Source organism: Camelus dromedarius, chromosome 28 (genome assembly GCF_036321535.1).
Source record: "Camelus dromedarius isolate mCamDro1 chromosome 28, mCamDro1.pat, whole genome shotgun sequence".
Lineage (NCBI taxonomy): Eukaryota > Metazoa > Chordata > Mammalia > Artiodactyla > Camelidae > Camelus > Camelus dromedarius.
The window spans coordinates 27506455-27572712 of NC_087463.1; the positions used below are offsets into that span (position 1 = coordinate 27506455).

The 66258-nt window shown below is 55.5% G+C and overlaps 1 protein-coding gene and 1 long non-coding RNA gene across 3 annotated transcripts; one reads left to right on the forward strand and one right to left on the reverse strand.

The window, feature by feature from the left end:
- Positions 1–10586: 10586 nt before the first annotated feature.
- Positions 10587–24161, reverse strand: LOC116149750 (uncharacterized). Its single transcript, XR_010378217.1, has 2 exons — positions 23984–24161; positions 10587–11559 (listed from the first exon to the last, which is right to left on the reverse strand). It is a non-coding gene; the product is annotated as an uncharacterized LOC116149750 (long non-coding RNA).
- Positions 24162–24199: 38 nt separating this feature from the next.
- On the forward strand, positions 24200–54187 carry CTDP1 (CTD phosphatase subunit 1). 2 transcript variants are annotated; one of them, XM_031441707.2, is made up of 13 exons: positions 24201–24691; positions 29708–29791; positions 30438–30531; positions 31989–32117; positions 33697–33847; positions 36134–36224; positions 37846–38012; positions 38914–39891; positions 40920–41061; positions 41784–41987; positions 49445–49607; positions 53040–53224; positions 53320–54187. In XM_031441707.2, the coding sequence occupies exons 1-13, from the start codon at positions 24384–24386 to the stop codon at positions 53459–53461; spliced, it is 2838 nt and encodes a 945-aa protein (XP_031297567.2). In that variant the 5' UTR covers positions 24201–24383; the 3' UTR covers positions 53462–54187. The 2 variants fall into 2 exon arrangements, with proteins under 2 accessions (XP_031297569.2, XP_031297567.2); XM_031441709.2 differs by lacking the exons at positions 49445–49607; positions 53040–53224; positions 53320–54187 and adding an exon at positions 42507–45361 and having other exon boundaries at positions 24200–24691.
- The last annotated feature ends 12071 nt before the right edge of the window (positions 54188–66258 follow it).

Below are 66258 nucleotides of genomic sequence, written 5' to 3' on the forward strand. Positions count from 1 at the left end.
AGGGACCCCTTTCACCGTGACCCCCAGAGCCCTGCCCCACAGGAGCCCCTCCTGGCCACTCAGCCATCCTGCCCACTCTTGGTGGCTCTGACAGGGCCAGCGCTCGCTGGGCATCCAGGAGAACAAGGTCTGCTGCTCTCAGAGGGATGCGTGGGCCCACGGACACCGAGCAAACCCCCCGGAACTCCGGCCAAGGCCCACCTTCTGTTTCTCTGCTCACGATTCTTCTCTGTCCGTTCACTTCATCATTTTATTTCATATGTTCTCCCTTCAGCCCTTTCTGGAATCAGGCCAGACGTAAGCCAACCAACAAGCCGGCCTGTTGCAGCGGGGCATGCCCCCGCCTCCTGAGGTCACCTCCGGTAGATGGACCTCATACAGAGAGGCCGGGGACAGGTTCTGGAGAGCTGTTCGGGATCTAATTTCTGTGCTGTCGTCCACGGGAGACAAGCCCGGCCTGTGAAGTGGACCAGTAGCCCAGAGGCTCCGATGCAGCAGCTGGTGCCTATTAGCGCCCACGCCGTCCTCTCGGGGAGAGAGCTGTCACCAGCGCTAAGTATAACCGCAGCACGCTCCACGGCCACAGCCATCAGGAAGTCACCGGAGTTTTCCGCCCACTGTTGGAAGCTGCGTTTGGGAGAAGCCTGTGTTTAAAGGCCCCTAACAGACAGCTGGCAGCGTGGACGTCCACTTGGCCCAGTGAAGCCAGCTTGACAGGCTCATCGGGTCTGGCACTGGCCATCTGGCCGCACAGAGCAACTTGGGCAAAACGGAAAGATGGTCCATTGGCCAGAAGCCGGTGCAGTGACTGGCCAGTTAAGATGCACATCTCTAACACCCAAATAAGCAGGTGTCAGGCCTCCGCTGGAATCCCAAACCGGAGCTTTAAGCTCCTCTCTTCCGCCTGAAGTGCGACACTGGGGACACACAAGCCTGGCTGGGGTTTGGGGGAGGCTGCGGGACTTGGACGGTGGAGGACAGAAGCCTTGCGTTGAGAGGAGCAGACGTGAGCTGTCGGAGGTGGGCTGGTGGAGGACCGCAGAGCGGGTGGGGGGCGTGAATGGGAGAAACCTGGCTGCGGGCGGCCCTGGTCGGTGAGACTCTGGGGCTGCGGCAGAAAACCCTCTGCGAGGCCCCTGTGCTGGACCTGGTGTTCGTGCTGGACCTAAAGGGCGTTCCGATGGGCCCCAGGCCTGGAGATCGGCCGCAAGAACTGGTGGAGACAAGGCTGCCCAAGCTGGCCACCCCAACACCTCGGATCCCGGGACCCCAAGGAGGGGAGTCAGGGTGGGTGGGGCCTTGGGAGAGGAGCCTTTGTGCCCTATCTGGGTCTCATGTTCCCCCCCTCTCGATTTCAAGACTGACAGCCCACCTGGCTCCGAAGGCAGGCCAAGGGGGCCAAGATTCACGCAGGCCGACCTGCCTTCTCCCTGCACCCCTGGGACCTCGGACCAGAGCCTCAGACCAGGACTCCCGAGTGGGCAGACTCACCACCCACGCAGTGTTGTCGAGAGGAAAGTGATGGGGGTGGTTCCCAGCATCCTCGCCACACTCTGGCTGCTGATGCAGACAGAACGCACGTCCTCACCTCAGGTTCCCCTAGACCTGGAGAATGGCTCCAACGAGGACTGGACCCCTCACGTCCGAGGGCGGCCCTGGGCACCAGGAACCCTGTGCTGGGCAGCGGAAAGGGCTCCTCAGGCCCACAAAGCCCCGGGCAGGCGAGGAGGGAGTTCGGGGGGCAAAGTGGGATGATAAGGGACACTCACTGAGACACAGTGTCGGCCGGGGTGGACTGTTGCTTTGTTACCGCTGGGTCCCCGTGCAGATGTGAAGCACAGGAAGTGTGCCGCGTTAGAATTCACCCGTCTGGGAGGAGGCGCAGGTTTAGTTCTCTCCTGAAGTTCAATTTCTCTCTCCTGAGATTCAGCACAGACAGGAATGGAGGAGGCGGGAAAACGGACAGCCCTGTGGCAGTGACTCCTGAGACAGCGGGAATGAGAGCCAGGCGCAGTCTGACCCGCAGCACGGCGGGCGGGCTCCCCGAGCTGCAAGCCAGGCCTCCAGGCAGGCCCCAGCGGGACCAGAGCACTTGCCGGGGGTCCCACCAGCCTGAAGGAAGCCCTGAATACTGACTGGGGTGCCCCAACCAGATCCCCAGAGGGAAGTTCACAGTAAGCAGACCCACTGTCACACCTCCGGCTCCTCACTCTCGAAGGCAGACAAACTTCAGAGCAAACTCTCTAATGTGAAAAACATAAACTCCCAGCAAAACTTGTGGAAGTAAATAGACAGGGGTCACAGGCACGAAGTATGAACAGAACGCTCTCTGTACAACAACACACACAGCAAACAGGAGCCCTAGAAATTAGAAGTATGGAGACGAGTGTGAAGGAAATCTACCAGGAAGTACAGCCAAAAGACAACGAGGTGGGAAACGGGAAAGAAAGGAAGTCTTAGGACCAGAGCAAAAGGGCTGGTGTCTGGCTCCCAGGAGCCCCAGAAAGGAGAGTGTTTAAGGTGGAAACGAAGAAATCAACCAGCAATTCGAGAACAATTTCTAGGCAGAGACCGAAGGCAGATCCTCTGCCGACCTCCCCATGGACCTGCGCACTCAGGCAGCAGGAAGGGGCCTGGGAGGAACCGGGGGACACAGAGCTGGGGTCTCGGGGCTCAAGGGCACCGTCAGTGCAGCAGAGTCGTGGCTCAGGAGACTCAGTGGATAATAGTCGCTCCTAAGGGGCCGGAGACTGTGGGGAAAGCAGTCAGGGTCCACACCGCCGGCCACGTCACTGGGGTGGGGTGCGCGGTGGGTGAGGGGGTGCTGGAAACCGCACCTCAAAGGCAGCGGGAGCTGCTGGACTGGGGCACTGGCAGTGCCCGCCCACCAGGCAGCTTGGAGAGCCAGAGCAGGTGCCCTGCAGGGACGAAGGGAGCTCGGGGACGGCAGTCCGAGGACACACTCAGTGAACCAAAACCAAGTCTGCCTGAAGGCGGTCAGCCCCCCAGAGTTCTCCCTCCGCCCTCGCGGAGCGGCACACGGTGCCGGCCGCAAAGCTCAGTGAACGTCGCCCGCTGTGTCCTCCTCACGGGGATCATGGGGGAGCCGTCGCTGGAAATTCGCACATTAATAATTAACATCAAACTGTCTTTGCATGCGTCTCCCAGGGACGAGAGGACGCTGCTGTGAGTGTGGGAACTTGCTGGTTACCTCAAGGCTAACGTCCCGCGTAGCTCCTGCCAGCTGTGCGGGCGTGAGTGTGCGTGGCCGGCCCGGGGCCCAGACAGCAAGGTGGCGTCCGTGCCAGGCCGGGGGATCGGGGTGGCGGCCGGCCGGCGCCAAGCCGAGTCCCGAGGAAGGCGAGCCTGGTTCAGAGCGGCCCTGAGTAGCCACGCCCCCTGGACAGTCCAGGCCTTGCTTCTCCCCAGCAGCTGCACTGCCTCCCTGCAGAGCCGTCCTTGGAAAATACGGTTCTTACTGAGATGAAGGGTGATGCTGCCGTGAACACCTCACAGGGTTCGGCGTGAGCGCCTGACCTCTCTTTGGAATTAGCCCTGGACGTGGCGCTCCTGACGCAGGCGCTTCAGGAGCCTGACTCACGGGCCTGGTGCAGGACCCCCCTCAGGGTCCCACCGGCAGGGCTGCAGCTGCTCATCGCGAGGCATCAGACTTCCCAAGTGCTTTAATGTACAACTCCATGAACACCGCAGGCAGTCTGTGCCCATCCCTCTCCAACCCATGCCTGCGAGGGTCCTAAACAGCCCACAAGGCTCCAGGACCCAGATGCAGCACTGGGACCTGGCTCACGTGGCCTGCACCCCTGCACCCCATGCCTCCCCATGGGCCCTGCCCCTCCCCGTGGGTCCCACCCCTCCCCGTGGGCCACCCTCTTCCCCGTGTGTCCCTGCTCCTTCCTGTGGCCGCCATGCCCCTTCAAGTGCACCAGCTGTGCTGGGAAGCCCCTCTGGCTCAGGAGAATGACGTGCCTTCCCCTCAGAGTCACTCTCTTGGTGACCTGCCTCTGTCTGTCCTACTTAAATCTGCACCCCTGCCCCCAGCACTCCCATCTCCTGATTACGTTTCCCTGTTGCTTTTTTCCCACCTGACAAACGTCTGCTCTGCTCCCTGTCTGTTTCCTGGACCCGAGGTCCCCTCTGTGTCCCCTGGTGAGACCACAGCCCAGACAGTGCCTGGAACGCCATGGGCCTGGATAGCTCACCTGGGCCCCAGGGCTGAGCCCTGCTGGAGGGGCCCGGGCCACCCCACCACACACCCTTACGGAAGCTTCAAGCGTCTGGGCTGCTCGCTGCTTGGGCCCCAGCACCCCTTGGTGGTCTCACAGCCTGGCCTGTCCTGATGAGAAGGGCAGGCCACTTTCTCTTCCGAGATACCGGCGTGCTGCTCTGCTCACGTGAGCACCTCCTCCAGGCCCCTGATCGCACCAGCCCCAGATGCGCCCCGGCCACCAGGAAACAAGCTGTCAGCCCCGCAGAGACCTCCGGTGGCTGGAGTAGAAACTCCACTGTCTCCAGTCCGTCAGAATGGAGGGGGCTGCTCCCCAGGTCTCCACAGAGACCGGCATGGACACCGTGCTCCCGCGCTTGGTCCTGCAGCTGCCCCAGCACAGGCAGCTTCTCGCTCAAACCCAGACCCGACACCAAACCCAGACCTGACAGTGTAGGACGGGCCCCAGGGTGGGGAAGAGGACACAGCGGGACCTGGATGTGGGTGGTGGGCAGCACCCTCATGGGCCCCAGGGTAAGAATCCTCAGATCTGAGACCCTGGGTCCCTCTCCTGAGGCGCGAGGGGACAAGTCTGCTCTGAGCTCCGGCACCGAGCGCAGACTGAAACCAGGGTCTTAGCCGAGGCTGAAGCAGTGCCTGCTGGCTTGACTAGATTTCTGTTAATGCTGAATTTAATCCTATTTGTCCTTTTATGTGTGTATCTTGGTGTTATAAGCTTTTAATCCTTTGGGGTGGGGGGACTATAAACCTTAAGGCCACAACAGAAAAGTGGGCAGTGGAAGTGTCTTGTGCTGTGGCCGACCCACAGCCCAGACCCTGGCAGAGGGGCCTCAGCCCCAGGTGGATGCGCCCCCGCCCACGACGCAGGAACCGCGGGGCCAGGTGCCCGGGAGAGTCTTTCCCCTGGACCCGGGTCCGCAGACACGTGACCACCCTCTTTCCACCGTGCGGTCAGTACTCGGAGAGCAGTTTCACCTTGCAGTGTCCCCAGACAAGACAACATTCTCCGCTTCTGAAGCCTGGGAGCAGGTTTCCAGTGGACGGTGGACTTTTAAGGAAACAAAGGCAAATTGCACTCAATGTTAGTTTATACTCAAGTTAAAAAAATTTTTTTTAAGTAGCGTGGAATCCAAAGAGCTTCTAGGAAGACTCCAGGAATTATAGACTTCTAGGAAATATCAGAAAAATAAACTATCCGAAACGAAAAAGCAAAAGTGTAAGAATAATAAATTAAATGAGAATTGTGACACTAAAAAAATCCCAAAATCTAAATGAAGAAGTGAATATGGGACAAATGTGAGCGTGGGGTGTTTTATGAAGGGCTTGACCACATCCTGAGTCTGCGGCAGGTCTGCTGCTACTGGGCCTCCTCGGCGACACCGCGCGGTCCAGGAATGTGGAACAGCTTCTATCTAGGGCAGAACTCAAGTGCAGCCTCGGGCCATCTTGCAGCAAACCCCGCTTTCAGGGAAAGCCGTTTACATGCTGCGTCTCCACACCTGCGCAGGTGAACCCATCAGCGCGGTTACTCTCTGAAGGCTGCGTTTCTGAACACCTGCTCTGTCTTTCCAGGTGAGTCTCCCTCCTGTGGGGACGTGACCGTCCTCGTCCAGCGGAGGCTCCTGCTCATTCACCCGCGTTCCCAGGCACCAGCCAGTATCCCTGAGTGCCTGCTGCGTGTGCAGGGATTGCCCGTGCAGCTGCGACAAGAAAGCTAGCTGACGGGCACCTGTCCTCCCCGACAACAAACACCGTGTTGGCACAGAGTTCCTCCAGGGGGGGTTTCTCCGGAAGGAGTCACAGCGGGAGGGCCTGGAACCATCCAGCTCTGTCTGGGGGTTGAGCAATTCTGCTAGGTCCAGAACCTGAGGTGAGAAGAGGCCAGGAGAGGAGGGTCGGATCTCGAGGGCTCTTCTGCTGAGGCGCCCCTGCCCCGGAGGAGAGCAGGCTGCAGGCCGCTGGGCCGTCGGGACCTGCTCGGGCAGGAGCTGTAGGGCCAGCAGAGCGGGGAAGCCTAACACAGCGGGCGGGGCTGTGGGCGTCCAGCTCCCTGACCCCTGCAGGCCCCTGTCCTGAGGACCTCCGGCGCGGACCGCAGTGGGAACTGAGCAGAGCGCAGGGCCGGGGCCTTGTGCTGCGGCCGCATCACAGGGGCTGGGGGGTGGCCAGAGCACGACCTCACTGAGGGGCTCCCCCTGCTGGGTGTGGACTTGGCTTCCCAAGTGAGCTTTCCCCAGAGGAGGAAGGCTCCTCACCAAACGCCCAGCACCAGACCCCCCGCTGGGTGGTGCCTTCCTGCTGCCGTGACTCCACACCGGGCCTGGGGTCATGTCAGGCCTGGGGTCATGCCAGCTCACGGCTGGACTTTTTCTGGTTTCTGCCCAGGTGGTAAAAGGCAAATCATTCAAGAGACAGCCTCAGACTCTGTTTCCAGAATGGAAAAAGTGTCTCCGGTCTAATTTTCTGTGGCGTTGCACCAGCACACGTGCTCTGCTCGGGAGCCTGGACAAAACCGCACCTTGGACAGCCAACCCGAGTGCACAGGAGAGAAGGCCCGAGCGGGCTTTGTGCTCCCAGGAACTGGAGGAGAGGGCTGGGCCTGCGTTTCTGACGCCACCAGTGGGAGGGACAGCTGCCCTGCCCGGTGCGGTGGGCCTTGGCCAAGTGGCCAAGAGCCACCTGCAGCCTCTGCAGGACCACCGTCCACCCTCGTCCCTGTGACATCACGGGTGCCAGGGCGGGGCTCAGAGGAAGCCCCCAAGAAGACAGCGGGGCCCAGGCTCCTGTCCCCCAAAGGGATGAACCTCATCAACATCACACTGGGGTCTGAAGAGGCGCTGGACGAGGGGCCTCACTTCCAAGAGCTGGTCAGCAGTTTCTGAGCTGCTGGTCTTTAATGTCTCCGAAACTGGGCAGGTTCCAGGTCTCCCGCAGAGGTTTCTGGGGTTGCCTCTCCAAGGCTGCCTGCTGGTGGCCTGGAAGCCAAGCTTCCCTCTGGCTCAGAACCAGAAAAGCAGGGGCCTGGGAGGGGCGTGGGCTGGGGGTGCACGTCCACCTGGCGTGATCATTGCCCCTGCAAAAAGCGTTAGGCTCTGTTTAAAATGAGGCCGTTCTGCTGAGCTCTGATCTCCCCTGCCAGGCATCTGTGCTGAAGCAAACTGTGCCAGCGTTTGGACTGTAAACGAGAAACTGCGACCTAAAACGTTTTTATAGGCTTAAATGTTTTGGTGAAAACACTTCTCGAGAAGCGTCTATGAGAGTGCGCCTCCTGCGTAAGCCTGAGCTGCTTGGGTCACCCTGCTCGCCCTCCGGGCTCCCGGGCTGCTCGTGTTCTAACCACGTGTTCCCTCCTCAAACCCAGCACCCTGGGCTAACGGGAAAGCCTCCGACGGAACCGAGCCACCCCGAGGACGACGCCCTCCTGCTAAGAAAGGCAGGCGCGTTGTGGGGAAGGGTGGAGGCCCCGCGACCAGTGGGAGGGAGGCTCCAGCTGAGTCGGTCTGAGGACAGGCCCCGCGGAGACTCCGGGCAGTGGAGACATTTCCATTGTGAGTCTGAGCCGCAGGAAAAGGCCTTGGACCGCGAGGGCAGGTTTTAAGTGACATCTGCTTAAAATATGTCACAACTTCCTTTTCTGGGATGGATGGAATGTGGTTGGCCACTCTCCGCGGAGTGAAAAAAGATGGGAAAGGCCCAGAGGGTGCAGCCCCCATGCCCGCGCCAGGGCCCAGGTGCAGACCATGCAGTTTCACCTGGGACAGTGTGTGCTGCTGCCAGCACACTCGTGTCTCTGCTGTGCCCGAAGGGACCGCTCTGCGGGGTGACTGATGCTGGCATTGAGCTGCCATCACTGTGATTCTGGAATCCCTCTTTCCCATTAAAAAAAGAATTAAAACAAACCCCATGTCTTGCCCCTTTGCCTGCGGCGGATCGGAGTGCCTCAGGAGAAATCGGGGCCCTTCAGGGTCCCACAGCCCCGCGATCCCCACAGGCTGTGCTCTCTCACTTTGAAACCCCCTTGGAGAAGCAGCTAACACAGGGCGAGCCCCTCTGTAATGGTGAGCTTCTTCCCTGGATTTTTTAAATTATGGTAAAACACATAAAATTTACCGTCTTCGCCACTTGTAAGTGCACGGTTCAGCGGCACTGGGCGCATTCATAGTGTTGTGCAGCCGTCCCACCTCCCACCTCTGCACCCCTTCCCATCTTGTAAACTGGAGCTCTGCACCCACTGAACACCAAGCCCCGCCCCAGCCCCGCCGTCTACTCTCCGTCTAAGTACCTCGTGGAAGAGGAATCACACAGTTCCGTCTTTGGGGGCTGATTCACCTCACTGAGCACTGTGTCCCCCAGGTTGATTCGTGCTGCAGCTGGACCCAGAACTTCCTTCCCTTTGAGGGACGAGAGGTGTTCCATCAAGTCTGTCACCTCAAGTTGCTTCCCCGGTCGGCAGGTGACGGACACCACTGTGGCTGTGAACAGGGACGCCGTGGACATGGCTGCACACACATCTCTTCCAGGCCCTGCTTTCAGTTCTTCTGGGTGTGTGCCCAGCCTTCAGTGCACTTTAACATGTGGGTTCATCTTTCTGTAAGCTGCTTTTTACGCAGGTTTGTAAAATTTAGCTCATTCAATGGAGATATGCCTGTGATTACTCTTTTTCAAATTGATAACCAGTGTTCTCTCCAGATCAGTTTTCTGCTAATAAAAGTCTGCAATGAGGGAGAGAGAGAGAGCAGGGAGGGAGGGGAGCTTTGGACACCTCTGTGGCCTCCCAGCCCAGGCTTCTGTTCTGTTCTGCTTTTCCTGAGCTGAGCCCCAGCCTGGGGACCTGTGTGTCCTGCCAGCACGTTCGCTCCCACCGGTCTTCCCCTCGCCTCCCGGCTCCCACCCGCCAGACACAGGAGTCAGGTTCCTTCTGTGAGCGCAGGCCTGGTTCTGGAGTCCGACGCCGCCTGGCCTTGGGCCCCAGGTTCTCCATCAGTGATGACAGACTCTGTATGGCATCTGGGCTCAGCAGTGGTGGAGTTCCTACAGCTCCACTTGGAACCTTTCCAGACCCTCAGGCCCCTTCTCGAGTCTTTGCCTTGGCCCCCAGCTCTGCGGCCAAGGCCCCCACTCCTCGTCGAGGTGACAGGCCTCAATCAGGCCACCAGGACTGTCACCACAGAGCTCACGCCCTCCACGTCTCCCACCTCAAACCTTGCACCTTATTACAGCCAGGGCAGCTGGGGGTCTGTGTCATCCAGGCACTTGGGGCCAGAGGGGCACTGGGCCCAGTGGGGGTCCAGGCTCGCGACCCTGGCTGTGCTCCTTGTCCAGCCCCCGTCCCCACACGAGGACACGTGGTCTCCACGCTCCCCTGCTCTCTGCCTTCCTGGAGCCTCTGGCTCGTCCCACCCCACCCCCACCCCCGGGTCTGAGGTAGCACATAACCCTCTAACCCTGAACCCTTTCTCTCCCTTGCTCACTAAACTGGGCTTTGCTGTTTCTGTCTGGAGGGTGGGAACTGCAGCACAGAAGTATGTCATCTTGCACACGTACTTTTAAAGGTCCAGTTGTGCCCCAGTGTGGTGACAGAAAAGAATGCAAACCAGAGAAGCTCCCACCAATGTGCCTGGGACGCACCTGCTCGGATCTGCCACAGCAGTTCCAGGGACCGGGAATTCCGGAGAGGATAGCGGTGCTGGAAACACCGGCTTATTGGGAGAACTTTGGGTTTTGTGATGCTGGTAAATTTTACTAGCCTGTTAATTCTTTGGGACCAGGTAATATGTTTATTATCTAATTTATTATTTTCTCAACAAAACTGCTGAATGCATCGTATGTCCCCCCACGCATTCTAAACCAATTAACAGGAAAAACGCCTGCTGATGCAGTATGGCTGTGTGACACCACAATCTGTCCCCACAAGGCAATTTGTTATGACACAAATCTGCGCCCTCCAAACTGCAACACTTCATGATGTGGGCAAATTCTGTGTCTCCGGGGTCTTCACTCCAATTGTTTTCCCCATGAAAAAGCTGGCATTTAAAATAGAAGGTGACTAAAGTACGTGTCTGTGCAATTTTCACGCGGGGCACCGTAATCCCGAAAAAGTAGAACATATTGAGAGAAGACCTGGAGTTAGGAAACCAGAATTCAGATGCCTTTTCTCCAGTAACCAACTAGTTACTCAGCTGCTCTGAATGTCAGGTTCCTCACCTAGAAAACAGGGCAATACGACCTCTCCCCTCACAGGCTTGTCACTAAATAAAGTAAGACACTGAGGTGAGCATTCCTTGAGGACAGTGGAGGGGAAGGTGGGACCAGGAGCAGGGAGAGGGTGGAGGACACGGAGTGACTCCCTACTCAAGTTTATTCCCCAAATCCTGATTTCTGGGCTTCAAAATTGTTAGCTAAGCCCCACAAATCGCCGTTTGCCCCCAAAGATCCTCCCCCTCCCCCAGCCCGTCTGCTCCTACTGGGTGCATGGAACAGACAACGCAGCATGCACACCGTGGGCCTCTGACTCCACAGAGGGTGGCTTCCTGGCTGCGTCTCCAGCATGAGAGGGTTCCAGGTTCTTCAACCTACACAGCCACCCACGAGCGCAGAGCAAATCAGAGGCCTCCTGCTTCAGAGGCCGGGGGAAGACAAGCGGGCTGGGATCACTCTCTGCCGATCAGCAGGCGGAGGCCTCCAATCCATTCGTGAGATGACAGTTCGTTCCTGGAAATGGAGTTTCCAGCACGGCCGCGGTGCAGGGACTTTTACCAACTCTCCCTGCAGCAGTTCAGCCAGCCCCCTTCCCAGACCTCAGCCGAGGCCCAGCGCCCCGCAGCCTTGCCGTTTTCACACGGCCCTTGTGCGTGCTAGCTACTTAACGATTTTCTTTAATCTAATTTTAAGTGTGATCCTTTTCAAAAAGAAGTATCCTTAAGTGAAACTACTAATGTCACGGGCTGAATGTATTTGTTATATTTTTTCCTTTACACATTCGAACAAATACCTAATAACTGTATAACGAGTGAAAGAAAACACGCTTGTCCATTTGCCATCTTTTGCGCCAAAGGATGCAGTGTAGCAGTTTGGGGAGCGTGCTTGAGGAAACAACGCTGGCCTTTGCAGAAGCTCAGAGGAGCGGGCCTGGCTCTCGGCGGCAGCGGTGGGAGCCATAGTCCTGGAATCAGCCCCCGCCGGCCGTGTCGTGCACGACTCTGGGATGAGACTTGGGCGGATGGAGTCTACGAAGGGATGTCTCCATCTAGTGGCCGTGACCTCCTGTTACACCGAGAAGCAAGCTCCTGCCCCAGCAGTGGGCACCGTGTTTCCTTTGGGGGGAGAGAAAAAACTCTTGAATTAGACCGTACTGACGGTTGCATACCTTTTTGAATACGCTAAAAACCACTGGATTGTACACTTTAAAGGGATGAGTTACACGGTAGAAGCTACATCACAATTTTCAAGAAAGAACTACTGTGAAAGGATTCAAAATGAACAGAAAGAGAAAATATTGTCTGTGCCTCTTAGTGAAATGAAATCACCTAAAGCACGGTGGGGTGCCCTTTCCTTTGGGGACATCTGGCTTGGAGACATGACGTTTACATCCAGGGGCCAGAAGTCTTAAACACAAAACCTATTCTTTTATTTGTTTGTTTGTGAACCACAGCTACACTTCCTATTAGACACCATTTTCCCAGGAGTCCTTTATTTGATACTCTAAAAAGTTGCTTCTTTTTAGGGCCATTTCACCCCAACAAGTGTTTTCAAGCTGCAATTAAACGGATCTGAAATGTGCAGCATGTGCCTTCGCAGGCGCTTCGCGGTGGAGTTTGTGGGCGTGGTTAGATGACGATGTTTCATTTGAGGGGGAGGCCAAGACACACCGGCTGCTTGATGGAAACCGTGTGTCACCACAAGACCCTGCACCAGGCGCTTCAGCACAATGTGCTCCTCACAGACACACTTACCAAACAGAACGCGCCACAGAGTCCCACTAGTGCTCTCAGCACACGCCAACTCAGGAATCTGCCCTGTAACTCACAGGGGCTGATCAGTGCAATTATCTTGTAAAGGTCTTTGTCAGTGGATTCAAAATAACCAGAAACAGTAATTATTATTATTTAGGATTCAACTGTTAATTTTCCAGCTGAGATGCAGCCTCAGCCTCACGCAGCTACAGGTGTGGATGAAGCAGAAAACAAAGCCTTCTGTGTGCAGTACATTTCCTGGGAGGGAGAACACTGAGCGAGGCCTCTCACCCTGCAAGAAGCTGGAGTCTGCAAGGAGTGCACTAGAAATGTGGCCCCGAGACCTGCAGAGAACCCGGCATGACCCTCAGGTCTGCCACTGCCACCGCTCTTGTCTTCAGAGCCCTGCGCTAGTCTTCCTCGCCTGAAGCCTGGGAGGCAGTGCCTTCTGAGGGCAGCAGCACCAGCCCCGACCCGCCCCCAGGAGGGCCTTGCTGCCCGGCTGTCCACCCTCAGGGCCTCGGCGAGGGCCACAGCGGGGCCTGAGCAAGGCCGGAGGGAGAGCCCGAGCAGCTTCCCGGGGCAGCCCTGGTGGCCACGTGCCCTGCGGCAGGGCCAGCTCTGAGCTCTACGTTTCCTTCTGCGGCACCTCACCTCCCACAGCTGCTGGTCCTAAACCCATCCCACCTCCAAGTCCGTCTGCATGTCAGCCAGTCTGTCATGCACAGGACAGCCCTTCACAACAGAGACCTATTCAGCCCGAAACGTCAGTGGTTCTGAAGCTGAGAGGCCCTGAGTTGGGCTGACTACAGGAAGGAGAGGGGACACAATTAGCAACGCTGGCAGTGAAAGCGGGTATCACTGCCAACCACGGTAAAATTAAAAGGATTTTAAGGAAACATGAAGAACTTTATACCCATGAAGATGAGATGGACAAGCTCCTGGGAAGACACAAGTGATCAAAACTGACTCAAGAAGAAACAGAAACCCTGAATGGCCCTGCAGCCAGTAAAGAAGTCCAACTGGTGGCCTTAAACCTTCCCACAAAGGAAAGCTCGGTCCCTGGCAGCTGCAGTGGGGAGTGACGCTGGATGTTTAAAGGAAGCCCTTTCAGAAAGGAGTCACAGGAGGCAGTGACACTTCCCGACTTGTTCTAGGAGGCAGCGGCACCCTGGCACCAACGCCAGATGAAACATTGCAAGAAAACTTCACATCAGGATCTTTCGTGAACATTGACGTAAGAACCCTTGACAAAATATTAGCAAACTGAATCCAACAGCATATGAGAAGGGTTACAAACCATGACAACTGGAGTTTACCCCAGGAATTCAGGTTGGATTAACATCCGAAAATCAATCAATCAATAGATGTGGAAAAATATCACCAACAAAATCCAGCACCTCTGCATGACAAAACAAGTAAGTCGGGGAAAAGGAGAAGAAAGGAGCACCCGCACCCTGTCAGGGACAGGCGGGAGCCCTAGTGAGCTGCGCGCCTTCCTTCCAAGACCAGGAACGAGGAAGGACAGCTGTTCCTGCTGCATCTGCTCAACACGGTGCGGGAAGTTCGAGGGTGCAATGCTCTCAACCCAAAAAAGGAGGGAAGAGAGTGAGAGAAAGGAAAATAAACTGAAGCATCAATACTGAAAAGAAGAAACAAAGCTGTCTATTTACACATGACCTGATCCTATATATAGAAAGTTCTGAGAAATATACAAAAAAACCATTAGAACTAATAAATGAGCTTATCATGATTGCAGATTGCAAGATCTTTGTGCAAAAATCAATTCTATTTTCACACACAGGTGATGCTTGAACAACACGGGTTTGAACTGTGCAAGTCCACTTACACGCTAATTGTTGTCAATAAATACATATGTGTACTGTGGTGCATCTTCTCTTCCTTATATATTTTAAACATTTTCTTTTCTCTAGCTCACTTTTTGTAAGAATTCAATATGTAATACATGTAACATACAAAATATGTGTTAACCAACTGCTGATGTTATCAGGAAGGACTCCAGTCAACAGTAGGCGATCAGTAATCAAGGTTCTGGGGCGTCACAAGCTGTATGCAGATTTTTGACTGTACGGGGGTTGTGACCCTAACTCCTGTGTTGTTCAGGGGTCAACTGCACTGTCATCAAACAACCCGAATATGAAACTGAGAAAACAATTCCGTTTATGATAGCATCAAGAATAAAAAAATACTTGGTATTAAAGTAAAAAGATTTGTTCACTGAGAACTATAAAACACTGCTGAGAGAAATTCTAGAAAATTCAAGGAAATGGAGAGACAGTCCATGCTCATAGATTGACTCAACATCATTTATACGTCGATCCCCCCAAATTGCTAGAGATTCAACACAATCATGATCAACATCCCAGCATGTTTGTGTAGAAGTTGACAAACTGATCCTATTAATTATATGGACATGAAAAGGGCCTAGAATAGCCAAAACAATTTTGAAAAAGAACAAAGCTGGAGAATTTACACCACTGGATTTCAAACTTGCCGTGAAGCTACAGTGGTCAAGGTCATCCGGTGTGGGCGTGAGGACAGACACAAAGATCAATGGAGCAGAACTTCTAGGATGTTCGTGGTCTATGTCGTAAAGTCTAACACAAACAGCATTTTAAAGAGCCATCATAGAGAGACTTCTTTCTGTTAGGGGCTCTCTCAGCCCCATGGCATATTCTTGCATCCGCCTTGTGCAGGAACCAAGCAGAGAGCGGCCTGACGGCAGTGACTCCAAACTACCCTCTGCTCTGAATTTTGCTGTGATGGTCATCTCGGGACCTGCTGGTTATACACTCCCTCCCCAGGGCTGTAATGGAAACTTGGTCAGTCGTAAGATGAAAGGCAGAATAGAAGGTAATTTGTACATAAATTACACGTGGAATTTATGCAGGAAGATTATTCCCTACAACACAACCCTTAACCTTTTTTCATCATGAAGGTTTCCAAACATCTGCAAAAATACAGATGTCCCCGGCACCCCTCTCCAGCAACTACCAGCACAGAAGCTGTCCTGCTCCAGTCACACCTGCCATTCCCAAACCCAACTACTAAGAAACAAACCCCAGGTATCACACTGCTTCGTCTGCAAGTATTTCAGCACACATCTTTAAACAGTGACGATTCTTCTTAAACCGATAGTCAAAGACTCATCAGTAATCTCCTAGAGGAACTAAAACAAATAAACAGCAGAAATAGTCTGTAAGCTGCACGGACTCTGCTTTCAGCCTATAAAGCTGAGCATTCTCTTTTAAAACCCTTTTTACGCCATCTGATGATGTAAAAGTAAATGAATCTCATGCTTATTATTATTGTTTTTAATTTCATCTTCCCAGCAGCAAAACAAACATCATAATTTGCAGTGGTCAGGGGTCTGCTGTCCTGCTGTGCCAGAGGGAACCTGAGGTGAAATGACACGGCGGCACCCATGAACTCACCAGTCCCCTGGGACGCACGGGTGCTTCTCCTGTGACAGCCTCAGACCTGGAAGAGCTGACCCCGAGCCCCGGAGAAAGGCTCGCTGTCCAGTCCTGAACCTGATGAAGCGAATTTTCAAATGAAAACTTTCAGCTTGGAGATGGGAATCAGATTTACTCTAAAATACGTTTCCTCCACACCTGACTTGAAATACTGACTTAAAAAGTTAAACCCAAACCATTTGGGAAGGCTCAGGTAGTCAAGGCTTCATGTCATCTCTGTGTGTTAGCAATTTGCCCAGTGAAAATTCTGAGACAAATCAAAGCATTCTGTGTCCTGTCACCAGAGACATAATCAGGAAATTCCAGTGGAGCCAATCCCAGATGTCACAGCGTTCCCTTCACCAGGAAGCACAACAGAGTGTGGGAGGAATTACAGTCTGTTTTGCCTCCACGGTTACCCAGCTGCTCCAAAGTGCGGAGGTGTTCCTGGGAAAGTCGCTGTTGGGACAAGACCATCCTAGAAGATCTCCTCAGGGGGCGTGAGGGGTTCTTACGTAAAGCCTCTATTCTGGTAGATTTGTGGGATTATTTAAAGGGAATATTTCTGATTGACAGTTAGCAATCAGCCGCCCGCATAGCACACCAGCTGCTCCCACGAGTAGCAAAGCCACAGATGTCGGCTCTGTCCCCCAGGACTCTCCCTTCCCCAGAGAGCACATGCACCTTTCAGCTTTCCCAGCTGTCTCTTCCTGTCCAAAGTGCATACCATGGGTACAACTTCCCCGTTTAAGAAGTGGTAGAATGTTCCTTTTAGCCAAAATACATTTGTTTTCATTATTCCTCTCTTCTCAAGGAGCCCTCTGAATCAAAGTGCAGTGCTGTGCAGCCAAGCCCCCGGGAGGGGTGAACAGTCAGCAGCCGATTAAGCCACACCAGTCCCAGTGCTTACACGCCGTGTAGGACAGACTTAACTGGTGTGTGCATCGCGCTGAACAGGACCTCTGTTCTAAAGTGAGCCATCCCACAGGAACATCCTATACGCAGATGCGCTGGGTGTTTGTAGAAACCGTGTCTTACGGAGCCTTCTCCTTCGATTGACTTAGAATTCGAATGTCACAAGGGTCTCTTCCTAGACATGTCAACAGTGCTCTTCCCCCAGCAGAAACCTTCCCTAGCACCCCCTTTTCGTCCGCCCCACTCATCAGAATAAAAGGGACAGTCCCTTCCTGAGAGTGGTTTCAGAAACTGAGGACAAGGGACCAAGTATTACCCCATATCACTCAGGAAATTCCAAAGGTTTTGGGGGCTGTGGTCCAGGAACTGTGGATGAAGACTAAATATATATTTGTCCTATAAATCACAATGTCACAAAGGTAAAATTTCAATGTGATCACCAATAGAAAAAAAATGGAATAAGAAAAAATAAAATAGGAAGATAAACAGAAAAGCAGATCTCATATCTCCAAAGGTAAAAAAAAGATGATAAAGGAGAAAAGATACCCATAGGAAAACTGGAAGATTAACTCTAACCGCACTGAACTTTCCAGCGAAACATCAGGGATTGTCACAATGAATCATCAGAGTCTAGTTATATGTCATTTATGAGAAGAATATCTAAACTTAAGGTATAGGAAAACTAAAAGTAATGGGTGGGTATAGCTCAGAGGAGTGCATGCTCCTGGGTTCAATTCCCAGTAATGCCATTAAAAAAAAAAAAAAAAGATTTAAAAGTAAAGGTGACATATATACCAGGCAAGCACTTATTAAAAGTTAAGATAGTGATACTTCAAACAAAATACATTTTAAGATACATTTTAAGAAATAAGCATTATTCAGGATACAAAGAGCTCTACATGACAAAAAAGTTTCAATTCACCGAGGACACAAAAATTTTTCATGTGTATGCCTTTAATAACAATCTCTGCCCATTTATGGATATATTGTACAATTATATGTGTTTGTGTGTTATGTACACACACACAACTAATAAAACTACAGGGGAAAAATTGGCAAATCCACTAACGGTGAGATTTAGACATCTTTCTCTCGATCACTGGTCAATCATTAAAAAAGTAAACATGGGAAATTTTAGTAACACATTCAACAAGCTTAATTTATTGGGTAGATCTAAAACCCTGAATCAAATAAGGAAAGAAGACGCATTCTTTTGAAGCACATATTAACCACATACTGGATTATGCTAATTGCATTAAATTTCAGAGAACTAGTGTCATTCAGATGATGTTATCTAGCCATAATGGAATTAACTTAGAAATCAACAATAAAAAGATGGAGAAAAGTTCCCATGCATTTGGACATTTTAAAATATACTGAAGTACCTCATTTTTCAAAGAAAAAGGTCATAATGGATATAAATGAATAATCAAATGACTGATAATGAAAAAACTACATATCAAAACTAGTGAGATGAAGCAAACGTGATACTTGGTGCTACTTATGGCATTAAAGTTTTACTTAAAAAGAAGATAGGCTAAAATTAATGCCTTAAACATCCAACTTAAGATGGTGGAAAGAAACAATGAATGCAAATAAATTGACAAAATTCCTAGAAAATGCAATTTCCAAAAATGACTCAAGATGAAATAGAAGGTTTGAAAAGACCTGTAACTAGGGCAGAAATTTAATCATCAGGGTAAAACCTTCCCACAAAGAAACACCAAGGCCAGAGGTGATAAAGGCTACTTACACACATTTTTTCAAGAAATAGATCATTCCACACTTAATACAAACTCTTTCAAAAATGAAAATAGAAACACAAAAGAGGGAAAGCTCCCCAGCTCATCTCAAGAAACATATTGGCCTTGATACCAAATTAAATAAGGCTAATACAGAAGAGGAAGCTTATGGCCTGTTCTCACTCATAAACATGGATGTGAAAATATTAAGTAAAATATTAGCTAATTAAATCTAGTGACTGTATTGGGTTTATCCCAGGAATGCATAATTTAATTTAATTATATACATAGAACTCATATGTATGTACGTGTGTATGTGCATGTGTGTATATATGTGCATGTATGTATGTGTATGAATATGTATGGTTTTAACAAGAGAAAGGCTGTATGATCACCGCAAAAGATGCAGAAAACATCTGGTAAACTCTAAAATAGCTGTAAGACTCTCTTGAGAGATGAAGAATAGATCGAAGTTTCTTTAACCTGGTAACAGATGTACATCAAACATCTCTCCTGATGGGGAAATGTTAGAAACATTCCCTTTAAAATCTGGAACAAGACAAGGATCCCCGATAACTGATCCTGTTCATCACACTTGGAAAGGAAGTAATAAAAATTATTTGTAAATGATATAAAGTTCTACATAGGAAACTCCAAAGCATCTACTGGTATGCTATTTGAAATAAAAGAACTTATTAAGGTAAGTGGTTATAAAGTCAGTTCACAAAAATCAATTGCATTTTAATATAGCACCAACAATTAGAAAATGTTAATTTTTAAAAAGTGTCATGTATCAACAAAGGTATCAGTAACCAAAAAAATGAAGTAATTAGAAATAAATCTAACAAAAAATGTGCAGGTCCTATAAGCAGAATGTTATAAAATCTTAGAAGATTTTGAAAGGTCCCTAAATAAATGGAGTGCTATACTGTGTTCATGAATGAGAAAATTCAAATCACAAAAAAAAGTCACTTCTCAAACTGAACTATAGATTCCATATAGTTCTGCTCAAAACTCTTAACAGGTTTAATCAATAAATTTGACACTCTAATTCTAAAATTTGTTAAACAACAAAGGCCAAGACTAGCCACAAAGCTTCTAAAGAAACTTCTAAAGAAGTGAACTATTGGGGGGGGGGTGGCACATGCCATCCCAAATATCATGCCTTATCATGAAGCTATAGCAATTAATGCAAGAACAAACCAGAGTAGAAAGTCCAAAATGGGCTCATATATCTATAGAGATTTACTGTGTATCAGAGGTGGCACCACAGCTCAGGGAGAACGAGATACACTTTTCAGTATGTAGTGCTTGGACAACGGTTACCCACATGGGGAAGAAATCAGACCCCTGCCTCACATCATATACAAAACATCCATTTCTTATTATTCAAAGACTTAGTTGTGAAATGCAAACTTCTACAAGTTTTGGAAGTAAAAAGGAAGCTAGCTTAATAACCTCAGATTAGGAAATGCTTTCTTAAAATTAAGGACTTTATTCTCAAAATATCATGAAAAAGACCAGCCAAAAATTGGTAATGTGGGTAACATATAGACAATAAAGAATCTATATTCAGAAACCATAAGGAACTATCATTGCTCAAAAAGAAAAAGACAAACAGCCCAACAGAAATTTGAGAAACAAACTTGAATAGGCTTTTCACAGAAAACACAAAAGGTAAATAAAAAATAGGAAAACATACTAAGCCAAAATGGCTATTAGAAGAGTGCAAATTAAAGCCACAATTTAATTTTAACACAGATTTTCATTCACATTGGCAGATATTAGTAAGTCTGGTAACACCAAGTTGTTAATGATGCAGTGGGAGTATAAACTGAGACAACCATTTGGGCATTATTTCATAAATCTGGGCATTTGCAATATTCTAATTCAGCAGTTCCACATTTAGGTATATACCCTCAGACTTTTTAACTCGTGCACCAAGAAACATGCAGGATGTTCACTGCAGCAATTTTCATAATACCAAAAAGTGAAAACAATCTAAATGTCCACTGACAAGATAATGGATAAATATATCCTGTTACATTCACACAGTGAGCTATTATATAGAAGTCACAATGAACTATAGCCATATAAAATAATAAAATTTGCATACATAGTGATGAATAAAAAAGCCAAGACAGATTAAAAAACATAACGTGATTCACTTTTATAAACCTCAAAAACAAGCATGGTAAACAGTACCTTTGTTCATACATATGTACAAATGAAGCAAGACACCAAATAAAAGGAGAGACAAGCATGAGACTGAGGATGGCAGATACCCCTGGTTGGAGATCAAGGAGATAAGATGGATGGTAAGCAGCACATAGGTTGTTCTAACAATATGGGTAATATTCGAGATTTTAGGTCAGCAGAAAGGCTCATTTTAGGATTACACAGCCTTTGGTATGTACATAATTTATATCGTTTTTAAATGGAGGGAAAGAAGAACAAAGGGAGAGAGCGATCCAACTAAAGACAATGACACGTCTACACGGAGATATTTTAAGGGTTTGGTTCCAGACCACTGCAATAAAGTGAGTATCACAAGGCTCACAAGTTTTTTGGTTTCCCAGTGCATATAAAAGTTATGCCTACATTGTACTGTACCGCAGTCCATTAAATGTGTAATAGCATTATGTCTCTGAAAAGTGTACGTATCCTAACTTAAAAATACTTTATTGCTAAAAAAAGCACTAACCATCATCTGAGCCTTCAGTGAGTCGTAATCTTTTTGCTGGTGGTGTGTCTGGCCTCGAGGTTGTTGGCTGTTGACTGACCAGCGTGGTGGTTGCTGGAGGCTGGGGTGATTCTGGCAATTTCTTAAAATAAGACAACAATGAAGTTTGCCACATCAAGTGACTCTTCCTTTCATGAACAATTTCTCTGTAGCAGGCAATGCTGTTTGATAGCATTTTACCCACAGTAGAACTTCTTTCAAAATTAGAGTCAATCCTCTCAAACCCTGCTGCTGCTTTATCAACTAAATCTATGTAATATTCTAAATCCTTTGTTGTCATTTCAACAACCTTCACAGCGTCTTCACCAGTAGATTCCGTCTCAAGGAACCACTTTCTCTGCTCATCCATAAGAAGCAACTCCTCATCCGTTAAAGTTTTGTCATGAGATTGAAGCAACTCAGTCACATCTTCAGGCTCCACGTCTAATTCTAGTTCTCTTGCTATTTCCACCACATCTGCAGTGACTTCCTCCACTGAAGTCTTGAACCCCTCCAATTCATTCATGAGGGTTGGAATCAACTTCTTCCAAACACCTGTTAATGTTGATGTTTGGACCTCTTCCCATGAATCACGAATGTTCTTAATGGCATCTAGAATGGTGAATCCTTTCCAGAAGGTTTTCAGTTTACTTTGCCCAGATCCATCCGAGGAATCACTGTCTATGGCAGCTATAGCTTTACGAAATGTATTTCTTAAATAATAAGACTTGAAAGTTGAAATGACTCCTTGATCCATGGGCTGCAGAATGGATGTTGTATTAGTAGGCACAAAAACAACATTAATCTCATCGTACATCTCCATCAAAGCTCTTGGGTGACCAGGTGCATTGTCAATGAGCAGTAATATTTTGAAAGGAATCTTTTTTTCTGAGCAGAAGGTTTCAACTGTGGGCTTAAAATATTCAGTAAACCATGCTGTAAACAGATGTGCTGTCATCCAGGCTTTGTGGTTCCATTTATAGAGCACAGGCAGAGTAGATTTTGCATAATTCTTAAGGGCCCTAGGATTTTCAGAATGATAAATGAGCATTGGCTTCAACTTTAAGTCACCAGCTGCATTAGCTCCTAACAAGAGAGTCAGCCTGTCCTTTGAAGCTTTGAAGCCAAGCATTGACTTCTCTTCTCTAGCTATGAAAGTCCTAGATGGCATCTTCTTCCAATATAAGGCTGTTTCATCCACATTGAAAATTTGTTGTTTAGTGTAGCCTCCTTCCTTAATGATCTGAGCTAGATCTTCTGGATAACTCGCTGCAGCTTCTCCATCAGCACCTGCTGCTTCACCTTGCACTTTTACATTATGGAGACGGCTTCTTTCCTTAAATCTCATGAACCAGCCTCTGCTGGCTTCAAATTTTTCTTCCGCAGCTTCCTTACCCCTCTCAGCCTTCATCGAGTTGAAGAGAGTTAGGGCCTTGCTCCGAATTAGGCTTTGACTTAAGGGAATGTTGTGGCTGGTCTGATCTTCTATCCAGACGACTAAAACTTTCTCCATATCAGCAATAAGGCTGTTTCGCTTCCTTATCATTCGTGTGTTCACTGGAGTAGCACTTTTAATTTCCTTCAAGAATTTTTCCTTTGCATTCACAACTTGGCTAACTGTTTGGCGCAAGAGGCCTAGCTTTCGGCCTATCTCTGCTTTCGACAAGCCTTCCTCGCTAAGCTTAATCATTTCTAGCTTCTGATTTAAAGTGAGAGACGTGCGGCTCTTCCTTTCACTTGAACCCTTAGAGGCCATTGTAGGGCTACTAACTGGCCTGATTTCAATATTGTTGTGTCTCAGGGGATAGGGAGGTCCCTGGAGAGGAAGCAGGACAAAGAAACAGCTGGTCCGTGGATGAGTCAGAACACACACATTTATCCATTAAGTCCACTGGCTTACCCAGGCGTGGTTTGCGATGCCCCAAAACAGTTACAATAGTAACATAAAAGACCACCAAGCACAGATCATTGTGACAAACATAGTAACAGTGGAAAAGTTTGAAATATTACCAAAATATCTGAAAGATTACCAAAACGTGACAGATACCAAGGTGAGCAAACGCTGTTGGGAGAAATGGTGCCGACGGACGTGCTCCACCCGAGTTGCCACAAAGCTCCAACTGGTGAAAACTCGGACCCTGCGAAGCATGGTAGGGCAAAGTGCCGCACACCCTGCAGGTACTACTGCTGGCCTGTCTGCCCCCCTCAAGTTCTGCCAGTTTCTGCCTCATGCCCCCGGGGGCTCACTGTGGGCGCAGGTGCTGTCCCAGGGCGCCCAGAGAAAGCGCAGCCCTTCAGAAATTGAACCCGGAAAGGCCCTGAGGGAGCCGCGGAACACCACGCCACTCCTCCGGATCTGCTGCCCCCGCGGCAGCTCCGAGAGCGCGCGGAGCACCAGAACCCGGAAGACCCCAAACACACGCCAGCGCAACGAGGGGCGCCGGCGCCCAGCGGGACCAGAGCCGCACGACGCCCGCGTGGCACGCTGGGAGTCCAAACGCCTGACTGGGATTCACGGGACAGAGGCGCGCGCTGCACGCCGGGCCTCGTAGTCCAACGAGGACGGCAGCCCCAGCGCGCGATGGGAGGAGTGGTAGGAGGGCAGCCCCGCGCTGCACGCCGGGAGCCGCGGCGCCTAACGGGATTTGGGGAGGGAGGGGGGAGCAGAGGCGCGCGCTGCATGCCGGGACTCCGGTTTCGCCATCTCACGACGCCGGTTGGCCCTCCGCGCATAAAGGGTGCCGGGGCAGCAGAGCGCGTTGCATGCCGGGACTCGTAGTTCTCACGACGCCGGGCCTCAGCAGAACAGAGACCTTCGTTCCGCGATGTGATTCGCAGCGCCTGACGGGGGTTCGTGGTACAGAGGGGCGCGCTGCACACCGGGACTCTTAGTCGCTCGACGCCCGGCTTCAGCGCCTGACGGGGCTTACCGCGCAGCATGCCAGGATCCGCAGTCCCGGACGCCGAGCTCGCGGCGGCACGGGCCGTCGGAACGCTGTTCCCACCGGCCGGGCTAGGCCGACCCCGCAGATGTGGTCCCGGGACCCGCCCCTTCCCGAGGCTGGCGCAAGGCCTCTCGGGCCCGCGTAGGCGTGTGTTTACGCGCGGCTCTCGGCGCACGCACGCACGCACGCTGCGGCACATGACGTTGCACGCTGTCCCGGAAGTCGGCGCGGAACGGGCGGCGGGTGGAAGCCGGTGCCGGGGCAGGAATCGCAGCGCCGCCGCCACCGCCTCCTTCGCCCGGGCGGGCTCGCCCTCCAACCTGCGATGGGCTCCGGGCCCTGAGCGCCCACGGCTGCCTTTCCGCAGCGACTCCGCGCGGCCGCGATGGAGGCGCCGCCCGCCGGCCGCGTTCCCGCCGAGGGCCCCCCGCCGCCGGCCGTGGCAGAGGTGCGCTGCCCGGGCCCCGGGCCGCTGCGTCTGCTCGAGTGGAGGGTGGCGGCGGGCGCGGCGGTGCGCATCGGCTCGGTGCTGGCGGTGTGCGAGGCCACCGCCGCCTCCGCGCAGCCCGCCGGGCCCGCCCCTGCCCGCGCCGGTTCCGGGGGCTGCGTGCGCGCGGAGCGCCGTCTGAGGTCGGAGCGAGCCGGCGTGGTGCGGGAGCTGTGTGCGCAGCCGGGCCAGGTGGTGGCCCCCGGGTGAGTGGGGCGATGGGAACAGCGACGGGCGGGGGTCCTGGCCCAGGCACTGGGTAGGAAGACGTCTCCAGGGTGGCAGCTGACGAGGCTGCGCTCGCGGAGGACCTTGGAACGTGGGCCCACAGCTTCGCGTCTGCGAGTCTGTTCAAGGCTAAGCCACAGTCACTACTTGTGACTTTACTAATCGGAGGCAGCTGACTTTTTTTTTTAAAAAAGTCCTCGGTCATCGAAATTGCACTCTTCAGAAAACTGGTGCACTCCTTCCTCTTTTTTTGTGGTAGGTACCTCCCACCAAGACTTCATGATTGTAAATGAGGAAAACTTGGGGCCATAGCGAGTACCAGACGAATCAGGCATGCTCCATGCTTGTCGTAGTACTGTTGAGAGGTGTGCACTTCTATAGATCCTAGTAAACCGTGTGAAACGTCTGATTGTAAAGCCTGGTGAGTTCTGCATCATGGCTCAGGAAGGGGTGTGGGGGCGGCTTTGGCACAGGTAGGTCATCCAGCCTCCTGTAGTAAGCTCTCGCTGGTGGTACCTCTGTTTTAACTTCCTGAAGGGACTTTTCTTTATTTGAAGTGGGTGAGCCTGTCAGTTTCCATGTCCTGTCTGAGATGTGCACAAAGTTGTGTGGTGGTTTTCGTTGTCAGAGACAGAACCCTAGGGCAGCTGAGCGTCCCTGCCTCCTGCTGAAGTGACTGTGTGCATCTTCCCTCTGTGGGGCCACAGGGGGCCCTGGGTGCTCGGTTCCCCGTCTGTCCACGCTGGCCCTTCTGGTGGACCACTGACCCCTGCTCCTATCCCTGTGGCTTGCACTGAGCCTCCAGTTGTGGAGCATCTTCTGCCTGGTTAGAACTGGCCTCCCTCCCAATCCCAGGAGCCTCATTCTCCGCCAGTTCTCCTCTCTCATCCTTGGAGGTGGAGCCCGTGTCCTCAGCGTTCTGTTCAGGCATCCATGCTGCCCACTGAATGCAGGTGAGGTGGATAGGCTGCACCCTCCAGTGGGGCCATCTGCCTGGCCTCCTTTAGAAGGGAGGGGCTCACGGTGCTGGGTGTGTGACACACAGGTATGCAGTCGGCATTACTTTGAAGTCAGGTCTTACCGGACCATTGCTTGGGCCCTAATGAGCCTGTAAACCCACTGAATGGTGGAGGTAAGGCCCAATACAGGTGTTTCACTGGGTGGAAAACCCCTGAGGGAGGGAGCCTTTCTCCATGTTGTTCTGTCCCTCTGACCTCACAGGAAGGACCTCCAAGGCCGATGGGCCAGTGACTGGTCGCACTAGGTAGTGGGAGGCTTCGGATGCAGCGCTTTGATCTAGTCAGCCAGCCCTGCGAATCTGAGTGACCCAGGGTGTTAATCTCACCAGTGAACCAAGTAACTAATCTGGAGCCAAGTGCACAGCTGTGGGTAGTTTTTCGGCATTTGAGATCCCAGGGTGTCTGACTGCACTGATTCGTCACAGGGTTTTGGAGACTGCAGAGTGGTAGCGGTCCTCCTGGAATGCAGGCGAAGGGCTTGTGTAAAGCACTGACGCAGAGCGGGCTCACCTGGCCGGAACTGCCTCATCCCCAGCATTGCTCTTATCAGCAGGACTCGTGCTGACCACGTCACAGGTGGTTCTCAGACAGTGAACAGTTCTAGGAACTTAGAAACCCTGCCTCTGGGTGTGGCTGGAATAAAGTAGGTTATTGCCAGAACCTGCAGTACAGCTGTATGTTGTGTCCTGCTCCCTGTGGTCAGGGGTAGGTGGGGGCTGCCGTCGCTCCTCAGAGGAATGGGACTGAGGTTCCACGAGGTTTGGGCGGGCCAGCGCCGTCCCCTGCTGAGGCTCCCCCTTGGCTTCCTCCCCGCTGCTCTCTCCTTGGGCCGTATTTTGTCCCAAGCACCCCAGTGCAGGGGAAGTGGGTAGAATGGGTGTGTATTTCTGTCTTCATAACCTGTGTGTGGATTGAAACTATTTTGGTTTGGAAGTATTCTGACAAGGCATCACTGGCCAGAAACCAAAGGTGTTAATTATTTGTTTACCCGATGATGTCCTTCCTCCCCACCTATCAGCTTTCTTCTGTTATTTAAGTCCCCAAAGAAAAGGGAGGTACATGCAGAAAACCATCAGAGAATAAGTCTGGTGAAGGGTGAGACCGACAGGAGGAGGCTGTGGAGGTGTGTTTGCGTCTTTCATTGATGTCTGCCGAGCCTCACCCGTGCCCAGTAGCTTGTCTGTCTGCAGGGAGAACGTCCGCAGAATCTTGAGAAACCCATGAAGGAAACTTGGAGTACAACCTGAGATTATCACCCAGTGTTAGTGTTCTAAAACTAGCGAGTGAGGGTTTTTTAAGATTCTAAACAGTTCAGTCAGTGCACTAAAAAAATCATCTGCAGAAATCTTACCTTGGAAGTAAGGGAATTACTTGTTCATCCTGGCATCAAAATATTGATGAACTAGTAGATTCTTTTGGTTAAATCAGTTTATCCTTCCCTGTTGACACCTGCACTGTTTAAAAGATTGCTCATTTAGAGACACGTTTATGTCTGAAATTTGAGAAATTGTTGCTTTAATTGGACCCGTTATACTCAGTCTGTACTTAAGGTGGATTTTTGTTTTGTTTTCCAGTTTGCTTAACAGAAAAGTATCGGCCTTTGCATTCTCGTAGTTTTATGTGCACCCGTGACTTATTTTTCCTACAGTTCTAATTTTTAGATATCTTGTCTAATCTTTTAAATAAAGCCCTTTGAACCAAGTGGGCTTTGAAGCATGTCTGCCTAAGAAACAATGTGTGGGTTTTGAGAAACTGTAGTGTCCTTATCAGATTGATCTTCATTTTCTTGTTTTCTTTAAAGTTAATTTTAAAGTGGAGTCTATGAAATTAAGCATCTGGTTACGAAGGAATGAGCGAATCTGCAATTTTACATATGTTTCAAACAAACGTACAGAGAAGTGTGTATATACATATACACACAAAAATGCTTGCACTCAGATATTCTTTTTCAGTTGTTTTCCATTGCAGGTTATTACAGGGCATTGAACGCAGTTCCCTGTGCTCTGCAGTAAGCCCTGGTGCTTTCCCTGTGTAACTGTAGAATTTTGATGGCACTGGGAATGGGGAGTCCGCTCTTAGTTTAGTTTCTTCTTCAGATGCTTTAGACTTTGTCTCTTATGGCCGTGGATTCAGTCACCAGGCCAGAGCTGGCCGGGGTGCTCCCAGGTGGCTGTGTCCTGGCTTGGGTGACTTCTGGCCCTGCTTGAGTGATGTGGGATACTGCTGCTGATGGCACTGCCCCGCTCCTGGCCACCGGCACCCCTCACCCACCCCTGCGGTACTTATAAAATAAGTACGCATTTCAGCTCCTTTTTGTGCATAACTTAAGACATAAGGAAAAATTGTAGGAATATTACCAAGAATTCTCATAAGCTTCACCCAGATTTCCCAAATGTTCACATTTTACCATATTTACTTTACCCTTCTTTCCCCTTCCACTCATTTTTTTTTTCCTGAAGCTGAGTAAGTTGCAGGCATGGTGTCACTTTAACTCTAAATACTTCAATTTCCTAAGAAGAAAAGAGACACCCTCTTACCTAGCCGTGTACAGTTAGCATTAGAAATGAAGATGACACGGGACCAGTTTCTTCTCTGCAGATTTCCCTGATGGGCCAGTAATAGTGTGTTCAGCTGTCAGCTCGGTGGTCCTGTAACCCAGACAGTCCCTGCATCTTTCCCTCCTTTGTCTTCTCCAGGGGTTTTGCAGACCAGCCTGCTGTCCAGAACACCCTGCGTGTTCTGAGCAGGCCCGTCAGGCAGTCTGTCCCTTTCCAGTTTTTTGAGTGTAGGTTACTTGTTTAGGCCAGTGTCTGTAGTGAAAAGTTCCTCTTGTAATTAAGTATCGTGTGAGAGATACTTCATTACTCAGTAGACACCTTAACTCTCACCATACTGTGTAACATTTTTTGCATCTATTGATGGTTCCTGATTGGACCTGCTGTTTTTATGAGGATTGTACAGTGGTGATGTTCGTGGTCTGGGGTCAGGTGGGCGCAGTGAGGCTGCATGCACACGGTGGACATTAGTGCCCAGGTACCAGGTGACAGGTTGTGAGCGGAAGGGACAGAAGGGTGGGGAAGAAGAGGCCCTACTTAGAAGGGGGGGTGTTGCCCCCACCCCCGGCTTTGAGGGCCCATTTGGCAGCTCTGTCTGCCCATGACAGTCCACAAGCCTCGGATAAAAGTGAATGAGGAAGGAGGGACATGTAACTATCTGTTCTCATGCACGAGGCCCTGACCAGAGGGCTTTTTGGACCTCAGAGAGCTCTCTGTCCTGTGGGGAATCACCTAGCAGGGCCACACTCACAGACATTGGCATGCGGCCCAGGGCCCAGGAGGGGCTCAGCCGGGTCGGGGCAGGGCCACGACATGGGTCCCTGGGGCCCTGCGCCATCAGGCACTCTGATCACACAGCCTTCAGGTTCATGAGCTGAAAGCCCCCTTCGGAGACCACTGCCAGGCACCCAGGGTTTGATGTGGGCGTGCAAAGAAAATGAGAATTTCTGTGTTTGTAAATCCAGGAATATTACAGTAGTTCTATCAGAAAAATTTAGGTTCCTCATAGCCTTTTTCTAGACTGGGAAGAATATAGTTGTTATACCAACTGTTCTTTATTGTGTTAACAGTTTCGGTTTTTTTAAGTTGTTTATCAGAAATGTAAGAGAATTGCATATAAATATTTAATGTATTTTGAGACAGTTTTCATGTTATCGCCCGAGTTTCCTCTCCTGACGGGACAGCCTTAGTTCTTTCAGTTGTCCTGTGTGTGGTTTTGTTCTGCTTTACACAAGAGAGATGTGCAGATGGAAAAGAACTTCGTTTTACACCCGGAGAAATGGGACCCTAGAGGGTGTTGTGACTTCCTTAAAGTCTTGTGAGATCAGGTGTCCTTACCCCTCAGATGCTCTTTCTAGAGCAGTTTGATAAATTGAGAGTAAGTTCTTTCTAATATGTGTTTTTTTCATCCTGTTTCTAGGGCGGTTCTGGTGCGATTGGAAGGATGTAGCCACCCAGTTGTCATGAAGGGCTTGTGTGCTGAATGTGGCCAAGACCTGACCCAGTAAGTGCCAGCAGACCTCTGTGTTTGAGACACAGTGAACTGTGGGTGCCAAGAGATGAGTGTTTGGGGTGCCTGGCATGGGAGGTAAGGAGTCCAACTCTGAGAGCAGGTGGCAGGCGCTCCCGTCCCTTTATCTGCCCATGCGAGGTCAGTCAGCTTCCTCAGGAGTTAGTCCTTTCTGGTTTTGTTTCTCGGAGTTCTGGAAACACGAAAGCACGTCTGATGCTCACTCCCAGTATGGTAGAAAACAGCTGGTGGGTTGAGATTTGCGTTCTCATCCCTGCCGAGCAAACTGCGTGTCCCTTCCTGGTGGGACTGGCCCTCCCTGAAGGCGGCCTGTACCTTCCCAACCCCAGGCCCCCGCCACACACCCGGGCTGCTGCATTTATGCGCGTGGAGCGGTGTGGGCCTCTAGGTTTCAGTGTGCCTGTCACATTGTATTTTCGAAGAGAACTTTGTGAGTGTGACTGTTAACTTTTCACCAGTTTTCCTGTCTGTTTTCAGACAGTGGAGGACCTTTCAGCAGTTGTCAACAGAATGAAATTTTGCACGGAACTAGCAGCGTGCCTCAGCTAGAGCATCCGTTGAGATTTCCAGGCGCTGATCAGCTGAGGGCGCCCTCTCAGCAGCCCCTCTCCCTCCGCAGGTTGCAGAGTAAGAACGGCAGGCAGCAGGTGCCGCTGTCCACGGCCACCGTGTCGATGGTGCACAGTGTCCCGGAGCTGATGGTGAGCTCCGAGGTGAGTGCGGCTCCCGAGCACAGTGAGCGCACCTGCGGGCTCTCCCATGTGCAGAGTCACACTGCGCCAGGGACGGGTGGCCTGCCTGAGGGTGAAGGCTGTTCCCCAGGGGAGTCCACCCGCGGGAAGGTCCGCGGCTCCACTGCTTTGAGTCCGGAGCTATCAAGGAGCTGCAGCTGCAGCTGCATCCCGGGCTTGGAGGCCCCGGTGTGGGAGGGGCGTACCTCTGGATGCCACGGGAGCGCATTGTCAGGGGAGGGGCTTCGTCGGGACTCCTGCCCGGGAGCAGAGGCTGACCTCAAGCAGGGGGAAGCCAGGCTGAGCCGGAGGTGAGAGGTGTTGGGTCTGAGTGGCGCTGGCCGCATGGGCATGGGGTGGAGGGGATGGCCCAGTGCCGGTCCCCACGGGTGATCCCTGAGCGTTCACGTGCTGGCACATGCCATGCGCACGAGCACTGATGAGAGGCCTGAAGAGGAGAAAGAGCTGCCTGAGGTCAGGCATCCCGGTGCCTGGGCCAGGTCTGGACGGTGAGTTGAGTGAGCGTCGCTGGGACCCGGGACCAGGCACATGCCCACCCCACAGGGCCCTGCAGAAACTCTTATCTTAATTGTGAGGCAGTTTCAGAGCTGCACATTTTTGTGAGTGGGTAGGTAAATATCTTCTTCTCTGCGCTGTTAGAATTTTATTAGATTAGTGCTTTTAAATGATATTTACCTACTTCATTTTTCCTGGGAAAGACAAAATGCTAGATCCATGATTCTGGGTTTCCTGAGTTACTGGAATTTAAACAAATACAAATACGTAGGTGTGTGTTTAAAACAAAACTGGGAAGTCTGGGGATAAAAAGAAGAAAAAGCATCCCCCCCATTGCTCCTGCTGTAACCATACCTGCTGGCCTTTCTGCATAACCTCTTCAGGAGCAGACAGTAGACTCCCTCAGTCTGACCAGGCCAGGGCTGTTAACAGTGGTCAGTGAGGACCAGTCACACTGAGAGATGATAAGATGTGCAGCCCCAAAGCGAGCGTCACCACCACCCTACCCTTTAGCTGATGCGAGGTGGGGCCAGGGCTCCTTCCCGGAGCAGAGCCCCACCTTGGCCCGTGGGTGACAGCCGTGCTGCGCCGGCTCCGGACCCTGCGGGTCCCCTCCCAGGTGGCGCGGCTGGCCCGTTGTACCACTCGCTTGCACTAAGCTGCTCCGCGCATTCAGCTGAACCTGTGGACACAGGGCTTTCTTCTCACCCCTTCTCGTCACCGGTCCACGTAGTTCATTAAAGTCGAGCACACGTCAGAGGGGCCCCCCATCCCCCGGGTGTGTGGACGCTCAGGGGGCTTGGCTGGCGGGTGCAGGGGTGGCGAGGGACTTCTCAGCTCCCTCTCGTGTTTCCTGAGAAGACTGAATTTTGCGTTGGCTCCAGGCATACTCTGCCATTTCTCTTCGTCCTTTCTACCTGCAGCAGGCCGAGAAGCTCGGACGGGAGGACCAGCAGCGACTGCATCGCAACAGGAAACTGGTGCTCATGGTGGACTTGGACCAGACCCTGATCCACACGACAGAGCAGCACTGCCCACAGATGTCCAACAAAGTGAGCGGTCCTCCGGCGGCTCCGGGGCGGGGGGTCAGGACAGCTCAGAGGTGGGGCCTTCACCTGAAAGAGCTCGCTCAGTTTCGGCTCGGTGAGTGACCGGGCGACGGGACAGGCGCACGGACCACGTCCTCACGGGGGGCCACTGCCCTCGGGGCGCAGGTCCGAGGTGGAGGTCGCTGAGCACCTGGTGAGCGGCAAATGGCTTCTTGTGGCTGGATTTCAGTCCTCTCGCCACAAACTGTGTTTTCTCAGTTATGTCAGTCATCTTTTCGCATCGTGGGCACCAGTTCTTTTGTGTAACGGCAGCTGTGGGCAGACATCTCCAGGTTGCCTCGTGCACCACAGCCGCTGCGCCGACACCAGGCCAAGCAGAGCTGCAGGGCTGTGTGTAGCCCTGCGCCTGCCCCTTGGCAGCCCCGCCTCCCCCGGCCCAGGGCTTATCCTGCTTTTGAAGTCGGGCATTTTAATTCATTTTATAAAACAGTTTGAACGAATTACAACATGCCTGTTCTCGATTTTTGAGGTCTGGAATGTGTCCTCACGGCCACATGGACAGTCCTTGGCTGCTGGTGGTGGCTTGACTTTGCCTCTGCCCACACCCTGCCTGCTGGCCGGGTTCCTCTGCCAACTCAGTGACAACGTCCGTGATCCATGGCCACCCACCCGCCACAGTGCCTGAGTCTGTGGGACACCTGTCAGCGACAGCTAGAAAGGCGTATTTAACCTTTAACCTTGAAGATCCAAACTTGGGTTTTTAAGGATATTTCTGTTGCAACTTTTGGAGTTCTTAAGTACTGAGTACGGTGAAAGTTCACACAATTGAACTCCCAGAGGTTTTAACAGAACAGCCCCATCGTGAGGGGTGTGGGTAAGTCAGAGCTGGTAAAAAGGTAACTAGGCCTTGAGTTGTTTACTCTTCTTTTCTGATTGTTTATCACTGCTGAGATAATTAATGATGAGCAAGACTAGGAGCGTCAAAATTGACCTTCCTAGGAGAGTGACTTACTTGCATGCTAATCGTGTGTAGGCAGGCTGGGATTATTAATCTCACGGCTCCTCAAAATGGTTGAGAACGCTGGTTCAGCTTTCAAGTTGTGTCTGTGAGTGAGTGAAGCTGCATCTGATGTCTGGGAGTCAGACTGTGTTAGTGAGACTGTCACTGACCCCCTGACTGTCGCTAGGTCACTAGGGATCTGTTCCCAGCAACACAGCGGGACTCTCCTGCTGGACACACAGGACGTTTGGAGAAACAAAAACACGCATGGCCTCACTTAGGGTACTCGGTTTCAGCGCTGTCAGAGAAGGGTAGCCAGGATGTGTGAGGCTGTGTCCAGGTCCCAAGAGCCCTTGAGCAACGGCCGTGGCTCCTGGCCTGCAGATGGCTATGGTGCCACAGCCGTCACAGGGAGCTGACTCCTGCAGGTAGTTGCCAGGGCTGCTCTGGGCGGTTCCGTGCTTGTCCCAGGTGTCCCAGGGGCGGTCCCTGCGGCAGAGGAGCCGAGCCGCTCGTGGAGCGCGGGAAGGAGAGTGCGCCTGCCACCCCAGTGCCTGCCCTGACCTGGCCTCTCCTCTGCAGGGCATATTCCACTTCCAGCTGGGCCGGGGCGAGCCAATGCTGCACACCCGCCTGCGTCCGCACTGCAAGGAGTTCCTGGAGAAGATCGCCCGGCTGTACGAGCTGCACGTCTTCACCTTCGGCAGCCGGCTGTATGCACACACCATTGCGGGTGAGGCTGCTTGCTTGCCGCAGAGGTTCCTGAAATGAGAAGACTGAGAAGCGCTGCCAGGCTCAAGTCCAGCCTCTGGCTGGCTTGTGAGGGGCGCCGTTGAGTCGATCCGCGGCTGACGGGGATGAGAGCGCTGCATCCTTGGTCACTGGGCGGGCGCCACCCACACTGCTGGGCTGCAGGCCACAGTCACTGGCCACTTTGGAAGTTGGTCAGGGCCACAGATATGTGGAAAAGTAGAAACTCTTAAGGGTCTTTAAAAATACATTTTATAACTGGTTTGGAAATGGCGCTGCAGCTACGTTGCTTGTGTTTGTCTGCAGGTAGCACTCCCGGTGTAGACGAGGCTGTGTCCTCCTGGGAAGGGAGTGGTGTGGTGGTTGGGCCTGGGGCCTCGTGCTTCTGCGCCGGCCATGCCTGTGCGTGTGTACAGCAGTCCCTGGGCCGCCCTGGCTGGGGACAGCGGGCAGGTTGCTAGCTTCGCTCGCAGGGGCACAGCTAGGTCCAGCCCACAGGGACCCGTCAGTGGACGTTGAGTACCTGCGTGATGGCGTGGTCACAGCTCCTTGGTGTTAGTTACAAGGAGGTTAAGTTAAGTACTTTCAATTCAGACATATTTACAGGTTGGTCTTGGTCTGTTCTTGTCTACAGGAAATAGGTTTTGAACCCCCTCTACTGTTTAGTGCCTTTGTAGGAAAGGTTCGTCACAGACACGGGAGCGTCTTGTAACTAAATTCAGCTCATTTGCCCAGCATGTGGCTGCTGTGCAGCCCCGGGGCACCTAACTGGAGATGGACACAGTCCTTCCGGGACTCCTCGTGCAGTGAGTGCAGCACCCGCGTGCGCCCTCAGCTTCCCCTTGTGGCCTTCCACCCAGAGCCTGTCCTCTCTAGGGGTCAGAGAGGCCCATGGGACCCCAGCGGCGGGTCCCTGGGGAGGCCTCTCCTGTGCGCGCCAGCTCAGCCCACCCGCCTCCCAGGGGAATTCCCGCAATCCCGCATGGGTCCAACAAGGACATCACAGGGAAACTGTGGGCAGTGTCCCAGGAGGGGGGTGCAGACACCCTCCGGCAGCACCTTGTGGTGGGGGTGACATTGAGACTGACAGTGCTCGCTCATGGACAGGACCTGGGAGGAAGCTCATGGCTCACGGGGTCGGGGTGGGGGCTGCTGAGAGTGGTGGGCCCCGAGGGTTTGGGGACTGAGCGTGTCCACACGTGACCAGGGCACCTTTAGCTGATAGGAGTCAGCTGGTCACCTGTGTCAGTGTGATTATTCACAGGTGACAGCAAGAGGCCAGATGTTCATTCTGATGCCTGAGTGGCTTTTAACAACGATGGTTTCTGTAACTTTCTCTTTCTGTCAGCTTTTAATTGTGAAAGTTACTACTTCCACAGAACGTGCACCTTCAGTGTAACTAGGGTGGAAGTATGTTCATTGAGGCTTTGCTTGCTTTTCGTTTATTCATTGTAGAGACTTAATAATTCTGTTCATCAGTTTTCGGTTTAGCTGCTGAGGACCATCAGCGTCCATACAGGAGGGACAGCGTTCTTTCTGTGTTGGAAAGTAGTGTCACGTTTCTCCTGTAAGAGCGAGTTTTCTGTTAACGAGACACTGATGACTCAGTGAAGGCAGGGATTGAGATACAGTGTCAGATTCACGATGTCATCCTTCGTCAGGGATGAGGCGGGATCTGGGCGGCATGGGGAGGGTGGGCTGGAAGCCAGGCTGGAGAAGAGGGTGACTGGGGGGACAGGATGCACTTGGAGCTACGCAGGGCTTCCCTGTCTGGGTGAGAGGTCTGCAGCAGGCCCGGTTGTGGGTGGAGTCTGCAGGCGGGGTGCGAGGTTAGAGGTGCTGCCGCCCGCTTTGTCCTGTGAACGATGAAGGCTCAGGAAGATTTGAGCCCCGTCGGGACCGCCACTTCTCCCATGTCTGGGCCCCTCTCTGGTGCCCCAAGCACCCTGTGTGCAGGTGGAGCGGGGCGTGCCTGGGTGTATTGCCCTGGAGGCCCTGAGCTTCCTGGGCATGGAGCTCATGCTCCCGCCTTCCAGCCTAGTGAGACCCCAGGGCGTGTGAAATGCAGCCAGCGTTGGCTGCACGGGTGGCCTGACGTGGTTAAACTAAGAGTGGAAGGCGGGGAGTGGCCGGTGGTCCCGTCTGAGTGAGGAGGGCGCTGGAGCCAGTCCTGCTGCGGCGCTTCCCGCGTTTGGAACGGCCTCGCCACGTGCACAGTGGGACCTCGTGCATCCCACACATGTGACCTTGTACTGTTCTCCTTTCGTAGGGTTCTTAGATCCTGAGAAGAAGCTTTTTTCTCACCGAATATTATCGAGGGACGAATGTATTGACCCGTTTTCTAAAACAGGGAATCTGAGGTATGTACCTGGTTGGTGTGTCCTTGCTGGGGCGCCCGTGCCGTCCCCGCTGTCGAGACTGCACTTGGAGCATCAGACAGCTGTTCTGCCTTGATTCTCCCAGTTCCCGCTGTTGGTTTTCCGGCACTTAGCATGCCGGCTGTCTTCTCCCCAGACCCTCCCATCCCTGTGTCTCTATGGATGTCCAGGCACTGGTGGTTCTGGGGAACCTGGGGCCGGAGCCCAGGGCGACAGGTGTGGGGAGAGGCCTCGAGAGCAGTGGGGTCGTAGCAGGTGGAAGGGGACGAGTGGAGGTGGTGGGGGCAGGGTGCCCAGGGCTCCCCGCTGGCAAGGCAGTGGCTTTGCCGGGTCAGGAGTCTCGAGGGGTTGCTGGCAGGGGTGTTGGCGTCTGGGGTTTGTGTCCCTTAGACTCTCGTGTGCTGTTGTCCCTCAGGACGTGATACAGTCCTGAGTCCGACAGTGCCTGCTCCCACCCCTCCCCTCCCTGTCCTGGCCTCTGCTTTCACCACAGGGGTGGCCAGGCATTGACAAAGGGCTGTTTTATATTTTGAGAGTTTTTTGCTTCCCCTGTACAAAGAATTTCCCCATTTCTACCCAGAAAGGTAGCCCGCCCCATTATACTACATCAGACACCACTTTATGTGGGTGTTGTGGGGGAAAGCGGGCTCCAGGGCCCTCGGGTGGTGGGCGCTTGGCTGGTGCAGGTCTGGGCCGCTGGGTCTGCTCCCCGGGCTGGATTTGGTGTGGTTTTTACCTCCCTCATCTGGAGTTAAATGTGCCAGGTACTTGAGCTGCCTTTTGTGTTTCACCTGCCACGAGGAAAACAGACTCAGGAAATAACATTAACTTCGGACGCGTGAACACTTTTTCTGGGCAGTCACAGCCTTAATCGGCTGCTGGAGAACCTGAACAGTGGCAGGCGCCCCTCCTGGGTTTGCTTTTCGACCCAGAAGGCAGGCACAGGGCTCGCACCCTCTGAAGGCTGGCTCTCTGCACCTCCCTCCCTGGGTCCTCAGTCCTGGGCAGAAATCAAGTTAAAAGCCCACAGGGCAGGTCTGCTTTTGTTAAGTGGCTTTTTGGACCCTTGTTCATATTTCTGCTCACCCCATGCACCCTGACAGCTTCAGGGAGAACAGTAATCCCTTTCTGGACTCGATGTCAAGTAGGTGCCCTGCAGGGAACGGTTGGTTGTTCCAGACAGCTGAGATTCGAGTAAGGGCTTGCCCTCCCCCTGTAACTGAGAGCTCTCCCCTGGCCACGGGCTGGACACCTGTGTGTGTAGATGAAGTCGTGTTGGGGTGCGGCCAGCGCCACTGGTCCACACCAGCTTTCCGTGGACGAGGGCTCCCGAGGCCCCCAGACACCAACCCCGTCCCTCTGGCCCTTTAGAGGAAGTGTTCTGACTCCCGCTTTGAGGGATCTCAGAAGCGAAGAAGCCTGTCTTAGTGTTGCTTTCTGCGGAAACTTGGAGATTCTACACGCGAGCTGAACGAAGGCTCTCAGTGTGTCCATTTCTGGGGAATTTGCTCTCTGCTGGTTTCATATAAGACACACTCTTAACTTCTGATTGAGGATTATTTTATAAACTGTGCTAGTAATTTTGATGGGTTCTTACTCCCAGAAATCTCTTCCCTTGTGGAGACTCAATGGTTTGCATCATCGATGACCGAGAAGACGTCTGGAAGTTTGCCCCCAACCTGATCACTGTGAAGAAGTACGTGTACTTCCAGGGCACGGGGGACGTCAACGCCCCGCCTGGGTCCCGGGAGCCTCAGGCCAGGAAGAGAGGTGGGCCACTCCTCCGGGGCGTCAGAGGACAAGTGTTTGCCCCTTTTTTTCTCCTCTCTCGTGTCTGTCACGGCTGCTGTAAATTCAGAATTCAGTTTAATTTTATTTATTTATATTACTTTAGTTACACAGGTTGTTGGGTTTATTTATTTATGCTGAAAAGCACAATATTACTTGGTTTCAGTTTTTTTTTTTTTTTTGACAGTACTAACCTAAACGTTTTTTGAGTTGAGTGAAGATTAAAGAATACAACTTAATTTAATGCATGTGAATACTGCCTTTCATTCCCAGCTTTCCTTGAAGGACAAACATGACTCTGGGAATCTGGCCGCTGCACTGTGTGCACACGGGAGGCCGACGCCGTGCCCTGGCCCAGAGTCAGCGGGGAGGCGTGCGGCTGCACCTGCCAGGCAACCCTGAACCCAAAATCTGGAGAAAATTTAAAGTTTTGGTTTAAATGAAGTTTTTCTGATGATCTTTAGTTTTTAAATGAAATATTTCAAGGCATACGGTTATTGCTGCAGTCACTGAAATGACTCTGAGGTGTAGGCCAGGAGGAGTGGGACCCAAGAGCGTCCCCACGGAGGACCAGGCTGGACAGCACAGCTCGTGGAGGCCGCTGTTCCCAGGCCCAGCCTGACCGCAGCCTGGGCACTAAGCATGCGGCATGTTTTGTGTTGTTGTGGAAACCAAAGCAGAGTGAGCGTGTGAGGTCCCCAGACCTGAGTGTTTTCTCTCCAGCTCCTCCCAGCAGAGGTTTGCCAACCCTGGGCCAGAGTGGGGTTCAAACCCACAGCCGTGGGAGGCGACCAGGTCTGCTTGAGCGGGAAGTCCCTGTTAGATGCTAAGTGACACACTTTTTTCTCTCGTGCACACGTGTAGTAAATCCTTCTTCTAAAAGGTGCCGACATCCCGGAACAGCCTCCATCCGTCAGGGACCCCGAGGAAGGAAGGCAGGTGTCTGGGGTTGAGCAGAGCAACGGCCTCGGGAAACCAGCGAGGGAGCTAAACGGAGGTGCTGCTCCACGGGGGGGCTGGCCCTGGCCTGGGCAGGAGGAGGACAGGGGCGCCCGGCCCGCCGCCCGCACCTCTGGGGCCGACGGCAGGGGGCCCCCATCATGTGCACAGCAGCGGGGGCGGACACAGCCCGAGAAGCGGCCCATGTGGGGCCCCACAGGCCCCGACCTGGAGCTGGACGTCCCCAGTGACAGCGGGAGCAGCAGCGAGTCTGAAGGCCGGCCGTCCCCTGCCGCCTCTGACTGCGAGAGCGGGGAGAAGAGGGCCCGGAAGAAGACCAAGGCCCCCCGGGACGCCGGCAAGGGCGGCCCTCCCGGCGCAGCAGCGGACAGGCCTGCGGGTGCCAACCACTGCGGGGAGCCCACGCCCGGTGTCCACCTGGACGGCCAGGAGGAGGGCGAGCGGGACGGCCTCTGCGGGCTGGGCAGCGGCTGTGCTGACAGGAAGGAGGCCGAGACGGAGTCACAGAACAGCGAGCAGTCAGGCATCACGGTGGGCGAGTCCCTGGACCAGAGCGTGGAGGAGGAGGAGGAGGAGGAGGACGCCGACGACGATGACCACCTGGTGCACCTGGAGGAGATCCTGGCCCGTGTGCACTCTGACTACTACGCCAAGTACGACCGCTTCCTCCGCGGGGAGGCTCGGGAGCCCCCTGACATCCGGAAGATTGTGCCCGAGCTCAGGAGCAGGGTGCTGGCCGACGTCGCCATCATCTTCAGTGGACTGCACCCCACAGACTTCCCGGTGGAGAAGACACGGGAGCACTACCACGCCACGGCGCTCGGCGCGCGCATCCTCACCCAGCTGGTGCTGGACCCCGACGCCCCCGACAGGGCCACCCACCTGATCGCGGCGCGGGCTGGTGAGTCGGGCCTTCCATGTTGGGAGTGGGGTCCTGGTGCAGCCTCTCCCTGGGGACAGCCCCAACTCTGACTCAGCGGCTGTCCCCGCGTGCCCCCGTGCTGTGTGCGAAATGAGCGGGTTGTGCCTGGGTCGGGGTGGAGCTGGGGCCCCAACATGTGTCGAGGTTGAACAGGGGAGGCGCAGATTGGTCGGGACCCATGTGCACCCTGGTTGAGTGTAGGTGGGAAGTGAGGGTTACGGCGGAGCCTCCCTCAGACGCTCAGGCACCGCTGGTCTCAGCCGAGTGGATGGTTCCTCATCGAGCGGACGGCCTCTCGGTGATTGGCACACTGTGAAGGCATGCTCACGCCCTTTTCCTTTAAAGAAAGTTAGAAGAACCTCATTACTTCCTTGAAGCAGTTTGGTGTTTTCCAAACAAAGCCTGCTGCAGGCCGGCCTCTCCGGTCACTGCCCCTCCCTCATCTGCAGCCACTGAGTCAGGGCTTCTGAACACCTGCCCCCAACAGAGCATGATCTGCAGGGTCCTCTGTGAGCTCACGGGTGGGACAGGCCCTCCCCGACGGTGGAGGAGACCTTCCCAGGACGTCGGGTGCTGTCGTGTATCTGCCCCGCCTGCATCCAGAGTGGCCTGTTACTGTTCTGGGAGATGGTGGGAGACGGCGGGCTCCAGGGGTGGAGGGGTCCCAGCAGAGGGGGACTAGGGTTGTGACCTTGAACGGCCAGCGGAGGAGCTGAGACTCCGTGCAGCAAGGAGAGGGGCTTGCGGCGGGTTCCTGATCGGGGCGGTGGAGCTGGACTTGGGGACGTGGCACGTGTGTTCTCGGGAAGAGAGAGAGCTGCAGGCTCTGCAGTGGACATTGAGAGAGAGGTTGTACCAGCGGGGGCTCGAGACCCTTCCTGAGCCATCACGAAACGGTGTCCCTGCAAGCCTGGCCTTCCGCCCTGCTGTGAGGTCACCCCTCCAGGACCCCAGCCTGCGCACTTTGCCCTGACGGCAGCACTGCACTGACGGGTGTTTGCTTGCAGGCACGGAGAAGGTGCGCCAGGCCCAGGAGTGTGGGCAGCTGCACGTGGTCAACCCCGACTGGCTGTGGAGCTGCCTGGAGCGGTGGGACAAGGTGGAGGAGCAGCTGTTCCCACTGAGAGATGACCATGGCAGGGCGCAGAGGTGAGCACCAGCCCCCAGCCTCCCTGCCCAGGACTCCCAGCACGGCATTGCCACAGCCAGCCAGGCCGGCCCCTGGCCCCCGGCATGCGGGCGGGGAAGGAGAGGCTTGGGGTGGGGGTCTGCTGCTCCCTCCTCCAGAGGCCGCTCATCTGTCCCCTGCCACCCTCGCCGCAGGTGCTGCAGGCTCCAAGCAGGTCATCTTGAAAAGCACCTCTGAGCATTGCTTCCTGGGGAAGGAACAAAATTGCTTTTTCTGAGACACAGTGTGGCTTTTAGCAACAAAGCTTAGTTTGTGTGTCTTTCCTTTGTGGCTAGGATGTGGTTGTAACGAGTCACAAAGCCTTTGTGGGGTCTGATGTGGAGGGAGGTGGTGACCAGGACTGGGGCGGGGCAGAAGACCGGTTGGCAGGTTGTGAGTCCCCAGGGGCAGCCGGGGGTGGGAGTGCACCATGCAGGCCTGTTTCTGTTGAGGCAACTTGGACAGGGCTCCTGTCTGGGCAGAGTCGATTCTGTGCTTGGAGGGGAAGCACCAGAGACAGCAGGGTGGCCCCCATGCCCACCTCTCGGGGGGCCAAGGCTTACTTAGGAAGAACCGTGTCCTCACGTGCAGATGTGGAGGGAGGAACCGCGGGCAGGAGGGCTCAGCTCCCAGCCTGGGCAGAGGTTGCTGGGTCCCGCATCAGTGCCAGCCCCTCCTCATGGCCCTCATTCTCATCCCGCAGGGAGGACGGCCCGGCAGCCTTTCCCGACAGGCAGGGCGTGCTTCCCACCACCCTGTTCCACCCGACGCCGGTCCATCCCAGGGCCCCGCCCGGCCCCGAGGCTCGGGTGTACGACGCCAGCACGGGCAGGCTCATTCGGAAGGGCGCTGCGGGCCCCGGGCCCCCCGGCTCCCTGCCCGTCCACGCAGAGCTCTCCTCCTTCAGGTACGTGGGCTCAGCCAGCAGGTAGTGCGCTGGGGCGCTAGTGGTCCGCACGTGAGGGTCGGACTAGGGCACGCTCCTCACTCATGTCCACGTGGGGCCTTTCTCCACGTTCCCTGTCCTGCCTTGGGTCCCAGAACTGGGCAGGCAAGTCCGTGGTTTAGCCTTTGCTCAGTGTCGGGGTGCCAGCCCTCCCAGCGGAGGCAGGCCTTGGGCGGCGGGATCTGACCCTCCTGCCTCGCCCTTGCAGGCCTGTTCCCTCTGCAGGACGGAGAGAACTGTTACGAGGGAGGAGGGTCCTGCTCGGGCCATCGGGAGCAGCTCTGCTCTGCAGCTCCCACCCTCAGTAGGCCCAGCCTCCCTGTCCCACTTCTGACTCGGGTCAGACTGAGGGTCGTGGCGGCTGGGGCAGTTTGTGAGCAGGAGTGCAGGTGGGTGGGGATGGCACTGCCCTGAGAGGAACATGGCCAGTGGTCTCCACCCGTGTCTCCACGAGTGTCTGTTTCCTCCCTGTGTGTGAAGGAAGTCTGCTGGACTGAGGACCTTACACACCACTTGGTGAAGCACCTTAGGACACTGAGGTTTAAACGAGGGTCCGAAGTTCTGTCTTGTTTTCCATGAGTGGCCATTGCTGTGAAATGTGTGTGATGGACACGTGTCATCTTGCTTCTGGGTCCCCCTGCTTTCTGGAGCCTGGAGCCCTTCCTGAGAGCCAGCCCATGTGTGGCAGCCGGTTCCTTCTGCCTTGACTCCTCGGGCCTACGCTGACCTGGCTGCACTGACCGGCGGGGCCCCACCAGAGTGCTCTCTGTGGATGAGCAGTGACTCCACACCCTCTGGCCACAGCGACGCTGCGAGGCCGCTACGAACCAGGGCTGGTGTGTGCAGAGTGGACATGGGCGCAGGGCCCCCGGAGGCCAGTGGGTGTCTGCTGGCCCTGCTGCTGGGCTCCACACATGAGCAGACAGATGCCCTGTTCGGCCTGTTAGGCCAGTTTGACTTGGACTGCTTGATTGGTGGTTTGTCCTGTTATTTTCAAGCAAAGGCATCGTCACTGATGAAGCTTCCATCTTCTCCCAGTGACGGTTAGTCATTTGAAGAGACACGTGGCGACGTCTGTGCTTCTGTTTACGTGCCCGCGAGTTCCTTCCCGAGAGCGGGGCTGCTGGGCTGAAGGGCACATGTACCCTTGTCTTTAATAAACGGGGTCAGTTGTTTTCCAAAAACTCACTAGGGTCTGTGGCCCCACCTGGAGGACCCGGCCCCGCCCTCGCCCTCCGTCCATTGCTGGCCCCTCACACCCGCCTGCCCGGTGGGGAGTGGAGGCAGACGTCCCCAGCGGTCGTCTCCAGCTGCCGGGGGGCCCCCCACGCACACCGGTCGGTCTTTTGGATCTCACGTCGGGCGGCTGCTTACATCCTGGATGGACTCCCTTTTTCTTACTGGGGTCTGACACCTTGTGGCTGTGTCGTCGGGGAAATGTTTGTTGTGGGTAGACGAGAGTTCCGAAGATGACGCCACCCGCCGAGGTGTGGGGGGGCACCTCATGGCTCTCGCTGAGCCGCCGGGGCTGGGGTTCTCTCTGTAGTCCCGGTTACAGCTGCGGTTTTCACCGTCGGGTCTTCTCGAGGAGTTTCTCACTTTGAGCTCCTCCTGTCCTCCGCCTTCTTTTTAAACGTGTTACATTGATCTGGCATTATTTCAAGTCCGTGTTTTTTGAGTCATAGCTTATCTGAGGCCCCAGGACAGAATAGACATTTGGGCGTTTTCTGTCACTGGCACCGAGCGGGTGGCAGGCGGCTGAGGGAAGTCCCAGCCCAGGCCCGTGACGCCACACTCCTGCTGCGGGGACCTTGCCTTCAGGGCAGAAGCGCCTCAGTGCCTGAGGGAGCTCCCGCAGGAGATTCGGGTTTGGGCTTATAGCTCTGTATTTTACTGTCCCTGAGGACATCGGCACCCGAAACCGAGGCCTGTCGCCCCTTCCTCAGACTCCTCACATGTGCAGACCTGCGGGTCAGGATGGTCCATTTGTCACCACGCAGTGTTCGTCTGTCGTGCAGTCATTGCTTCACTGAAGCATTTTAAATGGGACATCACGCTTGTTTCTGAGGCTCCTCCGTTTGAAAGTAAACCCGGTGGGTGTGCAGGACACACCTCCAAGGGGGAACCCTCCCCAGGCAGGACTGTGGGTGCTGCCTGCAGGGGCCTTCAGGGACGTGGACCCAGGCCCCTGAGCTCACAGGTTCCGAGTGCGGGGGCCGTGGGTGCAGGCCCTGCTGGCTTACTGCTCCCAGGGTCGCAGCTGAGGAGCCTGCAGCCTTGAGGCTGTCGGGGACACAGGCCACGGTCAGTTAGCCTGCGGGACGGCAGGGAGAGCCTTACCTCCACCCTCACTGGAGTTGCCCTCCTGGTGGAGGAGGGTGTGAGCTCGCACTCAGGGAGGGGCCGGGCCGGGGAACAGGTGGGGAGAGCCAGTCCCGCCACCACTTCTCACACCTTCCACAGCAGGAAACAGTGATGGTCCAGTGCCGATGTTAATTCTCAGCCCGAGCCCGCTTGTACGGTGACCGGCTCTCGCTGCAGGAGTCGCCCGCAGACTGAGGGCACGAGGCCTGAGGTGGAAGGGTTCTGGTCCTGGTGAGAGGGCACTGCTCTGATTGGATTGGTCCTCCCGCTGCAGATGGCCAGGAACTCACACGAGTGGGCACACCAGCCATGGATGGTATCGGCCAGCACCCTGCACGGCGGGGCTTCTCCTACGCCTGAGAGGAGCGAGCCGGCAGAGCCCTTCCTGAGGGCGTGTCTCGTGTGTCCAGTGTGGATGAAGCCATGCCCATGGTGGTGCCCCCAGGGCTCTGAGGCAAGGTTGGGATTAGAGGCCATCGGAGCAGACCCCCGATGGGAGGGTGGAGGGGCCTTAGAGACGGTGTCACTGCGTCGATGCGCTGGGAGGACAGCAGGCCGGGCGGGAAGGTGGAGCCATCTCCGCAGAGAATTGCAACCCGTGATGACAGGCAGACAGGCGCCCAGACTGACAAGTGCAGGATCTCAGGGTGACTGGAGAGACGGAAACCAGGCGCGTGAAAGACGACGCGGGAGGAGGAGACCTGGGATGCGCCCGCACGGGGGTCAGCAGGGAAGGCCCCAGCCGTCAGGACTCCCGGCCACGGGCTGGACGAGGGAGAAACCAGGATGAGCACGGCGTGGTTCAGCTTTTTAAAGACCAGAGATGAGAGAAAGCCTGTTTCACGCATCTGTCCTGTAATCGTGTGTATGTTACACGTCAGTGGTGTGTTCATGCCACGATACACCGTTAAGTGGTACCACAACGTATGTTTGTAACGTGTACAATTAAAGAATGGATTTTTATCTCTTAAGGTTTAATGTTTCTATGTAGCAAGAAAGTTAAGAGCTGCTTTTGTAGTCGCCACCAGTTCATTTGGGTAGTAACATTAGTCGATCATGAGATGCTGTGAATGGGAAAAGGGAGATGCTCGTCTTCGGGGCCTCGCATGCTCGGGAGGCACAGGCGGTGAGGGGTGCTGGTGGGGCCAGCTCTCCTGGGGGCGGACACGCTAGCACAGCCCCTTCCAGACCTCCAGGCCCGTCTGGATGGCCGGGCCACCCGCGGTGCCAGACCCGAGGGGCTGCCAGCGCATGGGAGCTGGACCAGGCACGGAGGGAGCTGGGCGTTCACACAGCGGTTGCACCGTCTCCAGATCTGGGGGCACCGTCAGCCTTCGAAGAGACAGCTATCTGTTAAGCAGAAGAGAACGAGGCTCCTTTGGTGGTGTCCTGGGAGGAGCCCCGACACTCCCCTAGCAGGCACGGGGCTGCACTCTCCCCAGTTTGCTCCCTGCCACCTGTCTTGCCTGGAGACCCCCAACAGCACCTGACAGCGCCCCGCCTCTGTGCGCTCTGTACCTGCTGCTCCTGGTTTCCTGGGCTGGCGGGCGGGGGTGCTGCTAAGTTTCACTCGTAGGGGCGAGCAGTCCCCAAAACGCCTGGTGTTGGGTTTACTGCGGGGATCGGTGCTGGACTGAGACGCCATGGTTCACCAAGGACGGGGATGCATGCCCTTGTGTCTGGAGCCCCAGCCCCACGAGCAGCCCTGCCCTTCGCAGTGGGGTGGCCTCCCGCCCTTGGCCTGTGGCTTGTGGAAGAGGGGGTGTCAATGGGCAGGGACAAGGCAGGCAGGTGCTGGCGGCTCCCTGAACAGCCACGGCTCCTTCAGGAAGTGCCCTGGGGTGCCTCACAGGCTCCCAGGCCATGATCTTGTGGTGGCTGTCGTGATGGGACGGGGAGGCCAGTGGCCAGGGACTGGGCTCCGAGAGTACCGTGTCCCCGTGTGGGCGGCCCTGGGGGCCTATGGCGAGTCTGGGGTTTCCAACTCAGGTGGCAGTGGTGGCACAGACACGGAGATGAGCACGTCTCTGATTTCAGGAGGAGGTGCTGTTGTGGCCTTAATCTTCCGTCTGTGTGAGTCTTGATTTGACCTGAACACTTCCGGCCTCTGGGCAGTTGACAACCTCCCTGGGCTGCCCGGCGATGGTCACTGCCCAGATTAGCTCAAATGACCCCCCCAGGAGTAAAACGACACCGTGGTTCACGACACTGGAAATGAGGGACGGTGGAGCACGGGCTATCTCAGTGGCAGCATGGGTCCCCCTTCAGAGCACTGTGTTCACCAGGGTCTTCTCGGCAGCGTGGTTCAGGCTTCTGTTCCAGGGTACGGCCTACAGATACTGTAATTTGAATTAGAAGTATGCAGGAGACGCCAGGAAGGATCTGTGTGTTAAAATGACACAGAAATGACAGTTCTTAAATTGCAGTTTTACAATAACGTTTGCATAGCTTAAAGCAGCCCCAGAGTCAGTCCTGTGCTGACGTTTACCCGAGTGAGTCCTGGCTTTAGATCTGCTTCATGCTGAAAATAAAATGACAAACATTTGACTCATTTCTCTTAAATGTAAAGAACAAAGGCATATTAAACTGTTCGGCATATTTAAAAATTACGTACAGCAATGGGTTTTCAACCGCTCAGCCTCGCTGGAAGTCAGTGGCGGCAGGCGAGGAGTTTCTGAGATGAGAGGGAGCAGTTAAGTGCTGTCTGGAAACAACCGTGCAGACGTGAGGGGCTTCCTCCCACTTGTGTGACGGCGCTGTCGGTGAGGCGCGGAGGGCCCGGACTTGTCCCGAAATGTGTGTGATTTACATGAACAGCGGCAGTTCAGTCCCACATGGTGCAGAAAGGAGAGGCTTCAGCTCTGACTGTCTTTCCTGAGGAAAACACACGCGTTGGGCTGGGGTTTATTCTAATGAGTTGACTTTCGGTGAAAGTTTTTCTTTTTTTTAACTTGGAAGTGTGATTCCCACCAAAGCACGGATTTTTGTTAGTTCTCGTCCAGCCACTTAGGTGCACAGAGGGACAGTAACATGGTTCACTGTCCGGTTATTCCGTGAGCTCTGTGAGGGGGCAGCGTTGCTCCAGCCGCACCAGCACGCTGCCCCGATGGAGACCATCGCCTCGGAGGAGGCCGGAGACGTCTTCTAGATAGCCCTCGTCTTGCGAGTTACGCTCCGTCCTCGCCCCACTCACGTGTGCAGGAGACCGTACGTTCTCCTAAGACTGGCAGGCGGTCGACGGCTTGTGGGTGGTTCTGCCTCCGAAGCTGGTGAAGTGGCCCATCTCCGCAGGAGAGCAGCAGCGCCCGAGCAGACCGAGAGCCTCCCGTTTATCCGATGGCGTGCTGTGCCCGACACGTCTGTGCCTGGTCCGTCTGCCTCCGTTTGCGCAGTCAGCCCTTGGCTCTGCTGCTCCTGCCTCCGGAAGCTGCCCCACACCCGTGTGCCCAGGGCGGGGGGCCCCCTCCCTTCGCCTCCCAGGCTCGTGACTCAGCCGTGTTCTAAGCCTGGGGCCCGCGTGGTCCCTATTGTGACAGGTGCCAGGCTTCCGGGCAGCTGCGGCTCTTCCGCGGGCTCTCCCGGGCGAAGGCCCTGAGGATGCTCAGTTTCTGTGATTTTTGCTTTGATGCTTTGGTTGCGGGCTAGGCTGCTGGCACCTTGGGGGGTTGGGAGCAGAGGTCCTCGTGGTGTGGGGTGACGCTCTCCCTGGCTGTGGTCAGCGGGCGTGAAGGTGCTCTCGCACAAGGTTCCTCTGTGTGGAGCGCTTAGGGAGAGCGTTGGACATGGGAGCGGTTGGCAGGTGCAGTTTGGAGCCCACCCCGAGCCAGGACCAGGGCAGGGGCCGTCCGTGGGATGTGCGAGGCTCCGAGGGGTGGTCACTGGGCCTAAGCCTTGGGCCTCCCTCAGGGGTGTCTGCAGGTGGAGGTGACAGGTGCCTGTGCGGGGGAGTGGAGCGGCATCCCACAAGGAGACGCAGGGCTGGGAAGGAGTCCTGGGTTCACAGAGTTGGAAATCAAACATACTTCCCTGCTCGGACAACATCTGAAATTCTAAACCCCTTTTAATTTATCTGTCATCAGCTGTGTTGTATAAGTTGTGAACATTTTATTTTCTTGAAGGTTTTATTTTGAGGTAATTGTAGATTCACAGACAGTTAGGAGAAATAACACAGACCTCGAGTGTGCTTGTAATCGCCTGTTGAAGCATTTTTTTTATCATGGATACTTGAGAATCTTCATCAGGTAATTCCGTCATTGCTGTCACCTCAGAGTTGACATCTCCTGGTTGCCTTTTTCGTTCAGTTTGCGATCTCCCTGCTTCTCAGAGATTTTTGGTTGAACCCTGAACAGTCTCCCATCTCTCGTGACAGTCGGGACCTCCTGTGATGCTCTGTGTGGCTGCGTTCACTGCTCTGCTTCAGCAGCAGAAGTAGGGGCACAGCTCACCTCGACTCTGCTGGGGGGGAGTCGAGGTCCCTTGTAGGCGCTGCTGACCCCTGTGGGGCCATCGTCACTGCTGGGTGGCTGTCGGGGTCCCAGCTTCCCGCGGTCACCACGGGCGTGTGGGGGAACGTGTCTGTGAGTGTCTGACTCTGGTGCCCCGTGGTTACTGCAGGGGGTGGGCTCCACTGGCTGCAGTGGGTCACGGACTGGAGCATGAAGTGTGGAGCCAGGACGTGGGGCCAGGTGGGCGCAGACTTGCACCAGGTCAAGAGCAGGGCCTCTGTTCACCGTCTCCCCACACTTGCCCTTTGCTCTGAGATGAGGGCGGCCGGGCTGTGAGCCTCAGCGTGCTGGCGGGGGAAGGTAGATGCTCGCTTTCGCTGGAGGAGGCGTGCGCCTGGGCTGCCCGTGGCCAGGCTGGACCCGCCAAGGCTGCAGTTCGTAAGCAAACTGATGCAGCCCGGGCGGGCACTGCTGACAAGACAGCGTGTCTTCACAGCTGAAGTGGTCTGTGCACGTTCGCACAACTGTCCCCAGGGTCAGGAGTCTGCGTCGGGGCTGGAAGTGAGCTCAGACCGACTCCTCAAGTGGGGCCTGTGAAATTCGTTTCAGGGCTGTTCAGCCACATCCACCGCCGATGTTTGGTGAGGACGTGCCGGACCACCAGGATGGGGAGCCGCCCGGCCCCCCTCGCAGGAAGCGCCAGCCCAGCCTGTCGGAGACAATGCCGCTGTACACGCTGTGCCGGGAGGACCTGGAGAGCATGGACAGAGAGGTGAGGCCGGCCCGTCCCCTCCACTCCCCAGGGCACGTGTGAGGAGGTGGACGGCAGCACCGGGGGGCCCGTCAGCGTGCAGTCCGAGTCCACTTCCAAAGTCGGGTTTGTGATTCCAACCATGGGGCCTGACTGCGCGCGCCCTCCCCGCCCCCCCCACCCGGCACACTTGGCAGCGTGTGGGTCATCGTTCCTATGAGGGCTCCTGATGTGCAGTGGGTGGGGCCGGGGTGCCAGGCGGCCCCCGCAGTGTCAGCAGCGCTGAGGGTGAGAAACCCCAGTCACTGCCGTCTCGGGTGCACACGGACTGTTGAAACACACTCAGAAGACTGGTACTTTGTTGTTACACCACTGAGAAGGTTTGGGCGATGGAATCCCCTCCGAACTGAAGGTTAAAGGCAGAGGGGGTTCTCCTTGGGAGCAAAACACGCCGGAACTGGAAGTGATTCTGCAACCAGTTGCCCGTGTCTTGCCCACGCGAGCAGCCTCTGGCCCTCACGTCGGCCTGCCCTGGACCCCCCCAGCCCCCCCGGCCCCCGGGCTGTCACAGCCAGGCCCCTCCAGAGAAGGGCCAGGCCCTGCGGGTGCTTGTGCTCATCACTCCTGGCCTGACCGTTCTTCGCAAGGACCGACGTGTAACAGAGTCCCCAGCCAGGCCCTGGTCAGGACGGACGCTGCCCAACGCCCCTCAGACCTTCACCTCAGAGGCATGTGAGGAGCTACAGCCGCTGCCCGCTGTGCCGCGTGGATGGGCATTGTCCTCGGGACCTCTGGGGACCACTGGGGCGGCAGGCACATTCCGTTCACTTTCAATGATCTGTCCCCGGTGGTCAGCATCACGGCTTCTCCTGGGAGGCGCCCGCCCTCAGAAAGTCTTAGGGAGCCTCCAAAGCAGGGCTCTGGCCTTAGCAGCCGGGAGACCGCAGGCCTGGCGGACAGAGTTCTCCGCGCGGGCTGGCCGTGAGCCCTGCCCGTGAGGTGGGGATGCTTCCGTCTGCATCATCGAATCCCATGAGGGGTCTGTGCTCACTAGGCTTTAGAGTGGGCGAGAGTGAATAAAACCCCTCATACAGTAGGGAATGTGTCGGCGTCGAATGTTCCCTCCCCAGGCAGGTCCCAGAGCGAGTCCCAATCTCAAAGGCAGGGGCTCGGTTCTGCCGGCTCGGTCTCCCCGGAGAGTAGGAGGCAGGAGTGGTCAGGCTCACTGGTCAGTGTTGAGGTAAGTTTTAGGAGAAAACCCCAGAAGGCTCCTTGAACTGAGATAGACCCTGGCAGAAGACTGCCGTGCATCTGCTAGAGTCAAGGTCAGTTTTCTAAGTAGAGGTTCCTGCTCTTTAGGGACCGCTGAGGGCAGGGCCTTCTCAGTTCCCTTCTGGTCTCTGTAGAGCCGTCTGTACAGTGGAGACCTAACTGGGTGGCCTACTTTTTGTGCTGTTTCTCGATTTATCAGCAGATTATTTTCCCATTGAATGACATTGTTCCTTCAATGGGCTTTCTGCTGAAAACATGTTTCAAACACAGTTACGTTCTGGGAATCACAAAATCTGCTTCAGGTCACCTGGCGTCGTTCTGTACGACTATCAGGTTGGTGTGCTTTCCTCTGTTCCTTGAGTGGAGGGTCCTGCGGGGTGTGATGGAATCAAATACGAGGTCGCCCCCCCCAACGCCCTGTCCCTGGAGCCCTGTGCCCACCCCACACCTCATCCCTGGTGCCCCATGGCCCCCTACACGCCACACACACCCCGTCCCTGGGGCCCCACGCCCCCCGTGCAGTGACTCTGAGCCCGTTGCAGTGCAGTTGTATTTCAATCCACCAGAGGGGGCTCTTGCTACAGGCTGTGACCAGCAAACAGGTGCTTGGTTCTTGGGTGAGCCTGCCTGCTCTGAACGTTTAAGACCTCATCTGGGGGCCCCACAGCCAGGGCATCTGGAAGCACAGACCCCTCTCCAAGCCCCTCAGCCCCCGAGCCATCCCCGTTCCCTTCATGTCCAGCCCCTCTTTGTTCTGCGGCCAGAATCTCGGCTCCTCTCAGGGGAAAGCACAGAAGGTCACGAGGCGGCGTAGCGTGGCTTCCCCTGGACTGTTGGTTAAGTGTGTGCTGTCCTTGGATGCGCCAGGCACAGGCTGGCATCTTAGGTCAGTGTCTTTGCAAACCCAAGGTCCAGGACAGAATCTCCTCCTTGCTTCTGTAAAAGAATTACGAACGCAGACGTGCACCTAGTGTGGTCATCTCGGGTCTTTGTCCTGTCGGTGCCAGACGGTTATGCGCGTGTATCTTGGCTCACGTGAGAGAGCTTTGTGCTGAGTGCAGGCTCACGTGCCTCATGTGCCACGGTGCAGACAAGCAGTGAGGGAGCCGGCCCGGCCTGTGCACGCCACCCCTCGTGTGCTTCCCCACGTGTGCGGGCCTGCGTGTGCCTCCCCGCCGAGGGTGCAGGCCCACCTTGGCCTCTCCCCACCGAGGGTGCAGGCCCGCCTTGGCCTCTCCCCACCGAGTGTGCAGGCCCGCCTTGGCCTCTCCCCGCCGAGGGTGCAGGCCCGCCTTGGCCTCTCCCCGCCGAGGGTGCAGCCTGCTGGCGGTTTCCTCTCGCTTCCATGGCAGCTCCTGTCAAGGAGGAGGACGTAGACTTAGTTTCGTGGTGTTTCGTGGGTGCTTTGTTTTCATTGACTGTGAAGGTAGCTTTGGACCAGTGAGCACTACCTGTCCGCAGAGCGAGTTTGTGTGTGGACATGAGTGCGTATCACTGGAGAAATTGAGGCCTCAGACACAGGTTTGCTGTCTGGTAGCTTAAGGCTTCAGTACGAATTAAGCAAAGTGTCCAAAAGCCGTCCTGTGGCCCCGCAAGGCCGCCGCCGCACACGCGCCGTCAGTCCCGTGAGCGGGTCGCTGGTTTCCTCTGAGACATCTCGCCACCGCGCGCGCGGCGGGGCCGGTGTCCCAGGGGAGCCTCAGTGAGCATTTCCGGAGCTTCACCCCAGGCGCCCCTGCCATCCCCTGCGGCTCCGTCTCCCCAGGAGGGGCTCTGAGGGGGTGCCACCTGGTTGGCCTGGTTCTCCACCTGATGGGAGCCTCCCCGCCTCAGCCTCGATTTAGACGAACGCCCTGCTCATTCACCGTGGGCCCTGAAGTGTGCTGGAGGCAGAGCCCCATCAGGGTCAGGCTCTGCGTGGCCTGCACCCGGGTCTCCCTCAGGGATGCAGGGCCCAGGGGGGTGGGCACAGAGGAGAGGACGGCCTGGGCCATCGTCCGTCCACACGCCCCATTGACAGTCCTTGGTGCTGCTTGCGAGCACCTGACTGCAGCCCCGTTTCGGAGTTCTGGGAGGCGGGTGGGGCCGTGCTGCTGCTGTGGGTTCATCCCTGGGCGAGGGACATCGCTGGGCTCTCGGGGACGTCGGTCTCACAGTGTGCTGCCCTCGGCCCTTCGTCAGGTGGACGACATCCTAGGAGAAGGCAGTGATGACAGCGACAGTGAGAGGAGGCGGCCGGAAGAGCAGGAGGAGGAGGAGCGGGGACCGAGGCCCCGCGAGCCCAAGGCCCCGGGGGCCCAGCGGGGACACGTGCTCAAGTCCACTCCGTCCAGCGAGGGGAGTGCAGCAGATAGCCGGGGGCCCAGGTGAGCACGGGCAGGTGAGGGGCCGTCAGGTTGGGGGCAGCACCAGGAGAGGGGGCCTCACCGCGAGCCGAGTGCCTCACATGCTTCTCCCACAGGGGCCACAAGCGGAAGCTGAGCGAGGACGCTGCCAGCGGGTCCAGCTGCGAGGACGAGGAGGACGAGGACGAGGAGGGGGGCAGCTCGGAGGCGGACGAGATGGCGGCTGCGCTGGAGGCCGAGCTGGGCGACCTCATGTGACCGCCGGGCGGGGCTGGCACACGGCCACCTCCGTCTGCATAGGCCGCCCTCGATGGGGTTGCCTTTTCTCCAGAGGGACGTGTCTGTTTAGCACAGCTCCACATACAGAAACACATATTTTTAAGAAAATAGGTGTTTTTATAAGTTTTACTACAGGAAAGCCGACTTTTTTAAGTGACAGCGTGTGACGGGGAGCGTGGTTCATGCCAAAGATGCTGGTGAGCTCAGCGGAGCCGCCTGGCGAGCTGGAGCTTGTGGTCTGCTGTCAGGCAATGAGGGACTGGGGAGGGGGGCTCCCTAAATACCGCACTTCTTTTAGGGAGGAGACTGGGGATCCAACACCACGTGGGGGACGATGTCATGAGAACCCACATTTTCGTGCTTTTTCACAACTATAGCCACCGAACAAACGTGTTGGATGTTAGCTGAGGCAGAGCAGTCACGTGCGTCAAAACCTGACATCGGGTGGACAGGCCTGGGGGGCCCGAGGGAGCGGCACCGAGGCAGCCAGGCCCCTGGAGCTCTGCAGCGACCCGGGTTCCAGCACGGGGTCCACTCCACACGCCCAGACCGCCCCCTTCCTCCATGGGCACCTGGAGTCTGGACAGAGGGCTGCCCTCACTGGTAGCCTGGCTCCCCTGCGAGATCGGATGTAAAGTTTTGTATATCGATTTCGTATTTGACACACAGATTTTTTCTTTCATTTAATAAAAGTCCTTTTTGTAAGCCTTCTCCTCTGCCCCGCTCCCTCTGTGCGGGATCCACATCACGCACCGCGTGGGTGAGCCACCCCACACCGCAACCCTGTCAGGGAGCTCGCGGGGCAGAAGGTGTCTCAGAAGATTCCTGGCTGGGTTACCGGGGCCTTGGAAGGTTAAACAAAAACAGGTGCTCTCTCTGAAGCCATTCCGTGGCTGTTTTCCCGTTACTGGGAGGAGCTTTTCAAAGGTGTCATTTCTAATTACTAGATTTATGGAAGTCAGATCTAAGGCACCTAAGGAAACTGAGGCAGCTTTGCTGGCAGGTCCTTACCCCTGACAAGGTAGGAAATGAGACTCTTCGTACACGACGTGGCACCAGACGGCCTGGGCTGGAGCTGCCCTGGGACCTCTGCTCTGGCCTCAGGCCGCGGCCCTGGGGTGGGCAGCGGGCAAATTAGCCTTTGTGCCCCTTTGAGGCAGCCACTCGGGGCCCTGCCTGTGTGCTCCCCGCTGGGTGGCAGAACCCGGAGTCCAGCCTGTGTCTGTGGCCTGTGGTGGTCACGTGGAGAAGGAGCCTGGGGCGAGGGTGTCGGCTAAGCTGCCTGAGGCGTTGATTAGAGACTTCAGTGCGACTCGCTGAGAGGTCGCAGGTGAGCTGCTTCAACGCGACACCGACACAGCGGACCTTTTTCTTCCCGTTTTCTGGGCTAATCACTGAATTGAAAGTGACCGTTCGGCTCAGGCTGTGAGCTCTTCATACTTTCTCTGTTGCAAGGAACAGAGTCACAGCTCCAGTGAGCTCATCTCCTGTGCTGGCGCTTGTCTGAGAGGTTACGGGGCAGCTTCAAGTTCGGCTGGATCCAGGTGTTAGATGCTTAGGTGTCGCTGGAAACCTGAATCCTCCTCCCAGGGTTTGGCCTCCCTCTGCTGGCTGCACTCAGGGCAGGCCTTCTGCACAGTGTCATCCACTCTCCCAACGGTGGGGTGGGGGCAGTACCACAGTGCACATGGGGATGTGTGTGGGTAGGCAGGAGTCCAGGCACAGCCCTTGCCTCGTCTCCCCACCAAGGTGGATGTGAATGCACGCACTCAGCACTCTCCACGACGGCAGTAATGCGGCCCTCCAAGACTTCCAGTCAAAACTGCTCCCATGGAACAGAAACGGGGGCCCCCCTGGTAGGTGGTCTGTTAGGCTAGAAATGGAGATGGCAGGATTGTGACTCTGAGTAACCTCAGTGCAAACACAGAGCAGCCTCCTAGGTGGGTACTTCTAGAATGGGTCAGCGCTGGCGGCGGCTTGCAGCCTTGTTGCCAGTGGACGCTGAGCCAGCAGGGACCACCACTGTCCGGGGGGGTTGGGGCCTTCACTGCCAAAGCAGAGGGGCAAGGCTCCCGGGAGGGGCGGCGGGGCGGCATCTCCCCCACCTTGTGCCGTAGTTGATGCACACCTTTCAGGTGCGTCCAGCGCCGGAGCAAACCACACAGTTACTTAAAACTTGGCTCAGCCGAGGCTGGGGCCAGCGGGGTTGGGGGTCGGGCTGCTGGTCCCTGGGGCCCCTCGTCCTCCTGTGGAGCCGCCACCAGCGTGGCCAGCTCTCCTCTCAGGTAAGGGCTGCCCGGGGCCAGCAGCCCTGATGGTCGTGCAGAGAGAAACGCGCTGAGGTCGGGGAAAATGCTGAATTCAGTGCCGCTCTCCCAAATGACGTCTTTTTTAGAATTTTAATAGGAAACTTGGAACTTGCTTCCTTGAATGTAACTTAAATGTCAGCCCTTATGCTTAAAATGGCTGTTAGGAAATTCATGACCAAGAATTGAGAGAGAGAAATCTTGTTGGCACAAGTCGATAATAAATCTTAGGCCATTTATTTACCAACATTCAAAAATCTGTAACACTGGAGATTCGGTGAAAGTTTCCTTTCCTCCTTGAGAAAGGGGAGGTTGAAATTTTGTGTAAACGTGAGTGGACTCCTGCCCCACCTGAGTTTTTCACATTACGTTTTTAAAACTACCATGAAGCTGTAACCTGCAGGTGCCAACATGGATGGACGGCTAGGTCCAACCTGGTCCACAGGCCCACTCCACGGGAACCTGGAGTCAGGGCCGGGCTGCCAAGGCGTCTGGGCGGGGGCCCCCGTGCTCCCCGTGAGGACCCTGGAGAGGCTGGAGGGCGGCTACGCTCAGAGCGACCGGCCACCCACTTGTATGCCTGGAGGGGCGCTTCGTGCTGCGCTGTGTCCATGGAGCTGTTACTGTCAAGATCAAAGTCAATCCAGCCCACGCACAGTCTGCTGTGTGCACCGGGTGTGTACGCGCATGCATGCTCGTTCAGAGGTGCAGCCTGGTTTCAAGTACACTCGTCACACGCAGAGGTGACAGTCACAGCCAGCATTTACTGTACTTTCCAGTGGTCATGTGCCTGGCTTTTTAAAATGAGTCTAATTGTGAGCTTTTTAACATAAACCATCGGGGATGAAGGAAAAAATGCTCTGACCCTGCCACCAAGTCTAACCATGGTAACGTTTCAGTGTGTTGTTTCAGTTTCTTACACATATTGTTTAAAAAATTTTATTTTTGGAACAGCTTAAGTTTAGAGCGAAATTGAGGGGAAGGTACAGAGACTCCCGCACAGCCCTGCCCCCTCCACGCACAGCCCCCGTTACCTACCTCCCCCAGATGGCACCTTTGTTACGACTGATGGACTTACACTGACACAGGATCATCACCCCAAATCCACAGCTTAGAGTAAAATTCACTCTTGGAGTCGAACGTTCTGTGGGTTTGGACACATCCAGCGTTACCGTGTCATGCAGAGGATTTTCACTGCCTGAAATCCTCTGTGCGCCGTTCATCTTCCCTGGCCTCTGGCCCCACCGACTGTCCGCTGTGTCCTCGGTTTTATCTTTTCCAGAACATCATGTAGTTGGAATCGCACATCATGCAGCCCTTTCAGAGGGGCTTCGTCAGTATCCAATATGCAGAAGGCGGGCTGCTGGGGACTCCAGAGGTGTCTTCAAAGGGTGCTTTGCAAGAAAAGCAGAAGAGAGAGGAGAGCCTTTTGGCTAAAGACAGAGGCGTGTCGTCCAGTCCTAACGTGGGCTCGTCTGGCTCCTAATTCACACAAACTGAAGGTAGGCAGACGCGAAAGCACACGGCATGACATGGTCAGAATGATATGATAGTAATGAATATTCTCTTATTTTAGGTGAGGTGTAGCTTTTCTAAAAGCCCCCTTTTTAGGTACAGTACTGAAATGTTTATGGATGAAATGACGTGGTGTCTGGGGTTTGCGTCAGAACACCCCCAGGCACAGCGGGGAGGGCGGGGGCCCCGTGGGACCACAGTCGGCTGGTCTTCCCTGGAAAGCCACAGTTCTGCCCACTCTGTTGCATTTGGAATTTTCCGTAGTAAGAAGCGGGAACACGTGAGTAAAGGGGCTCAGTCTGAGTTGAAAGGTGCACAGGATGAGCCAGCGCTCTGAAGTAACAGGATGCTTCTGTCAGTCCCCGCACCCCAGGCTTTGGGCACCAAGTCCAGCTGTCTTTCTGAAAGGTATTGGGGGTCATTTGTAGCAAATATGGGAATAGCACCAGTTTCAGGTGGTCACTTGGAAAAAAAGCTCTACGCACACTTGTCTGAGAGCCACTTCCCCGGCGCTGGGACCAGAGTGCTGAGACGCGGCTGCCCCCTCTCTGTGGGACCCACCCCAGTGCGGCCCCACCTAGGGAGACCTGTCCTGGGCATTCTAGCCGCGACGCAGCAGTCCTGAGACGTTGCTCCCGTTTCCAGTGCAGGAGCGAGACTGGAGGAGAGCTTGGCTCTGGCAGAGGGACGTGGGCAGCAGCAGGGCTGTCATGGTCCTAAACCCCCCCACTGGCGGGGTGGTCCACGTACCTTACGTTCACTCCATGCAGCGAGTGACCAGGCCGGCCATTGACCAGGGGGAAGGTCCCCGCACCACAGGGGGGCGCCCCGGTCACAGGAAAACGGGCAGGAACCCTCCACCGGGACGGCAGAAACATCGGGAGTAACCACACAGCGTGATGATGCTTTGTCTGGATTTTTGCTGGTTGCATTTGAAGTGCGGACAGGAAGCTGAGTGCCTAAGGTGGAACCTGCCAGCAGACCCGTGGACACAAGAATACACGTTTCTCGAGACTCTTAAGTGCCAGCCATCTTCCCCAATACTCAGACAGACTGTCTCCACTCTGGTTGCACTGAGGTTCTGTGAGGTGAGTGGGCTGGCTGCAGCCCAGCAGGACAGAGCAGGGCCCCAGGTCCCCCGTGGGGATGAGTCGGGCTGGCGCACAGGAAGGAGGAGCCAGAGCAGGAGAGCCAGCCCACACGGAGGACCCTGGGTGGGGCGGCCGGGCCGTGGGAGCGGTGAGGAGACAGGCCCTCAGGAGGTGTGGGGAAGCCAGGGCAGCACCGTCCTTCCAGCCCAGGCGCTCTGCCCACTGCCCGGCATGTCCTGAGGTTTCTCTCCGGCACCAGCTCGTCTCCTCTGAGCCCAGCCATCCTGGGCACAAGCCGCCAGCTGGCCCTGGCTCCCCCCATAGGACCATGGGACGCCTCCCACAGACAAGAGCTAAGGACACCAGGGGCCTCACGCGTGGGAGGAAGGCCACGAGGGCCAACGCTGGGGAATCCTGGGCTCCCACCACCAAGCGGCACAGGCCTGGCCTGCTTGGTGACAACCTGCTGTCTTCAGTAGCCCCTGACTGCTGCCAAAATTCTGGTCCCCAAGGTGGTTGTCTTCAAATGCAAGTCTCTACCCTGTTTGGAAGACGTGCGCGGGATGTTTTTGCTGGAATCTGGCAGCACGTCGCCTGTACTCACCACGTTGTGGTCCCCACCTCGGAGCAAAACTCTGGAGGAGTCAGTGTGGAAACATGTAAAGTAAAGCAAAACATGGCCGTCCTCACGACAAGAGAAATACAAAGCAGTCTCTGTGGTGGAGACCCAGTGGCTTCTTTCTAGTCTGTTCCCGCGTGTGATCTGGGCACCTGGCGGACGTGTGCTCACGTTGCCTGCAGCTCCCAGCGAGCCCAGCGGCGTCCCAGGTACACACCTGCTCGGCACAACCCTGACTGCATCCTGGGAAGCCTCGGTGAACCTGCCTGGGGGTTTGCTCCAAACGCCTGCTTCTCCATCCCCGGCATGGGCCAGTGCAGAGGTCTGCAGACCACAGGGGAGCAGACCGGGATGGCCTCGCTGCCACCAGGCTGTGTAGGGCGCCAGTTGTCCCCGGCCTGTCAGCGTTGCCTCCCCGCGTGGCTCCTGGGCTCTGAGGTCAGCAGCTCTGTGACCCACACAGGATACGATGTAGTGCTTGCTGTAGATCGTGTGAACCACCCTCTGGACACACACACATGTGCACACACGTGTACACGCACGCGCCATCGCCTGGAGGTGACGGGTGTCCTGCTCACACAGGATCTTCCAGTGGGCACTAACCTCTGACACCTCTGAGACAGGCCATGTCCCGGAGCCGGGCCAGACAGGCAGTCTGTTTGGGCACGAAAGTCCTCCGAGGATCTGGCCCTCGAGGCTGAGCTGCTCCCAGCAGCACGAGCTGACGAGGTCACTACGTGATGTGGCCTGAGAGGCTTGAGCATGCTCCAGGACATTTGCAGGGCAGCTGCTCCTGGCTCTCCCAGCAAAGTCGCCCAGATTTGAGGTTAGGGGTGTGCTGGATTCGTGTGTGTGCCGCGGGGAGGGAGCCTGGCTCACGGTCAGGACTGACCGAGGGTCAGGAGCCACCCAGCTCATGCCGAGGGGGACAAGAGGCCTCGGGGAGCCCCTGCCCTGGGGGTCCCAATGCGCCTGGTCAGCCCTGCCAAGAAGGCTCCCCCCAGAAGTCTGGGCGCCCAGCAGGGGAGGCCCTGAGCTGCGCACCTGCATCTGTCGCCCAGAGCCCAGCGGGATCTTGGCCTTTTCCCTTCCTCCCTGCAGGTGAGCCCCCTCCCAGGCACCGGGTCGCTGGGGGAGACGCACCCCACCCAGTGCAGCTTGGTGGGGAGATGCTTGGGGGCAGGTCTTGTCAGGATGCATCCCTGGGGGTGAAGCTGCTGCCTGGCCCTCGGCCCCCAGCCCGTGAGCGTCACCTTTGCTGAGAATGAAATGGATTGAGGCCCAAGGGCACCTTCCTCCTTGCTAGGGGTGTGGGCGGTGGGTAGTGGGGGCAGACAGCCATGCAGCTGGCCTGAGCCTCCTGCTGAGTCTGGCCCTGGGGCAGGTCACAGGGGTTGGGGGGGGGGGTCACGGCACCACGCAGGTCCCATCAGGCAGATGGCACAGCTAGGTGCGAGGGTGCAGGGCAGGAGGGGAGGGCTCAGCTGGTGCCCTTGAAATAGTGGTTCTGGCGGGCCCTCCGACCTTCTGAGGACCTGGATTAAAGGGCTGGGGGCCATGGAGCCGAGAAGTCCTGCCTGCCTGTACTGCTCTCCCAAACCCACAAGGGTTTCCTCCAGGCATTTGCAGTGCACGTGGTTCTCCTGGGAGGAGGCTGGCCCTCCCCACACTGGGTTGAGGATTAACTTGTGTCCTTCACTGAAGGGAGTGCACTGCTGTTAATAAAGTAACATTGTTGCATTTCAACCTAAACGTCTTTCACGCACCTCCTCTCCTCTACTCCAAACAGTCCCAAACGCACCCCAAACCCCATTTTCCATTGCTGTGCATTAGATCTGCCCCGTGACAGTGCCCCCAGAACACTGGACCACAAGGGCCTTTCACTACTCCAGTCCTAGCAGAGAACAAAAACAGATAAATTATGATTTCACTGCTTTGTTCAATTTTTAGACATTTTTTCCCCCAGGGTCACCACAAGGAAGCTGACTGATTTCTTTAAGTAGCATTTTTCATAGGCACTGGTGACTATAAAACTGATTTGCAGAAAGGAGTGGTTTTAAATCTCTGGAACACCAAACTTCGCCACACGTGGCATTTTATCCCAAGAGCGGTGATTTGTCGTGAATTCTGTTCCCTTTCAGTGACCACAGGACTGGAACAGAGAATCCACGAGCCACGTAGCTCCTTACAAACTGTCCTCTGTCACAGAGAGGCCGCCTGCTAGTGCCCCGGTTCACACAGGCCCAGAACTCATCTGCTGGAACAAACGTTAGCTCGAGGGAGGACGCAGCCCCCGGGCAGGCGGTGGCCCTGCCGGTCTCACAGAGCTGGCCCCTGTGTGAGGACGTGGCCCTGATTCTGCCTGATATGCTGCTTTTGGCTGTTTGGGGAGGAACCGCCCAGCCCGACCACAGAACCCGAAGTCAGGGGAGAAGGCACCTCAGCCAACTTTGGTCACTGCCGTCCCAGCACCCCATCCCCCGCCCCATCACATCCCTCCAGTCCTTCTCAAAACCAGATCCCCAGTTAGCGTTAAAGACTCCTCCCGAGCCCGTGCCGTCTGGAGCCTGCGGAGCCCAGGCCTCCGCCTCCCAGCGCATCCCACTGCCCGCCCTGCCGTGGCCCCATGGGGGGACTGAACCAGAGACAGCTGCGTGGGCCTGGTCCCAGCCCTCCTCCAACACCTGCTAAGAGTCACATGCAAACTTGGGGCCACGTGGGGAGGACACCCCACCCCACAGAAGGCAGCCCTGGGACCTCCGGGGTGAAAGGGGCCCCTGGCTTCTGGAAGCAGTCCCCGCCCCATGCTCCCTGGATGGAGAAGTGAGGTTGGAGCCTCCAGCTGAGCCCCGAATGTCTGTGGCATCAGCTGGGCAGCCAGCAGGACCCCATGACCTGCTGCTGCTCCAAATCCAACAGGTTTACTGGAAGCAAACTTTGTCTGCATTGGTGGCTGCTGTCCTAAAACAGCATCAGAGATTCCCCACGGAGGTTTCCCCGGCCCGCCTCCCCCAGCTGCCGGGAGCTTTCCCACCACCTTCCTGAAGTCCCAGTCCTCCCCCAAGAGCTCTGTGCTGCCTCAGGGCCGCCTGCACACCAGACCCAGCACACAGTAGGTGCCTACTATCTATTCGCTCACCGTGGATAACAGCAGTGACCACCAGGGAGCCTCGGGCTTCAGGGGAGGATGATGGCTGGGCTGATGGGTCCTGGATAGTGCCTTGTAGGGACCCCTTCTCAAAAGGGCCTGCTGCACTTTCGTGTGCTCACGCTGGGTCTGCACCCAGGGTCCAGCTTGAAGAAAGGGTTCCCGCTAAATAAAGTGATCAGAACGGCAACAGCAGTGATAGTAAGGTTGAAACATCACTGGCTTAAGTAACCTGCTACGTGCTTCCAGCACCAAACGAAAGATGTGCGGCATCAGGTTTTCTCTTGCTGAAAAAGTCGCTTGATGAGAAAATGCAAACCCAGGGAGACCAGCGCTCCGCACAGCAGGTGTTCATCCTGACAAGCCGCCTCGGCAATGTTTGGAAGCGGTAAACACAGCTCCATTCAGGGTGTCACAACACACACTTAATGAATGGAGAGAAAACAGCCCCAGCCTCGTCGGCACCCACGTCCCTGCAGGTCCACAAGGAGCATCTCAGGAAGAAAACAAGACTCCTGCCAGGACCCACACGGGGCTGGTCCCGCCGGGGCGAGTCTGGGCTGCGAAGTCTCAGGTTTAAAATCGGGGCGGGGGGGTGGGTGTTCCTTGTTGCCAGGAGCCCAGCTGAGAAGGAAAAGCGTGCTGACTCACCCACATCCTCGGAGACATGACGTCCCCCCGATGTCCTTTCTATGTTCCTGGGTGCCACCTTTGGGCAACTGGCCCCTTGTCCCTCCAGGTCGTCAGTCTGTCCTTGTCTGTTGTGACCCAGACCTTCTGATGTGCATGGCCGGACGTCTCACAGACTGTCCCTCAACGTGGCCTTTCCTCGTGCTCCCTCACACTCTGTCCCCGCCGTGCGTGTCCCAAGAACCGGCAGAGACAGCGGCCTCACCGGGCAGCGTCTCAGGACTCAGCCTGCGTCAGTACCAGGATCTGCCATCTGCCACGCTCCCACCTGTTTCAGAGGTGCGCCGGGGAGGCTCCAAGACCTGCAGCCACCCTGGTTGTCATCGAGCTTCTGCGCCCAGGGTCCCGGCTTCTCCCCCACATTCCTCGTGGTGGAGACTAAAATGGGCAGAAAGCATTTAGTGAGTTTAAAGGGGATTAAAATTGGGGCCTAAGAGGTCGAGGCTTGTGAGGGTCTGAACACAGCCTGTCCCTGGTGGTGGACACGGCCCTGGTAGATGCCCAAACTGGGGGGCAGGCACGGCCCTGGTGGACGCCCCTCCTGGAGGACCGACACGGCAGCCTTGGAGTCTGGCCCCTGCACAGCCGGCAGCAGGCCCTGGAAATCAGATCATCAAAGGAGTAACAGGAGGGACCTGAAGCTCCCAGGAGAGGCTCAGGGGTGGGGTCAGGGCTGGACCAGCGCCTGGTGACGACGGTCTTCACTCTCCTGTCTTCAAGGCGTGTTCTGGGGAAACAAAAGTACTCAGTGTGATGCAGACAGAAAAGCCAGTGCAGTCCACAGCCCAGAGGTCGAGTCCCCTCGAAGGCTTCTCCGTCCTGACCTCTCTTGTGGGTTCCCTCCCCCTTGGCCGACCTCGACTCCAGATGGCCCTAATGTCTCTTCGCCTTGGCCTCCACCCGCAGGCTCACCTCCTGGGGACAGTCCCCACGGTGTGGGCACCTCAGCAGAACCACAGGCAGGATGACACTTCTGGGGACACGTGTGACACGAGTGTGGAGTCGACGGGCGAGGGCCCGGGCCTGGGAGAGGTCTGGGTCTCTGTGGGGCCCACTCACTCATGTCCTGAACCGTGATTCTGCTTTGCTTCCGCTGGCGGTCACTCAGCCGCCCTCTGGGACCAGGGGGGCTTTCCCGTCCCCTTGATACAGAGCCTGGGTTTTCTCATGGAAGAGATTTGTGCGGAGAGCAGCTTTAATTAACCTCAGCCTTTGTGGGGTTCTGGTCAGACAGAAGCGCTGCTCACATCCTGCAGCCTGGGTGGGGCGGCCTGTGGTCCAGAAGTGGGGGCCTAGCCCCCGCGATGTGCGGCGTGCGTGGGGAAAGGACGCTTGCCTGCAGAGGGACGACGGGGTCCCTGCCCAGTGTTTACCAGCATCAGTGTCACCTGAAGTGTGTTAAAGAGAGAAAATATAAAGCACGCAGAAGACAGCACGAATAGCCGATTCGTTATATAAATGTGCCGTAACACATTTAGCAGCAGATTTCCATTTCAGCAACAGGAAAAGTATAAACATGAAGCCCACATGTGCATGAACTTGAATTTTGTTTGCATCTCCTGCGCTGTAAACACATATGTGCCCGGGCCCACCCACACGCAGAGCCCAGTGGGCTCCTGCCCCCGCCTCACGGTACGAGTCCCCCCACAGTTGAAGGGGGCCTCATTGGACCCTCCGGTCATTCCACTGGCACGTTAGAGGTTGGGGGGGACAAGTGGGCCTGAAAATGGGCGTGAGGCAGGGTTGGTGCTCTCGTCAGAAATTCCTCCAACACCCGCAGGCCGAGCCCACTGCAGGGCTGTCTACGTGGGAAGGTTAGAACGTGTTGTGTGAGTGGATGAGGCTGAGCCGGGTGACGGGTGGGGCAGCCTCCCAGCGGGCAGGAGCTCTCACCCAGCTGAACGTGTCCCTGGCCCCGCAGTGCTGCCCTCCTGGGCCTCAGGGCCCCGAGGAGCAGTGCTGACCTGTGGGGCCAGGACAACCGACCCCCAAGGCGAGGTAGGGACAAGTCCGTCCTCAGAGCAGGAAGGACTGTCAGAGGGCGGGCTGGGCATGGGGGCAGTTCTGGGGTGTCAAAACCAGGATGGCCCAGCCCAACACGTGATCAGGTGCCAGATGGGCCGCTCTGTCCTGGGGAGGGGGCAGCCTGCTGACGGGGCTTCCACAGAGATACCACCAGCCGGGGCACCCTCCTCAGCAGCCTGGGGTGCCCAGTGCCAGGGGCCTTCCCACGTGGCCCCTGCAGGAAGGTGGGCTCCGCGCCGGGAGGAGGGGCGGCCGGGCTCTTCACTGTCTAAGTGGGATGAATGCTGGGAGCCCGCAGTGACGTGAAGCCAGACTCCTCTCCTCACTGGGGATGCTGGTCCCCAGTCTATTTCCCGGGAGAGGTGGACACACGGAAGGAGCTGCCTGCCAAGAATTCTACACATTCAGCTTAGTTTGACAAATGTCTGTTGAACCCCTGCTGTGAGGCAGTCTCCAATCTAGGAGCTACAGAATAAAGACGAGCAGGCTCTGCCTTTAGAGAGATAGCCTTGATGCATGAAGGGGTAGTTTTATTACAATATATCAACGGCTAATGACTCACACGTGCTCAGGCACTGTCGGGCCCAAAAGAAGGACACTGAGCTATCAACTGAAACACAACTTTAACTAGTTGAGGCAAGCGGGGATTAGTTAGCTCATAGCATCGAGGAAGTGCTGAAAGACCAAGCTAAGAGACTGAAGGTGAAGGTCAGCTTCAGGAATGGCTGAATCCAGGTGCTCAAGTGCTACTGGTGTTCTGTCTGCCTTTCTGCTTCCCTCCCCACTATCCCGGCTTCCTCCAGCCACAGAAACAGGCCCCAAGCCCACGTGTCTCACCCCCAGCTGCTTCCTGGGCTGGGGCTTCCGCATGAAGCACACGCGCCCCTGAACCCATCAATGTCCTTCTGCCACGTACGATGCAGTGGCCGCTCCCAGTGAAAACATATGGTCTGCTGGGAAGAGAAGCGATCCCCAAGGGCAGGTGCTCGCCCTGCAGGAAAGGGACGTTTAGGGCAAGGAAAACAGCTGATGTCAAGTCCACCATGCGTGGGGCCCAGACTCGGAGATCAGAGGCGCCCCGGGGGAGAGGAAACCACAGTGGGTCTTAACCAAGGACAGCAGTCAGCCTGGCGAAAACACAGCTGGATCAGCCACTCTGGGCACCAGAGTCCTGACCCGGAGGTGGTCCAGGAGGCCTGCTGCACTGGGGCCGGGGGTGAGGCCCGAGCTCAGGACACAGCGACGCTGCAGCGGGTGGCTGTTCCAGCCGAGGATGAGAAACGAGCTGCAGATACTGCTGAGGTGCAGAAGCTCCTGGCTCCGACTTCCAGTCCATCAGTGAATTGGAGCTGCCGGCAATGGTGGGCTCTCGGCCGTGTGCG

Excerpts from the sequence above, each read along its gene's own strand:
- CTDP1 (XM_031441707.2), top strand. The coding sequence starts at position 24,384 with ATGGAGGCGCCGCCCGCCGGCCGCGTTCCCGCCGAGGGCCCCCCGCCG. Across the intron at positions 39,892-40,919 it reads CCTGATCGCGGCGCGGGCTG|GCACGGAGAAGGTGCGCCAG; the intron begins GTGAGTCGGGCC and ends GTTTGCTTGCAG. Across the intron at positions 53,225-53,319 it reads GCAGATAGCCGGGGGCCCAG|GGGCCACAAGCGGAAGCTGA; the intron begins GTGAGCACGGGC and ends CTTCTCCCACAG.